General features: G+C 34.3%; 1 protein-coding gene and 2 pseudogenes across 1 annotated transcript; 2 read left to right on the forward strand and 1 right to left on the reverse strand.

The window, feature by feature from the left end:
* The first annotated feature begins 29414 nt into the window (after positions 1 to 29414).
* On the forward strand, positions 29415 to 32372 carry LOC134471125 (olfactory receptor 4A5-like; annotated as a pseudogene).
* Positions 32373 to 35805: 3433 nt separating this feature from the next.
* On the reverse strand, positions 35806 to 36753 carry LOC134471126 (mitochondrial import inner membrane translocase subunit Tim9-like; annotated as a pseudogene).
* An 8105-nt stretch (positions 36754 to 44858) lies between these two features.
* On the forward strand, positions 44859 to 45779 carry LOC100723445 (olfactory receptor 4A15-like). Its single transcript, XM_003467892.3, has one exon. It carries the CDS (start codon positions 44862 to 44864, stop codon positions 45777 to 45779), a length of 918 nt encoding a protein of 305 aa, XP_003467940.2. The 5' UTR covers positions 44859 to 44861.
* Positions 45780 to 72089: the final 26310 nt, after the last annotated feature.

Genomic DNA, 72089 nt, shown 5'->3' on the forward strand with positions numbered 1-72089 from the left:
TTACAAATTGTGCTGCTTTAAACATGGGTACATGTATATCACTGTGGTATGATGCTTTCAGTTCTTCTGGGAATATGCCTAGAAGTGGATAGCTGGATCAAATGGGACTTCTAATCTCAGCTTTTTGAGAAATCTCCACAATGACCTCCATAACAGTCTACACTCCCACCAACAGTGCAGGAGAGTTCCTTTTTCCGCAAAGACTCTCCAGCATTTGTTGTTAGTGCTTTTTCTTGATCCTGGCCATTTGTTCAGGAGTGAGATGAAATCTCAGTGGTTTTTTTTTGCCTTTTTCCTTTTTTTTATTGGTACCAGGAATCGAACTCATGACTGCCTGCTTGCAACTAGGCACTTATGTCTCTGAGCTAAATCCCCAGCCCCCTCAGTGTGGTTTTAATTTGCATTTCTCTAATGACTAATGATGATGAACATTTTTTCATGTATTTGATTGCCATTTGTATTTCATCTCAGAGTTGTGTATTCATGTCAGATTGGATCTTTAAATTTTGGGAGTCTGATTTTCTTAATTCTTTATATGTTCTAGACAGAAGTCCTTTGTCTGACAGTGATCCGGCCTGTAGATCAACAAGTTCGGAACTCCTGGAGGAGAAATGGGGATTAAACAAAAGACATGGGGGAGACAAAAAGAGACGAAGGCAAGTTGATGTAACCCAATCAAGCCTCTGGTTTATTGAGAAAATAATCACACCTTTTATAGGCTAAGGGTGGGAGCTGGGACAGGAAGAGGTTAAACAGATGAATACAACAGGGTTACCATCACATCCGGATAAGTGACGTAAGCAGAAGAGGATTATGGTTAATGTAGGCAGACGCAGTGCCCATAGGAGAGAGAGAGAGAGACATCTAGGCAGCAATGCCTGTCACTCGGCTCCCTACATCTCCTCCCTTTTTATATTATTTAATTAAGAGTATGGCAGGCCCTGTGAGGATAGCGTCTGTCTTAGGTCAAGGACCTCATTGCATGAACCCAACCAGGCCTTACCCGTCATGGGCTTGTAGAACAGCAGTTGGTCCTGTGCCTGTCTTAGGTGGCCATTGGAATTAACATGCATGTCCTAGTTGTCCATCTCTGACTGCCTGTCCATTGCCCCAGGGCAGTCAGGCCGCATCATCATATGGGCCACTCGTGGGAATTTCTTTTCTGTAGGTTTGTTGATCTGCCATCTCCAGCTGATGATAGTGTACCTGAATGGGCTTTGCCATAAATGTGTCTATCCGGTTATTAATGAACATCATAATCCTCTGAAAAATACAAGACTCACAGAAATGAGAAACAATAGGTCAGCTAGGGGACCCAAAAGGGGGACTAGGTAAGGGAAAAACTGCCCTCTCCCAAAATCAAGGAGAAGGGGTTGACAGCCATTTGTTGGTGTCTCTGTAAGAAGTCATTCTCCTGTGTTTTGGAGCATGCCTTGTATAACACTGGATGCAGTCTATTTGGCTGGTGTATGTTCCTCCAGACCGAGAAGAGCCTCTTCCACAGTCATGGGGTTCTGTGCATGGCTGTCAGCAGTTGTAGTCTGTTTGGCAGGGGTCAAAATCCACCATGGGTGTGGTGTGGCTCAAGAAGGCTGACTAAGCAGCATAAGGCTCCAGGGAGATGTGTCACCTGTAAGGGAACACAGGGGATTGTGCCTCAGGAAATAACATTATTCCTGGGCGTTACATGGGGTCTTTGAAGAACTGTCTACTTGCTTTATGAGGCGTTCAGGTAGCCATCTAGCTTCTCTATCTTGTTGAGAGTAAACACACACTGAACCTCATCCCCAGATAAGGACTGGATCAGGGCCATTCCATACATTGGTTAGTGGATCTCTCCATAAAACAGATGCAAACCGTGTTTGAATCTGAGTATGCCAAAACCGAGATGCTGCGGAGCAGCCTGTAGCATCCAGTGTCAGAAAATTTAAAATAAAAAGAGCATGTGAAAGGACATTTTTAGGGGACCCCTGGGTGGGGTACCATGTCTCCCTTTTTATTTTATCTATGGTGAACTTAAGAGAACGATGCGCACGTTCAACAATGTCTTGTCCCTGAGGATTATAAGGTATACCTGTAGTGTGGAGGATATTAAGGCTTTTACAAAATTGAACAAAGGAGGTACTGGTATAGCCAGGGCCATTATCGGTCTTGAGCTGTTGAGGACATCCCAGAACTGAGAAGGCTGACAGCATATGGGCTATAATGTGTTTAGCAGCTTTTCCAGTCTGGAGAGTGGCAAAAATGAAGCCACTATAAGTGTCAATAATGACATGTACATATTTTAGATTGCTAAACTCATTGAAATGGGTAACATCCATTTGCCATAAGGCGTTAGGAATTAAACCTCTAGGGTTGACTCCTAGGTGTTGAACAGGTGAGTGGATAGCACAAGATGGACAATTTTTTACAATTTGTCTGGCTTGTTCATGGGTAATTTTGTAGAGAAGGCGGAGGGTGTGAGCATTGAGGTGATGTAGCTGATGGGCTTGTTGGGCCTCAGACACCTTGGAGTCCTGAGCCATAAAAACCTGTGCTCGTACAGCAACATCAGCCAAATGATTTCCTTGGGCAAGAGGCCCTGGGAGGTTGGAATGAGCTCGCAGATGACCGATAAAGAACTTATGATGGCGAAGCCGTATGAAGCATTGTAATTGTTTGAACAGATTTGCAGCTGGGGAAGCATGACATATAGTAGCAACAGTCTCTAATAATGGAACAGACTGGGCAAGGTAAGCATTGTCAGTATACAAATTAAATGGTTTGTCAGAGTAAGCAGCAAAAGCTGCAAGAATAGCTTCCAACTCTGCTAATTGTGCAGAGGAAGTATCTGCCTGGAGGGTAGAAACATTGTCTTGAGATACATAAGCAGCCCTTCCGGAGGATGAGCCATCAGTGAATAAAACCAGGGCACCGGGAAGGGGTTGTGAAGCTGTGACTTTAGGGAATATAAATGAGTGACGATTAGCAAAGTCAACTAGCTTATTTGGAGGGTAATGATTATCAATAGTCTCTGAATAGGAAGCTAAGGCAATAGGCCATACCTCCGTACTCTGAAGTAGCCAATCTATTTGGTCTTTTGTAAAAGGTTGAATGATAATGTCTGGTTCTTTGCCAAAGTAACATTTTCCCTGCTTTCTACCCTGGATTATTAGGTCCGAGACAGCTTGGAAATAAGGCAAAACTGTTCTTTTTGGAGAGACTGGTAAATGGACCCACATGAGGGGAGCTTGTTGCCAGAACACTGCTGTAGGGCAAAGTTTTGTATTAAAAATGAGAAACTGTAAAGGCTCATTGTAGTCCATAAAGGAAACAGTTTGTTGAGCAATAGCCTCTTCTACTTTACTGAGCGCTCTCCTAGCATCAGGTGTAAGCTCTCGGGGGGAAGTTGGATCTATGTCTCCCCGAAGCAGCGCATAAAGGGGCTGTAAATCATGTTTAGTTAGTTTTTAAAATGGTATGAGCCAATTAATATCTCTCAATAGTTTTTGGAAGTCATGAAGTGTTCTGAGGCCATCAAGCCTCAGTTGGGGCCTTAAAGAGAGTATTTGAGTGTCACATAATTGAAAACCCAAGTATGTATATGGATCAGTAAGCTGTACTTTATCAGGGACTATTTGAAGTCCAGCCTCTTGTAAGGCAACCTGTAAGTCCTGGTAGCACCTTAGGGTTTGGTTTTGATCATCTCCTGCCAAGAGGATATCGTCCATGTAATGAATAATATAGATATGTGGCCAATGATCTCTGACTGACTGTATTGCAGTGGCTACAAAAGACTGGCATAGTGTGGGGGAGTTGGCCATACCTTGTGGCAAAACTCTCTATTGAAATCTCTGCATAGGGGCTTTAAAATTAATTGATGGGAGACTGAAGGCAAAACGCTTTTGGTCCTTTGGATGTAAAGGAATAGAGAAAAAGCAATCTTTAAGATCTATGACAATTTTAAAAAATCCTAAAGGAATGGCACTGGGTGAGGGGAGGCCTGGCTGTAGGGGCCCCATTAAGACCATTGTCTTATTTATAGCCCTAAGGTCTTGTAGCAGCCTCCACTTTCCTGACCTTTTCCGGATAACAAAGATAGGTGTGTTCCAAGGGGAATTACTAGGAACAATGTGGCCTGCATCTAACTGGTCCTGCATCAGCTGCCTTGTGGCTGCAAGCTTTTCAGAGTTAAGGTTGTTTTTAAAGGCTTATATGAATCCCCAATTTGTCATGGAGGCACAGGGAGTGGCGGGCTGCCATCTTGGGACCTGTTGATCATGTCAACAGGTGGAAGTGGTGGCAGATCACCACGTGTGAGGACCTCTAACAGGCCATCATTTTCTGCATCTGAGAAATTAGAGGCTTTAGATTTTTTTGAGGATGGTTTTGAGGTAGATTTAATGGAGTCGCGCAAGGCAGCCTCACCTAGGGTAACTGTCTTCTCAACCTGAGGGTCTGTATGTCTCTGGGCAAGCAGCTCAGAAATTAAATTTCAATATGTAAAGGTGGTCACAGGAACCTTTTTTGGACCGAAAACTCTATAATAATCTTTTAAAGCATCTCTTACTCTATTCCACCTCTTGGTATCTATAGAACCCTCTAGGAAGAACCAAGGGCAAACCTTATGAATAAATTGAAAATACTGTAATAATTTTTGTTCCAACCCTTATCTCTCTTGTCTTTCATGCCTTTATAAGGCTTCTGACGAACACTTCGTGTTCGCTCAATACTTGACCCATGTCTGGGAAGGGAAATGGGGTTGCCGTTCACTCACCGTGACTCGGGCAGGACGTCGGGTAGTCGTCTGTGCAGGTCTCGGCACTTGATTTAATGTCCTGTTGCTTTAAGCTTTAATCCTTGATTTAGTTTACTCATTCCTCGGCCGAGGTCTCTGGTTTAATTTGCTTTTACTTTCGGTTTAAGCCGGCTGTCTCTCGAATGGCTCCCTCGTTAACTTTTCCGTGCCAGGAGCCCCACGTTGGGCGCCACTTGATCCGTCCTGCAGATCAACAAGTTCGGAACTCCTGGAGGAGAAACGGGGATTAAACAAAAGACATGGGGGAGACAAAAAGAGACGAAGGCAAGTTGATGTAACCCAATCAAGCCTCCAGTTTATTGAGAAAATAATCACACCTTTTATAGGCTAAGGGCGGGAGCTGGGACAGGAAGAGGTTAAACAGATGAATACAACAGGGTTACCATCACATCCAGATAAGTGACGTAAGCAGAAGAGGATTATGGTTAATGTAGGCAGACGCAGTGCCCATAGGAGAGAGAGAGAGAGAGACATCTAGGCAGCAATGCCTGTCACTCGGCTCCCTACATGAGGGACAGTTCACTAAGACTTTTTTCCAGTTTGTGGATTTTCTTTTCACTATGCTGGAGAATTCTTTTGACATGCAGAAACTTTTTAATAAGAGGTGATCCACAGCTGTTTGCAGTCTCTCTGTTTGAATGTCCACTTTGTATTCTTTGATACTGTGATTTGAGCAACTATTTCCAAGATGATAATATGTAATCTATTAACAGGTGATTTCTTACTGTTATTTTTTTTTTGTAGTTCTGTATTATGTGTACCCTTACACCGCTTTGTTTTGTTTTGTGTTTTTCTCTTTTTCCTCTTAAATAAAATTAAAAAAAAAAGAGGTGATCCAAGTTATTGATTCTAGGAAGTATTTCCCATACAATTTGATTTCTATTCATCTATTCTTTTCCTACTCCTATGTCTTCAATGTTTTTACCCAATTTATCTTCCAATAGATTTAGTGTTTCTGTTTTAATATTCAGATCTTTGAGCCATTTAGATGTTGCTTTAGCACATGGTGACAGGCATGGGTCTAGCTATTGTTTTTGGCATACGGAGAGCCAGTTTTTCCAACACCATTTATTAAAGAGACTGTCATTCTTTCAGTGAACCTGTTTGGCCCCTTTATCATAGATAAGGTGTTTGAGTGTGTTTGTAGTTGAAGTTGTATCTTCTAATCTATTCCATCGATCTTCGGCTCTGTTTTGGTTCCAGTACCATGTTGATTTTATTATAGTTGCTTTGCATTACAACTTCAACTCAGGGATTGTGATGCCTCCTGCCTTGCCTTTGCTGCTTAGAACTGTCTGCTGTTCTGGGCTTCTCACTCCAGATGAATTTTAGGAATGATTTGTCAAGATCTAAGAGGTATTTTGATGGTATTTTTATTGGGATTACAATGAATCTGTATAACAGGTTTGGGAAAATAGCCATTTCACAGTATTTATTCTTCTTATCCATGAGCAAGGGATGTCTTTCCATTCTCTGTGATCATTTTCAATTTCTTTTTCAGTGTATTATAATTTTCTCTGTATTGGACTTTCACTTCTTTGGTGAGAGTAATTCCTAATTATTTCACTTTTTTGTTTGCTAGTATGAAGGGTGTGGTTTCTCTTATTTCTCTGTCTGTTATTTTGTTCTTAGTGTATAGGAATACTATTGATTTTTGAATATTGACTTTGTATGCAGCTACATTACTGAATTTATTTATTATATCCAAGTCTTTCAATGGAGTTTGGGTGTCTTCTTTGTAGAGTATCATGTCATCTACAAATAATAATAATGTAACTTCTTCTTTTACTATCTTTAACGTTTTATTTCTCTCTCTTGTCTAATTGCACTGGCTAGCATTTCCAATGCTATATTAAATAGGAGCCACAATGAGAAGGGGCATCCTTGTGTTCTACTTGCTTTTAAAGTAAAGTCCTTCAATTTTTGGCCATTTAGTATGATTCTGGCTGTTAGTTTGTCATAGATGGCCTTTATAGTATTGAAGTAAAGACAATCTCTTCCAATTTCCTGTAAATTTCTTATTATAAATGAATGTTGGACCTTATCAAAAGCTTTATCTGTATCTATAGAAGTGATCATGTGATTCTCATTTTTGACTTTATTGATATGGTGGAATACATTTATTAATTTACATATATTGAGCCATCTTTGCATGCCTGGGATGAATCCCATTTAGTCATGGTGTATAATCTTCTTGATGATTTGCTTCATCCTGTTTGTCTATATTTTATTGAGTACGTTTGCATGTGTGTTCATTCAGGAGATTGGTCTGTAATTCTCTTTGTTATCTCAGGTTTTGGTACTACAGTAATATTTGCTTCCAGGAATGACTTAGGAAGGATTTCTTTTTTTTTTCTTTTTATTTAAGAGGAAAAAGAGAAAAACACAAAACAAACCAAAGCAGTGTAAGGGTACACGTAATACAGAACTACAAAAAAAAAAAAAAAAAAAAAAAACAAAAAAACAAAAAAACAACAACAACAAAAAGAACATAACAGTAAGAAATCACCTGTTAGTAGATTACATATTATCATCCTGAAAATAGTTCCTCAAATCACAGTATCAAAGAATACAAGCTTCCCTTTCATTTTCACTGAAGAGTTTGAGGAGTGTCAGCATTAAGTCTTCTTGGTACTTCTTGTAGAATTCTGCAGTGAATCTGTCTGGGCCTGGGTTCTTCTTTGTAGGTAAGGGCTTAACTGCATTTTCAATTTCCTTATTAGAAATTGGATTACTCAGTAGTTTTACATCTTCTTGAGATAGTTTTGGTTCTTCATATGCTTCTGGGAATCTGTCAATTTTTTCTGTGTTATCAAACCTTTGAGAGTACAGGTTTTAAAAATAGGTGTTAATGATCTTCTGTATTTCTATAGAGTCTATAGTGATTTTGCCTTTTTCATTCCTTATTGCCTGAATTTGAGCTTTTTCTTCCATTTTCTAATAAGTTTGCCTAGGGGCTTATCAATTTTATAATTCTTTCAAAGAAACAACTCTTTAATGCATTGATTCTTTGGATTGTTTTCTTAGTCTCTATTGCATTCATTTCTGCTCTGATTTTTATAATGTCTTCTCTTCTTTTGGCTTTGGGCTTGTCTTGCTCTTTTATTTTTCTAAATGTTTCAGGTTTAACATCAGGTTATTATTTGTATTCATTCTGTTTTCCTGATGTGGGAACTCAGTGCAATAAATTTTCCTCTGAGAACGGCTTTCATTGCATCCTACAGATTCCGGTAAGTTGTATTTGTGTTTTCGTTTGCTTGCAGGTATTGTTTAATTTCCCCTGTGATCAACTGATTATTCAAGAGTGTGTTATTCAGTTTCCATGTGTTTCTGGGATTTTTGCAGTATCTTTTATCATTAACTTGTAATTGCAAAGCACTATGATTTGATAACATGCAAGGGATAATTTCAACTTTTTGCATTTATTTGAATATGTTCTGTGAGTTAACATATCAGGTCTATTTTAGAGAATGACCAATGTACTGCTGAGAAATCATGCATTCTGATGTTGGATGGAACACTATTTATATGTCTATCAAGTCTATTTGTTCACAGGTGTGATTCGGTTCTGTTATTTCTTTGCTGATTTTCTGTCTGGTTGATCTGTCCCTTGGTGTCAATGGTGTGTTAAGATTTCCTGTTAGAATTGTGTTGCTGCTAATTTGGTTTTACATTTTTGTTAGTACTTGTTTTATATAACTGGGTGCTCTGGAGTTTGGTGCATATATATTTAAAATATTTATCTCTTTCTCTTGAAGTTTTCCCCTAACCAGTATGTAGTCACATTCTTTATCTCTTCTGACCATTATTGGTTTGAAGTTCACATTGTCTGAAAACAGATTGCAACCGCTGTCCTTTTTCTGTTTGTTTCATGTTGCATGAAGTATTGTTTTCCATCCTTTGACTTTCAGTTTGTGAGTATCCTTTTGGGTTTAGATGGGTTTCTTGTAGACAGCATATATTTGGTTTTGTTTCTTGATCCATTCAGCCAGTCTGTTTCTTTTAATTGATTCATTGAGACAATTTACAGTAATAACTGTTATATATGTTGGTCTATTGTTGACATGTTATCTTTCTACTGTTGCATCTTTATCTTTCCAATCTGTTTAATTGTCTACTTTGTTTAGTGAATTTTTTTCTAAATGTATTTAAACTGTCTTTCAGTATTCTTTGCAGGGTTGACTTGGTGGTCATGAAGTTTTTCAGCTGTTTTTTTGTCACAGAAGTATCTTATTTCTCAATTGAATTTGCAGGACAGCTTTGCAGGGTACATCAGTCTAGATTGGAAATCAGTTTCCTTTAGGACCTGGAATACTTCACTCCATGCTCTTCTTGACTTAATTGTTTGTGCTAAGAAGTTTTCAGTGATTCTGATAGGTTTTCCTTTGTAGGTTATCTGTCTTTTCTCTCTGACAGCTTTTAATTTTCAATTATTTTGTTGAATTTCTGGGATAGTGATTATTATATGTCTGGGTGTAGTTTTATTTTTGTTTTGGCTATTTGGAATTCTATATGCTATATGTATCAGTTTCCAGTCTCATGTTTGTGAAATTTTCAGCTATTACTTCTCTAAATATTCTCTTGACGTCCTTTATGTTTTCCCCTTCTTTTTCATTTATGCTTGTCATCTTATGTTATTTTTCTTTGCATCATCTTGCAGTTGTTGAATTATTATTTCCTCATTTTTTTGTTATTTTAAAAAGATCTTTCCTTTCCTGTTCACTGGCTGCAATCTTTTCTTCGAGGTCTGAAATTCTATCTTCACTTTCATTGAGGTGGTTTTTTACAGCTTTCAATGGAATTTTTGATTTCCTGTATATCTCTTTGCATCTGCATTATGTATTCTGTTTGTTTCTTATATTGTTCATCCAGGGATTCTATCTTTTTGTTTGGTCTCTCCAAGTTTTTAACTGTGTCTTATTTAGATATGTTCAGCATCTCCTTCCTTTTCTTATTTCTTGTTTTACCTGGGATATTGTTTCTAATTTGAATTCCTTTACTGCTTCCCTGAGTTGCTTCTTTATTTTGGTTACTATTATTTCAAATATTTCAGGCATACAGCATGTATTTTCTTCTATGTACATGGCTCCTAGGCTTTCTTGGGATGGGCTGAATGTTTGAGATTGAATTTTGTTCTTTCGTTTTGTCATTTTCCTAAATTTCTGTGTTTCAAGTGTTGTTCCAAATCTACCTCTGGGCGTGTTGGAAATTTTTTCCTATGTCCTGTTGTCCTGGTAGTGTAGCTTCCTTTTGGGCAGCTAGGACCCTGGATTAAAAGAAGGTTGCCAGGCTCCTCTCAGGTAAGGAAAAAGGCTCCTCAAGCTGCAAACCTCCCCACCCTGACACCCAAGCTCCCTGGACCGAAAGAAGTCCACACAGCATGGTCCAGGCAGGCCCAAATCCCACTAAGCCAATGTAGTGTGGTTGCAACCCAGCAGGCCCCCAACCACCTATAGCAAGGATCTCATACTCTCCTGGGGATCGGATTTTGTGTAACTACCCACCTCTTTGGGTTGAAAAGCTCCCTAGGCTGATATAAGCTCACCCCTATGGCCTAGGTAGGCCTCAAACCTCCTCAGCAAGGCTGCTCTCTCCTCCAGGTGGTCACAGTAGTCCTCGTGCTCTCCAGGCTGAAAGAAAGTCTCAAGCAAGGCTGCAGTAAGTTCCCACTGCTTGGCTCAGCTCTCTCCTCCAGGCAGGGCAGCTGTGGCATGCCCTCTGGGCAGAGAGTAGGTGGTTAGCAAGGACGGAGCAGGTTCCTGTGGCTCAGCTCAGCTCCATCTTCCACGTGGAGCAGCTTTGGTGTGCCCTCCAGGAGCAGAGTAGATGGTCAGCAAAGCCCCATAAAACAAGTATTAATGGACAGGAAAAATAAAGTAAAACTAATACAATTATTATGGGGGAATTTTATAGTCCACTATCACAAATAGATAATTCAAAAAATCAAAACTGAAGTATATTAAAACTGATCCCACTTTGTGAACAAGTGGGCTTAGTAGATACCTAAGAGATGTTTCACCCCATGGCATCAAAATACACATTCTTTCAGTGACACAGGGGACATTCTCCAAAATAGAGCAACACTAACCTGTTGCACATGTTTAAGTAAATGCAAACAAATTGAAATAATACCATCCATATTATCGGACCAGAGTGCAGCAAAATTGGAAACCTATGACAAAAGAAACAGCAAAAATCTGTAAACCTTGGGAATTAAATCATTCTCTACTTAACTGCCAATCTGTCACGGATTACACTGTATTGATATTATCCTATATTAAAGCATAATGCCAATCAAATATACTGACATTTGGAATGCAGTGATAGCAGTCCTCATAAGAAATCTATAGAAAGGGCTCAGGATTTAGCTCAGTGGCATAAGTGCCTGCCTTGCAAGCAGGAAGTTATGAGTTCGATCCCTGGTAATGATTAAAAAAAAAAGAGAGAGAAATCGATAGCAGCAAGTTATTACATGAGGAAAACAAAATGAGCACAAATAAGCAACTATTGTTGAACCTCAGATTGTAGAAAAAGGAAAAATTCAAGCCAAAAAGTCATACAAGAGACTATTGTATACAGATTGGAGCAGAATGTAATGCAATGGAAACTAAGAAAACAATGCAATAATCAATAATTCAAAGCTTTTTGAAAGATTAAATAAAAGTGATAAACTTAGTCAACTTTATAAAAATAGGAAAGAAAAATCTCAAATTCATACAATTAAAAAAGCACGAAACTACAGTTGTTAATACAGTTATCCAAAAGCTCATTTAGAATGTTTGCTCTAAAAATATGAAAAGCACAGAGGAAATTGATGAATATCCAGAAGGATTTATTTCATGAATTCCTAAAATGAAATCAGGAAGATAAAGAAATTCTAAAAATGCAATATTAGTGAGTGAAGTGGAAAATGTAATCAGACATTTATTTTCAAAGAAAAACCCTGGTGCTGATGGATTCACTATGAATTTTAAAGAAAAAATTCGAGATTATCTATTGACATTCCTCATTGAACTCTTTGATTTAATTAAAAAGGAAGCAATACTCCCAAAGTCACTCTTAGAAGTATTATCCTTGACACCAAAAGCAGAGAAGGACTTCCCCAAAAAATGACAAACAAAAAATAACAAAAAAATAAAAAAGCAATCTCCCTAAGAGTGTGGATTGACAAAAAAAATTCCTCAGTAAGATCCTGGAAAAGAGAATGTAGGAAATCGTAAAGAAGCTTGTGTCATGACCAAGGGGGATTCATCTAAGGAATGCAAGGATGATTGTTGAACATATGCAAAAGTATTTCAAGAGAGCCCAAAACAAAAATCACATGATCTCTTAATAGACACAGAAAAAACAAATCCCCACATGGTCAAAAACCAAAACGTTCACTTTAAAATCAGGGCCAAAACAAAGATGTTGAATGTCACCACTTCTATTTAACTTAAGTTTGCAAAAAGCCAGAATAATTAGACAAGTGATGGAAATAAAATAAATAATGATGTGGAAGGAAGTAGTCAAACTTTTATTTGTAGAATACATAGCCACCTCATTGAGAAATTAGGAAAATGGAAGCGGAGTGTTGGCGAGTGATGCGGCGGAGGTGTAGTTTGACGCGGTGTGTTACGTGGGGGAGAGAATAAAACTCCAGCAAGATCCGGGCCGCGAAAGAAAGCAGTGACGGAGGTGCTTGTACCACCGCCTGCGGGAACTTTCTCCCTGACTTGGGGGACCAGACCGGCTCCACACCGAAGGGTAAGAGTAACAGCTGCGGCCGGGAGCTCCACCCAGCCTGTGGGAACTTTCACCCTGACCTGGGGACCCAGGCCGGTTTCTTACTGGACCCAGGGACCAGGACAGTTCAGAGACAGTGCAGCTGCAGCTGGGAGCTCCGCCCAGCCTGGGGGAACTTTCTTCTTGACTTGGGGGACCAGACCGGCTCCCCACCGGACCAGAGACCAGGCCGGAGGGGTGAGAGTAACAGATGCGGCTGGGAACTCCGCTCAGCCTGCAGGAACTCTCACCCTGACCTGGGGACCCAGGCCAGTTCTCCACCAGACCCGGGGACCAGGCCAGATCTGAGACTGTGGCAGCGCGGCTGGGAGCTCTGCCCAGCCTGAGGAGACACTCTTACTGGCCTGAGGAGCAGGCCATAGTTCCCTGCTGGGTCCAGTGAGTGAGGCCATCGCAGGGTACCCCATCCCAGGCTGGTGGATCTCTCCCTCACACCTGGAACAACACTTGAAGCTTCCAAATACAGGAAAATGACAAAAGGAAAGTCTAAAATGCAATCTCAAACATCCAGCCCATCCCAAGAAAGTCCAGGAGCCATGTGCATAGAAGAAAATACATGCCACATGACTGAAATACCTGAAATAATGGTAACCGAAATAAATAAGCAAGTATGGGAAGCTTTGAAGGAATTCAAACTAGAAATATTCTCTCAGATGAAAGAAGAATTGATAAAAGAAATGAAGTAGATACTAAACATAGCTAAAGAAGAGGCAGTTAAAAAATTAGAGGAACTAAACGAAAGGGTAGAATCCCTGGATGAACAGTATAGGAAGCAAACAGAATACATAAAACAGATGCAAAGAGATATACAGGAAATCAAAAACTCCATTGAAAGTTGTAAAAACGGCCTCAATGAATGTGAAGATAGAATTTCAGACCTTAAAGACAAGATTGCAACAAGTGAACAGGAAAGAAAAGATCTTTTAAAAATAACAAGAAATCAGGAAATAACAATTCAACACCTACAGGACGACACAAAGAGAAACAACATAAGATTGATAGGGATAAATGGAAAAGAAGGGGGCCACATAAAGGATGTCAAGAGGATATTTAGAGAAGTAATAGCTGAAAATTTCCCAAACATGAGGTTGGAAACTAATATCAAGATCAATGAAGCATATAGATCTTCAAATAGTCACAACCAAAATAAATCTACACCCAGACATGTAATAATGACCATCTCAGAAATTGAACAAAAGAATAGAATATTAAAGGCTGTCAGAGAGAAAAGACAGATCACCTATAAAGAAAAAACTATCAGAATTACAGCAGACTTCTCAGCACAAACAATAAAGTCAAGAAGAGCATGGAGTGATGTATTTCAGATCCTAAAAGAAAATGATTTTCAACCTAGGCTGATGTACCCTGCAAAACTGTCCTTCAAATTTGATGGAGAAATATGATACTTCTATGACAAAGATCAGCTGAAAAACTTTATGATCACCAAGCCAACCCTGCAAAGAATACTGAAAGACAGCCTAGATACATTTAGGAAAAAAACACTAAACAAAGCAGAGAGTTGAACAGAGCAGAAAGATAAACATGCAATACCAGAAAGATATTATGTCAACAATAAACCAATTTATAACAGTTCTTACTATCAATGTAAATGGTCTCAATACACCAGTTAAAAGAAACAGACTGGCAGAATGGATCAAGAAACAAAATCCAACCATATGCTGTTTACAAGAAACCCACTTAACTCAAAAGGATACTCACAGACTCAAAGTCAAAGGATCGAAAACAACATTCCAAGCAACAGGAACCCCCCCCCCCAAAAAAAAAAAAGCTGGGGTAGTTATTCTGTTTGGAGACAAAGTTAACTTCAAGCCAATAATGATTAGAAAGGATAAAGAAGGTCACCACATTCTGGTTAGGGAAAAACTCCAAGAGAAAGATATAACTATTTTAAATATATATGCACCAAACTCCACAGCACTCAGTTATATAAAACAAGTACTAACAGAAATGAAAAACCAAATCAGTAGTAATACAATTCTGACAGGAGATCTTAACACACCATTGACACCAATGGACAAATCAACCAAAAATAAAATCAACAACCAAATAAAAGAACTGAATTGCACCTGTGAAAAAATGGACTTAATAGATATATACAGAGTATTCCACCCAACAACAATAGAATACACATTCTTCTCAGCAGTACATGGGTCATTCTCTAAAATAGACCATATATTAATTCACAGAACATATTTAAATAAATGCAAAAGGGTTGAAATTATCCCTTGCATGCTATTGGACCATAGCGCCATGAAATTAGTAATAAATGATAAAAGATGTTGCAAAAATCCCAGAAACACATGGAAACTGAATAACACACTCTTGAGTAATCAGTGGGTCACAGAGAAAATTAAAAAAAAAAACAAATTAAGCAATACCTACAAACGAAAATACAGATACAACTTACCAGAATCTATGGGATGCAATGAAAACCGTCCTCAGAGGAAAATTTATTGCACTGAGCTCATACATCAGGAAAACAGAACGAATACAAATAAATAACATGATGCCACACCACAAACAGCTAGAAAAAGAAGAGCAAGTCAAGCCCAAAGCCAAAAGAAGAGAGGAAATTATAAAAATCAGAACAGAAATCAATGCAATAAAGACTAAGAAAACAATCCAAAGAATCAACGCATCAAAAAGTTGGTTCTTTGAAAGAATAAATAAAATCGATAAGCCACTAGCCAACCTTATTAAAAGAAGGGAAGAAAGAGCTCAAATCCACGCAATAAGAAATGAAAAAGGTGAAGTCACTACAGACTCTACAGAAATACAGAAGATCATCAAAACCTATTTCGAAAACCTCTACTCTCAAAGGTTTGATAACACAGAAGAAACCGACAGATTCTTAGAAACATATGAAGTACCAAAGCTAGATCAAGAGGATGTAAAACTGCTGAATAACCCAATCTCTATCAATGAACTTGAACATGAAATTAATTCCTTACCTACAAAGAAGAGCCCAGGCCCAGACGGATTTACTGCAGAATTTTACAAGAAATACAAACAAGACCTAATACCGACACTCCTCAAACTCTTCAATGAAATTGAAAGGGAAGCAATTCTTCCCAAGTCATTCTTGGAAGCAAATATTACTCTAGTACCAAAACCTAGGAAAGACCCAACCAAAAAAGAGAACTACAGACCAATCTCCCTAATGAACACAGATGCAAAAATCCTCAATAAAATATTGGCAAATAGGATGCAGCAAATCATCAAGAAGATTATACTTCATTACCAAGTGGGATTCATCCCAGGCACGCAGGGATGGTTCAACATACATAAATCAGTAAATGTAATCCACCATATCAATAAAGCCAAAAGTGAAAACCACATGATCATTTCCATAGATTCAGAAAAAGCCTTCGATAAGGTCCAACATTCATTCATGATAAGAACTCTACAGAAAATTGGAATAGATGGTCTTTACCTCAATATAATAAAGGCTGTCTATGACAAACCAACAGCCAGTATCATACTAAATGGCCAAAAATTGAAAGCCTTTACTTTAAAATCAGGCACAAGACAAGGATGTCCTTTATCGCCTCTCCTATTTAATATAGTACTGGAAGTACTAGCCAGAGAAATTAGACAAGAGAGGAGAAATAAAGGGGGTAAAGATAGGAAAAGAAGAAGTTAAATTGTCATTATTTGCAGATGACATGATACTCTACATAGAAGACCCCTAAACTCCATTGAAAGACTCTTAGATATAATAAATAAATTCAGTAATGTAGCTGGGTACAAAATCAACACTCAGAAATCAATAGCATTCTTATACACTAACAACAAAATCACAGAGAGAGAAATAAGAGAAGCCACACTCTTCACACTAGCAGGCAAAAAAAAAAAAAAAAAAAAAGAAATATTTAGGAATTACTCTTATGAAAGAAGTGAAAGACCTATACAGGGAAAATTATAATACACTGAAGGAAGAAATTGAAGATGATCTCAGAAAATGGAAAGACATCCCATGTTCATGGATAGGAAGAATAAACACTGTGAAAATGGCCATTCTCCCAAAACTGTTATACAGATTCAGTGCAACCCCCCCCAAAAATACCATCAACATACCTTATAGATCTAGAGAAATCACTCCTAAGGTTCATCTGGAGCCAGAAGAGACCTAGAATATCAAAGGCAATTTTAAGCAACAAAGGCAAGGCAGGAGGCATCACAATCCCTGACTTGAAGTTATACTACAAAGCAACAGTAGTAAAATCAACATGGAACTGGAATCAAAACAGAGCAGAGGATCAATGAAATAGATTGGAAGATACAACCACAGCTACAAACACACTCAACCACCTTATTTTTGATAAAGGAGCCAAGCAGGTTCACTGGAAGAACGACAGTCTTTTTAATAAATTGTGTTGGAAAAACTGGCTCTACATTTGCCGAAAACTAAAACTCGACCCAAGCCTATCACCATGTACTAAATTAAAATCTAAATGGATTAAAGATCTGAATATTAAAACAGAAACACTAAACCTATTGGAAGACAAATTAGGTAGAAACCTTGAAGACATAGGGGTAGGTAGAGAATTCATGAACAGGACTGAAACTGCACGGGAAATACTTCCCAGAATCAATAAATGGGACTACCTCTTATTAAAAAGTTTCTGTAAGTCAAAAAAAAAAATCTCCAGCATAGTGAAAAGAAAACCCACAAATTGGGAAAAGATCTTAGTGAACTCCCCCTCAGGACTTTTGTCTAAAATATATAAAGAATTAAAAAAAATCAGCCCCCCAAAATTCAAAGACCCAATCCAAAAATGGGCATCTGAGATGAATACACACTTCTCAGAGGAAGAAATACAAATGGCAAATAAATACATGAAAAAATGTTCATCATAATTGGTTATTAGGGAAATGAAAATTAAAACCACACTGAGATTCCATCTCACTCCTGAAAGGATGGCCAGGATCAAGAAAACCAACAACAACAAGTGTGGGAGAGGCTATGGGGAAAAAAGAACTCTCCTACACTGTTGGTGGGAGTGTCGACTGGTACAACTTTTGTAGAGGTCACTCTGGAGATTTCTCAAAAATCTGGGATTGGAAGTCCCATTTGTTCCAGCTAATTCACTACTAGGCATCTTTCCAGAAGAACTGAAAGCATCATACCAAAGTGATATATGCACACCTATGTTTATAGCAGCACAATTTGTAATTGCCAGATCATGGAAACAACCCAAATGTCCATCAACTGAGGAATGGATAAAAAAGCTGTGGTACTTCTATACAATGGAGTACTACTCAGCGATAAAGAAGGATCACATTGAGGTATTTATCAATAAATATGCACAGCTTGAAACCATACTCATAAGTGAACTAAATCAAACTAGCATCTGTGAACTCCGAATAGTTTCCCTAGTGTAGGAAATGAATCAAATATATAAAAGTACATGATAACCATGATTCCCCATTATATGGCCTTGAAGCCTTATACAATTTTCACTCATTAATTGGAATGGCTTTTTCTGGGCTGTTTGATATTATGGCCAGTGATGCAATGAAGAAAATAAGACATAATAATAGCTAGTGCCGATTTAATAATATCTTGTCTTTTTTTTTATTTAAGAGGAAAAAGAGAAAAACACAAAAGAAAACAAAGCAGTGTAAGGTTACACATAATACAGAACTACAAAAAAAAAACATAACAGTAAGAAATCACCTGTTAATAGATTACATATTATCATCTTGGAAATAGTTGCTCAAATCACAGTATCAAAGAATACAAAGTAGACATTCAAACAGAGAGACTGCAAACAGCTGTGTTCAATGATCCAAAAACATTAATATAGTCAGCTATTTAACATTCCTAAACACACTGCCACACCAAACTATGGTTCTTTTGTCTCCATTGATTTTATCATGTTGTAACTTGCTGGATTTTATCATATGTGGTAGTATAAACAAAAATTGTTATAGGCAAAGAGATAATATTGAAACCATTGATCATTTTTTCTGTTAGCTCGTTCTAAATACTCTACAATGTTTTCATCCACTTGAATGGTGTTACACAGTCTTGATATGTTTGATGCTATAGCATATGAAGTTATTTTCAAATATTTCAAAGAAAAAGACACTATGGTAACTACTATTAAGTCGAGTTATTTGGTGGTGAGGCACTAGATTGCTGAAAGTGTCATGCTTTAACCTGTATTGTTATGTTGTTATGCCACCTTTTATCTCATCCTCTCCCTTATTCATTAAAAAATTATTTAATTTTTTTAAAAAAAGTATCAACCAATAAAAAATGCTGCTGGATCTGTAGGGAAAAAGAAACCCTTTACAACTGTTGGTTAGAGAGTAGACTAGTACAAACACTGTGGAAATCAGTGTGGAGATTCCTTAAAAAATTAGGATTCGAGGCCCCATTCAACCCAGGTATTCCCCTTCTGTGTATCTTCCCAGAAGGATTGAAAATCATCACACTACAGTGACATATGTGAAACCATAAGGTTCAAAATATACAATAGTCACTGTGAAATGGGAGGAAACTGTTCAATAAAAAGAAGAAACCAAGATAGGGGAAAAGAGAAAGGATAGAAGGGAAAAGAAAAAATGCAAGTTAGTTATACCATTAGTGTCACTTAGTTCACTGAATAGGAAATGTTGTGCTAATATTGATTGAAGAAATTTTTATGCCCATATTTTGTACTTGAGTGACTAAAGATAATGATGTGTAATTTATCAATAATTGTTACTTTTCATTATTTTGTCGTGAAAATTTGTTTTACCTTTTCTTCTTAATATTAACAAATAAAGTAATTTAAATAAAAAAAGAGAAATTAAGAAAATGATGCATTTCATAATAGCACTAAAATAGGTACTTATTAAACAATTTAACAAAGAAAGTAAAATATTTCTACATTGAAAACTGTACTAGTCTAGAAAAAGAGATTCAAAGGGTTATCAGAAAATTGAAAGATATCTCTTGCTGTTGGGTAGTGAGAACCATTATAATTAAAAATGGACACAGTTCCCAAATCGTTATGCATATGTAATGCAATCTCCACTAAGTACCATTACTAGAACTGGAGAAAACATTTCTAAAATTTATTTGGATATAGAAAAGTCCTCAAATATAACAGGAATTTCTGGGCAATAAAGAATGGGGAGGTCACGTCACAATTTCTGACATGAAGTTGCACTACAAAGCTATCATGCTGAAAACAGCATGGTACTTTTCAAAAACCAGGCTCCTGGATCAGTGGGACAGATTAAAGATGTAAAAACAACTTCAAACACACATAGTCACCCTATATTTGACAAAGGCGCCAAACATGTTCACTGGAATAAAGATTGCCTCTTTAATAAGTTTGCCATGAAAATATTGCTTTCCACATTAATAAGACTAAAGTGAGATCCATGTCTCTCATGATTGTCATAGTGCTCTAAACTAAGATCAAGTAGATCAGAGACCTAAGTGTTAAAATACAAATGCTAATTCTCCTGAATGAGACAATAGGTAGAACTCTTGAAGACAAAGATGTAGGCAAAGACCTCATACATAAAACCCTGATTGTACAGGAAATACTACAAACAATCAACATCTTGGAATATCATCTTATTAATTCTCTCTTTTGATAGCAAAATTAATCACCAACAGAGTGAATAAGACAATCCACAGAGTAGGCAAAATAATGTTAGTAAATTGTTTCTCAGAAAAGTGATTAATATCTAGAACATATAAAGAATCACCAAAATCAGACCCCATAAATTTAAAGACCCAATAGAACAATGGATATCTAAGTTAAATCCACAATTTTCAGATGAAGAAGCAGAAGCAGGAAATAAATAAATGGAAAAGTATTCAATATCACTGATCATTTGAAAAATGAAAGATAGAGCAATGCTAAGATTCCATCTTACTTAGATAAAATGGACATTATCAAGAACCAATAAGAAATGTGGGATTGGCAGTGTGGAAAAAGGAATTTTTCTCCACTCATAGTAGAAGTGCTGCATGTTGTTACCATTGCATATATCAGTGTAGAAAGTCTGCAAAACGCTAAGACTAGAAGTCCCATTTGACCCAGGTAATCCTCTTCTTGGTATCTCCCTGTAAGGTATAAAAGTATCATCCGATGCTGAATCATGCAAATTCATGTTTATAGAAGCACAGTTTCTAATAGCTAAATCTGGAAACAACTCAAATGCCCATTGATTGACTAATGGATACAAAAAGACATTTTTATAATGGCATATTATTTAGCCATAAAGAAGGATAAAGTTGATCCATTGCTAGGAAATGAATGAGATCATACTCTTATATGAGAAATATCACACATACATTTGTAAATAACACTTTGTCTCTCTAATGTTATAAGCTGAAAGTGTAAACAAGGACCAGAATGTATAGCAGATATTGTAAAGAAGAACGAAATTGTTCTAAAGGAAAGGGAAGTAGGTGGGACTTTTGAAGGAGCAAGGGAAAATAAAAGGAAATGAGAAAAAAGGATAAAATTGAAACAAATGTTTTTGAATAGTGGAGAAAGAAGGGTTGAAAGGAAGGTGAGGAATGGGAAAAAGAGCAATTAACATGTATCATGTATATCTATAAGTTTTCGATGATGAATGTGATCATTGTATATATCTAAAATATACCAATAAACATAAATATATTTAAAAATGTAAGTAACGACATTCAAGACTGTTGAAGAGAAAAGAGATCCAAATAGAGGGCAAAATAAGAATGGCTGGGGCATCACTGTATCTTGTATTCATTTATGAATATGCCACAAAAAACCCCAGCATAGGAACATGCATTAATGAGAAAGATATTCAGAATTCTAAGAGAAAACGAAGAACTTATTTACAGAATCCTTTGATTAAGAAAAAGGAGGGTTAGATAAAAACTGCTGATTATAGAGGGCTTTGATGCCTTTAAAACTGAATGTATTGTCATTGTGAGACACAAAGGACCTTTGTTATCTGGTGTCCCCAAAACACACACACACACTCTCTCTCTCTCTCTCTCTCTCTCTCTCTCTCTCTCTCTCTCTCTCTCTTTCTCTGCCTCTCTCTGTTTCTCTCTCTTTTCTCCCTTCTGTCATATATATATATATATATATATATATATATATATATATATATATAATGTTTTCAAGGCCTGTGAGCTGTGAGACCCTCCAAGGTGCTTTTGAGGTACTACTGTTGTTTTAAAGAGGATGCGTATGTTGCAGGTTGATGGCAGGGCATAGTAAGTGCTACCCAGAAGGACACAGAGAGTTTGGTCTCATTAATAAAGGTCCTGACTGAAGTTCCATAACATTTTAATTTTGCTTTCTTAGTGAGGATAAAAATAACACTTCAGTTTACTGCATGGAGGGTGAATCTAGAATCTTGATACTTTTATAAATACCATTTGTATGTTGGGATCCTGAATGAGGTCCAGGAGGACAAATTCTGTATTCAATTCAGTCTGGAAGGCTTGTTTCAGGGACGAGAACTCAAGAGAACAGGACCTGGCAGAAAATTGTGACTAGCATCATGATCCAATCTATCACAGAGCAGGTCTTCATCAATATTTCCTCCATATTGCTTATCACAGTGATAAACTGCTAAGAATCTATTGAGTTCATTCTCAAAATGTCCCAAATGCTCTCCTTTTAGTGATGTCATTTCCCTATGATGATTTTGTTGGGCCTGTATATAAGAGTTTCTACCTCATAACATCAGTGCATCTCTGAGGAGGACAATGAAGCCTCCACAATCACTCATCCATTTACTACTTTTTTCTATTTTATCTTATTTCTTGGCACAACATTCAGCAATGAAAGATATGAATTTTTACTTTCAAGACACCTACTTTTCTGGAAATGTAAATAAGCCTTAAATATATAAGGTAACAGAATGTGCATCCAAATTGGTAGTATTTTGGGCAAAAATTTACCATATAATGTGTTCGACCCCAAAACTAATATCTCTCCTGGAGCATTCAACTCAGTACTCTATGCTCTCACAGTGTAACAGAGCTCCCTGCACATCTCAAAGGATTTTCAGTCTGCATATTTCCCTCATTCAATTTTAAAAATTTTTCTTTGAATTGATCAGATAACTATGAATTATTAAGATATTGATGCCTGTAGCAATTTCTTTATCTGGTAATAATAAGCACATATCTGGTAATATTATCTGGGAATATGTGTCAGTGTTTTAGGAGGTATAGTTCTGTCCATTTCATTCTTACCTATACCAATTCCTAGTATATTTACATAGACTTGCCAAATTTTCAACGTATCTTTTCTAGAAGAAGTTTAAACTAACTCACAAGTTTCACCAACTAGCATCATTAGTTATTATGTATGTTTTTCAGAACACTTGCCATGAGTTAGGTGATGAAAGAAGATGAAAACAGAAACTGAAAAATAAAGAACTATTATGGGAATATACAGAATGTTTCTTAGAACTAATAGTTTTCATAAATATAAGTTCACTGTGCAGATTTCTGAAAACAATATTCCCAAGGGAAAAATCCATACTCCAGTTTGAGAAGGCATGAGTTCTTGTTATTTTACTAACCAAAATTACATATATATCTCAATTTTCACATTAAAAAGGTAATAATTTATATAATCTCAGAATCTTTTACATTTCAACTATATATAACATTAGTGACACTGTTTCTTTGTGTTCTGTTAGCATTTTACCCTATATTCATATTTATATAATGTGATATCAGTTCATAGCCTCATCTTTGCATTTTGAAAATTAAATCCAGTAGGAAATGGCATTGGGTAACTATGGTGACCAGATAATATCTCTAAGTTCCACATCAAGTGTGCACCTGGACAGGATAAGACCTCCTTGGAGACACAGCACAGCATAATGATGAGCAAGGTTGACAGTGAGCTGTATAACTTGTGTTGCAATCTCAGGATAATTCTTTTGCTCTGTAGATGATGTTGGACAAGGAGTAAAAACTAAATTTACCTCCACTTTTATCATTTTAACCGCAGGGAAAATCAGATCATTGTTTGTTTGAAAAACTATTGTTATTTCATGTAAAGTGTTTAGACAACTAAAATCTTAATAAATGACAGCTATTATTGAGACCCAATGCTTTTCTGTGAGCATTGGACCAAAAAAGGTGTTCTTTGTTAACCTAGTAAGCATTGTTGACATATTCTATGACTTAAAGAATAAGTAAACCTACAACATACATATGCTTTAGGGAATAAAATCAATGTCTTTGAAAACATCTATTTCACTGTATGTAATTTCCAGCAACAATTACCTGTTAATAAATGAATTCTGACTAGAAGAAAGCAAGAAGATTAATAAAGACATCACATACATTCATGCATTTACTATTTATTTCTTTTAAAAGTTATTTAAAAATGGATTCAATTATGGTAGAAGACGCTAAGAAAGAGTCTAAACTTTATTTAGAAACCATGTTTGGAGAAACTTCAATGTGTTCATATTAGAGTTCTCTTCCAGTCTGCTTTAGAAGACCTCTACATGTTGAAGCTGTAGACAAAAAGGCACTCCTGTTGAAGAATAGAAGGGAATAAAATTATCAATATCTTGTTCTCATCTTTCGCCTTACTTCCTGCAATGTTTAGTGACTTTATATTATTAATTATCAATGCTAGATTTTACAAGATCAAATCTATTGGGCAGCTGCATTATTTGCATGATTGGATAAAACAGAGTACTTAAGCTATACTGTATGTCACAGAGCATAACTTGTTAAATATTTAATTCTATGGAAGACACTACAGCAATGCTAATTTAAATCATTAATCTTCTTTTACAAAAGAATTAATACAGTTTTTGAGAGTGGATGTTCTAAAAGATAATAAATAGTTTTATATATTTAAGTCACATAGACATGGTACTTCTCAGATGATAGGTTTCACTGTGTGCATTGATTATCCTATCCATTGGGATACTATTAGATTACAAGCAGAAGCTCTTCTAAAACTTGCAGCACAAAATAGACATTCATTCATTACACTATTAATACTGCTGGTATGATATTCACATTCAATTTTTTAATTCAAATACATATAGAAATAATCATGTTCTGTGTTAATTTCTGGAAAATGTCTGATAAACCAACATAATACCCTTATTGTTTTGTAACATGTCCAACTTGTTGTTTGGGAACACTGGAACATACACACCTGTCAAGCTTTCATGTTAAAGACAAAAATTATTTGCATATTTTGACTAATTTTCTGTGTTTTGAAACATTAATTTTCCAAAGCAGATACTTCCTATGAGAATATAAGACCCTGAAGACTTGGGGTAGATTTCTATCAGAATATTTATCTGAAATAGTCAACAAGCTTATTTTCTCTTTTATTTTATGAACTCAAAGTTTGGGTCTTGTCTTTAGTCCAGAAAATCTATGTTGGTTTTTGGATGGTTACTACAGGTATCTTGTATGCCTACATATGCTCACAGAACATATGTTTAACCAAGCAGGGGATTCATAAATTGTAGTAAGTGGATACAACAAGTAGTTTCCTGAAATCTCAGCCTTTTAGGGTGTAAAAGTGTTCATGTTAACACAATGAGTGTTGTACAAATGTTATTGAATATTATCATCTGCTCAAACAAATCTTTATAAAAATTGTAACACTGTTCAACTACATAAAATTTGACCAAATTAGCATAAGTGAGTTGATTAAAATTATATATTTAGAGGCACAAATGAACAACAATTTAACCAGACAGATATCTGTTTAGTGAAATTTTCTCTCTTTACTCAGGAATTGTCAAATAACCAAAAAAGACTTTATTTTCACCTTTTAAAGTAATACTGCTGTACCTGGAAAATAAAGCATGTCCTTCACAAGGCAAAGACTGCAATCTAGTTTCTTGGAAATTCTGATGACAGATGTTTCTCACAAGTAGAAGCAGAACTCTTCCATCTTGTAGCCATTGAAATGACATTTTACAGAGATCTGACCTTTAAGATTTGAAAAATTGTTCCTGGATCTGCAAAACCTCAACCCAAGAAATTGAGTACTTCCATGAATTTTCGTGAGTGAAGATAATATAACAAGAAAGTACACTTTGAAAATTAGATGCCAGCTGAATGTATACACAAGCTTGGGCAGAATCTGAGTTTTCAGCAAATACTTGGCTCATTTAGCAGGAAAGTAATTCCTCTGTTGATATGTGCAGATACAGACTATGAAATTTTGTGTCACCATGACTTCATTAGATCCAATTATTTGAATATTTGGAAGAGATTAAGTGAAATAATCTCTCCTGAATAGGTTTCTTTCCATGACAATTGCTAGAGGATTAAGACTTGGGTTTTGCCAGAAAAAAGTAGTTGACATCGAAGTAATATGAAAACCTCTAATATGAAAAGAAATTGCTCAATGTAATGGTTTATCAGCTATGAGTTGCACACCATGAAATACTTAGTTCAGACAAGAAATTTAACTAGCATTCAGTAAAAGGCAGTTTCAGTTTCTCATTCAACCACACTCTGGCTAATGAGTGTGTTACGCTAACATTAAAAAAGTGTCTGAGCCTGAGGCTAGGAACAGGGAGCTGGGCACTGGGGAATGTGCTGTAATGGATCTGACTCTTGCAAGAATTAGATTAGAGGGCTGGGGATTTAGCTCAGTGGCATAAATGCCTGACTTTTAAATGTGCAGTCACGAGTTCAATCCCCAGTACCAAAACAAAGAATTAGATTAGCTCATCATTGTTCTGCATTGTTAGTTTGAGTTGAGGCTTTTGTTCCAAGTCTGAGTCTGTGTCAAACAAAACCATAATGACCTCACATCTGTGAATTCAGTCAATTAACTTCAATCCAATATTGATAGAATAACTGATTCTATATGACAGTTATTTTCCAAAACAGAAACTCTCTCTTGCTCCCTAATATTTGTGTTGCTTCACCTTTACTGATCATGTTTGAACACATTTGGATCCTCTGTGTCATGTAGCCTTGCATGCAAGGGTCCCACATATAGCTATCTGAAGGAGCAAATAATTTAAGAGATGGTTTCTATCATGAGTTCCTTATCTGTGCATATGAAGCATATACAAATTTTGTACCAAGATCTGTGTCATTTAATTTTTCCCAATTATTTTTTCTGTAAGAGATACAGAGGGTACTTTAGCATATATAAAGTCTCCATGATTGAATAATAGTTTAAGTAATGGATGTTTGATCTTATTTAGTGGTTCTTTCCGATTAAACATATGTTTATATATCTTCTACTACTATCAATGAGAGAGGCACAATTAGTAGCCAACTATTTTGTTTTGGGAATAATACATTACATTTGAGTTAATGGGTTTAATACACTTGTATCATAGCTCAAAGTCTCCCATTTCTATCGGAGTCCATCAAATGGTACAGATCGTTCTCAGGTTCAGCCACGAGTGTTTGTGACTCTATACCTTAGGATTTTTGGACATACAAGATTCAATATGTAATTACCCAGGATGATAGAAGCTGAATGGACCCAATGGCAAAGCAAATTAAGGAAGTAACCTTAGAAAACCATAAACTTTGTTTATTTTTAAACTTTCATTCTTTTAGCAGCAGTTATGGAATTAATATGAAATTGAATTAAAGGATTCAATTATAGAAGAAAGGCCATTATGGCCCATCAGAAAAAAAAAAAAAAAAAAAAAAAACTCAGGCCTTGATCAAATGCCTCCACTTCAAATAGAAGTTCATAACTGTAGCTATTTATTTATCAAGAAACAGAACAGCTAAAATAGAGTTTCCACTTGCAAACTCCTTCCCTTACCTAATTCCTTGGGTAAAGACCCTTAAAAAGCCAGAGGAAGATCACAGTTTCTAGTGTGTAGTTGGTTAAGGAAGCTGGACTGCCTCCTCTTTAAGGCTGGATGAAATATGAATTATTTTACTTCATACTTCATAATTTTCCAATCCTAATTTATTGAACATTGCACATTGAAATGTTTATTTTTCATGATGTATTTTCATATCACTTAGCAGTCATCTCCTTTCTTGGAAAGACTCAAGTGTTTTTCCTCCAGGGGTTGCTCATGGGAATAAACCTGCTCAGGAGAGATTACTTCACTTGAATTTATTCCAAATATTCTAATGAATTATTTTTCCAAAAATAATCATGATTACAAGAAAGTCATTGAGTGTATCTGCACATGTGAATGGAAGAATTATTTTCCTGTTGGAATAAGTCTAGAGGTTTTAACAACTCGAATTCAGTCCAAATGGCAGTACATTTTTAGCCTTTTATGGACCTAGAAGTTGTTGAAAGTCTCTGTTTCCTGCAATGAACTTAGAAGGATAGGCATATATTTTTAAGAAAGAAGAGGCCTTAAATATATGTCTTGAATAACTGATAGAATGGTGTTCTGTTTTTACATGTAATAAAATGTATTATTCACTTTTTTAAGAAAGTGAACAGAGGCATTTGCCCACAAAGTTCATGGCTTATTTGACAGTCACAATAGTGTTTTTGAAATTCCTGAAAGCACAATATTTTAGTGATTACTTCACCATGATCAGTGGAAAAGAGAGAAAAATCACAGAACAAATTTTTATTTGTGCAATCATATATTAAATTTGACCAAGAAATTTTCAACTTACTAGTTGAAATTTTACACAATTGTGCAAATATAACAGCATTATTTTTCTATGACGATGCTTTTCCACTAGGAAAAATGCTCAATTATGTATCACACATATAATTATTATCTAAGCTATCTTTATATTTTAGGTGTAGCTTGGCTTATTTTACACTTCTAAGTGAGATGTTGAGACGGTATGTTGCAAAGATATGCTTTCTGACCATTGTAAACTATTTCTGGACCCCTAAGTCAGCTATAAAGTATCACATGTTTTGTGAATTCACACAGGCACCTGAGGTACTTGCAGTCACCGTCAATAATAGAATTACTGGTTTTCAAGACAATAGACAATATCCAAGATGAAAGTTTATAAAAACAACAGACAAAGGAAAATAATGAATTATGCTTGGGACAGAGTGAAATTCAGCTAATGTATTAAAACTGGCAGAGGATGTAAGTGAACTAGGAAAATTAAGTTGCCAAAATACAGCAATTAATCAGAACATATAATGTATTATATATGTGTGTGTGTGTGTGTGTGTGTATTTACTGTTGAATCCGGATTGGTGTTTATTTTCCATTTTGCCATGCTTTATGTTATATGTATAGCATATTGAATATATTACTCTACTTCATGGAATATTATATTTTTATGATAACTTAACTTAGAAGTATTATTTTCGATATATTTGAATTATAAATGTTAAAATTTCATAACATAATGAGTATTAAAACAGTACACTGTTTATTTTGCTATATAAATTGAGATCAGCTTCCATATATTAATCTCAGTATTATCCTAGAAAGCATGCTAGTGCATATATTGAGAGAAATCTGTGATCAGGGAATTGTTTAATCTATGGCCACTTACTATTGTACAGTACAAGATAGAGTATGTTTCAAATTTTAGGATTTTTAAAAAATGTTCTTAAATTTGTGTCATTTGAAAGATTTCATGATTTATATTGACAACATATTTATTTTGTCTATTTTGTGTTATCAAATGTTTGATAAACTCCATGGCATGCAGTGGAGTTTCATTGTTCTATTTTTTTATGTTTTATAAACAATTATTCTGAACAGCTAAAAATTTGTCTCAGTGAAACTCAGAATTAGTAATGAAAGTAAAGACACTAATGCTGCAGAAATATGTGAAAAAAGAAAAGTGGACATAAACTGCTTTGTGTCCTTACATTTTTCAACAGATGTGAGATTTTCTCTTTAAAGCTTCAACAAAGATTTCTAGAGTGGGATGCACAGTACTGAGAGTGAGATTGCAGAAGGGCCAGTGCAGGTGACCTCAGTAACAACTCAGACTCTGCACGTCTTCTTCTACTCTCACATCTATGTGCGCAGAGTACTCCTGTTTTCTCTTACTGGGAAAGTATTTGCTCATAGGTAAATATTGCTGGTACTTACATGCAATAAAATAAGCAATTCCTAAGAAATACAATTTCACTTTAGTCTTCCTTATAGGGTTCATGATTTATACCTATTCTATTCCTCTTAGCCTAGTCAATGTCAATAATTCTTATGAAATTGAAATACTCTGATGATCTATTCTGATACAGTGCTCACAGCGAACCATTTGGAAGCAATAAACTAGGTATCAGCTATTTAACATTGTACCTGGTGCCCCAAGCAGTCTAGAAATTGCACATATAATAGTACTCCAGTAGACACTCTATCTCATGATAAAATTGATGAAATAGAAATACAGGTATATTTAATAACTGGCTGAAGTTATGTAGATAGAAAATGAATTAACCTAGGTTTGCAGCACAAGGTCTGCATCTCCAGGTACACATTATTCACAACCGTGCTATGCTGGAGCCCTGAGGTTTGTTGGGTACTGTCTACATTTGCACTAAGTGGAACGCTAGTCATTATTTGGTCACTGCAGTTGTAATATCTAATTTACCACTGGATAACATATTTCAGGATCCAGTGATTAAACTGGAAAATTTTACTTGATCATATAAATATATAAAAAAGAGCAAAGTATTACCAGATTAAAAAATATTGGGGATATATTATTATTATGGTGGTTTCTCTGGACAGATTCTGAGATTGTGTATTTCAATCTCTTTGCTTTTTTCAATATTTCTCAATGTTTTTTTCAATATTTCAATATTTCATTTTAAAAGGATGACTCATATCTAAGCTATTTCACACTGAGTATGAGCTTATCCCTTCAGGAGACTGTTTTTGTAGTCTATGTAGTGATGCCCTAATACAGTAGACAGTAACATTACAGGATCAGTTTTTATTAATGATAAAAATTATTGAAAGTAGGTTAGTGTTTATAAACATATCAGGAATTTGACACATGCAAGAATAAAATGGAAAGTCACAGATTTTGAAAAACCTGATAATTACATTCTTACAAATGTTTTCTACAAGGATTAGTGTGCCAAATGATTTAACATTTTTTCATGAGTTACAATTCAACATTTTAGTACTGAATTAGAGATTACTAAAACTCAAAGTTCTTTTACAATTTCATGACCAAATCCTTATAGTGCACTCTCATGGTATGACTTAACTTTTACAGACAGATGTCCCTTTAGGTGCACAGATTGTGTTGCGATATTATTCCCTACAAATAACATCTGTTTGAAAGACTGTATCTATGTTAGTTAATGTAACAAGTGTTCATTTCTATGATCAGAGAATAGATTTCTCCAAAGCAAATGCCTCTCTCCTATTTATTCTATCTGACTTTTGTTTCATGAAATTACATATTTGAAAGAAACTGTGAAATGTGTGAGTGATAAGAATGGTTTCATCTTTCTTCTCTGCAGATACCCACTGGAAAACAACCTCTAAATTGTGGCCCCAACAAAATCATAATGACCAGGGCTATTGGGCTGTTTGGAACAGAATGTCAACAGCATCTTACTAAATGTTTACTGTGTGTTCCCTGCTCTGGCTGATCTGACAGTAGAAATATGTTCTGTAATAGACTCGATCATTGTCCTCTTCATGATTTTCTGTCAGGTCCTGCTTTCCTCACTGCTCTTTTGTTGAATAAGGCTTCTAGAATCGTATGCAGCAACAGTGTCACAGAGTTTGTCCTCCTGAACCTAACACAGAATCCAATGTACAAAGCATATAATTAGTTATATTTTTACTCATCTACACTGTAATAATGGTGGGCAATGTGCTATCATGGTCACTGTCATCACCAGCCCTTCCTTGGGCTCCCCAATGTACTTTTTCCTTGCCTATCATCACTCACGGATCCTGTTTATTCCACTATCTTCTCATCAAAATTTCTTATAGGCCTGCTCAGTGACAGAAAGACCATCTGCTTTCCAGCCTGCATGGGTCAGCTTTTTGTAGAGCACCTATTTGGTTATGCTGAGTTCTTCCTACTGGTGGTGATGGCCCTTGACCACTATGTGGCCATTTGTAAGCCTATGAAGTATTTGACCATCAAAAATTGGCAGGTTTGCATCCTCCTGCTGGTGGTAACCTGTATTGGAGGTTTTGTGCACTCTATGTTTCAATTTGTCTTTGTTTCTAGTCTCCCCTTCTGTGGACCCAATGCCATCGATCATTTTCCCTGTGACATGTACACTTTACTTGAACTTTCATGCACTGACACCTACTTTACTGGACTCAATGTGGTCCCCAATGGTGGGGCATCTTCCTTGTGGTATTTATCCTGCTACTCATCTCCTATGGCTTCATCCTGAGCTCTCTTAAAACTCATAGTCAACAATAACAACATCCTTCTGCTGGTGGTAGCATGGGCTGAAGGCTTTGCACACTCTGTGTTTCAACTTGTCTTTGTGTCTATTCTCCCTTCTGTGGACTCAATTTCATTGATCATTTCATCTGTGACATGTACCCATTGTTGGAGCTTGCGTGCACTGACACCTATTTTATTGGCCTCACAGTGGTCGCTCATGGTGGAACCATTTGCTTGTAGGTCTTTATCCTCTGCTCATATCCTGTGGCTTCACCCTAAACTCTCTTAAACCTCACAGTCAAGAACGGAGAAAAAAGTCCTTTCTACCTGAAGCTCACATATCACTGTAGTCATGCTCTTTTTGCCCCTGTATTTTTATATGTTAGACATGTTTCCAACTTTCCTACTGATAAATTAATGACTGTATTCTATACAGCTATTATCCCTATGCTGATTCCTTTAATATATACTTTGAGAAACTCAGAGATCAAAAACTCTATGGAAAAAATTTGATGTTGAAAGTTAACTATGGAGTGAATATCTTTGTGCTGAAATTGTTATTAATTCTAGTGTAAGAAACATGCAGTAATTACTAAGCATGTCGATCTCACCTCACTGGATTCCTTAAGCATGCATCTCTATACTTATACAAAACTATTAAATAAGGAGAATTAATTGTCCTTTATGTTGTAAAAAAGGCAATAGAGAGTTTGTGGAAGACGTGGTCAAAATATAAGTTTCTGTTCTCTTAGAAGTAAAGAAAAGGATAAAACCAAGCACATCGTATCTTCTAAATTGCTTTATTTGAGCCTAGGGCTTATATTTTTTTCAAAGAGAAAAATAAGCTCCTTGTGTAATTTTCTGTGCCCTATATTCATGAGAAAGAAATATATCATGCTCAGATATTTTCTGTGAATAAAAGTGAAATTTTGAATTTGTGATGCTCATTATTTGATTAGTATAACAGATTTACTAGCTGAATTACGAGCTTTTATTTAAAATAACTTTTATTCCTCAGGTAAAAATCTATGTTTTTTTTTTTTTTAGTTTAGAGTTGTTGAATATAAGCTAACATTATGTATAGGTACAGAGATCTTTGGTGAACAGTTTTCTTTAAAAAATGGGGTTCAGTTGAAGAGGAAATCAGATTGAAGTTCTTTGTTGCTGTTAGATGTTCTGTTTTGGAAAACCATAAGAAGCCAAATTGGGATTGTGGTGGGTTTTTCCAGGTACCCAATGTAGTAGACCTATCACAGTCAATATATTCAGTGCTTATCACCCTACAATGCTTTCCTGTACTTTTGTAGTCTACTTGTCTTTTTCCATTACATCCTGGAAATCCCTGATATATTTCTATCCTAATTTTGCCTTTACCCAAATATTGCTTCAAGAAACAAAAGGTGACGGAATATATTGTCCTTTGAAACAGGATTGTTTCCTATCGTGAGTATGAAGTCTTTGAGTATTTCTGTATAAATCAGCCAGAGCATTCATTTGCAGACCTAACATAATTTGTTCAACATTGTTAAACATTTTTCCAATGAGAGATAGTCAAATTATTTTCTGATATTTCAAATTATGAGTGAAACTGTTCTAATATGATAACACAGAATGTGTATGAGTGGATATGTTTTCATTTAGTTTTAAGTTTTCATTTCATGGGTAGATATCTAGGAATAGAATAGCTGAGTATTACGGTAAGAATATATATGGTAATAGGAAATGGCCAAACTGGTTTCAGAGGGTTGTCTTTTGTTTCCCAGCTAGTAAAAATTACGTTTTAAGGTTCTCCCTCATTGTCAGAAGTTGGTGTTGAAGATATTTTTAAATTTTAGACATCTTAATTGGAATGTAGTGATACCATTTCATTTGGGTATGGTTAGTACTATTGAGCATCTTTAGTTCTCCCCAGCTGACAGGGCCTCCATCAGCACACAGGGTGCCAACTTGACATCCTTGCCTCTTTTCCCCAGCCAGTAAGGCCTCTGCAGGTACACAGGGAGGCAACATGGCTTCCTTGCTGCTTGTCCCAGTAGTGAGGCCTCTATAGGTACACGGGTTTCGTGGTTACACTCTTTCCTAGCTGCTTCTCTCAGGCAGCTGGTAGGACATCTGCCAGCCCACAGGGTATGGGTGTTCACTGCTTCCTGGCTGATTTTTTTCTGGTGGCTTATAGGGCCTTCTGCATTGCACAGGTGTTGGGGAGTTTCTGGTAAATGTTTTCACGGTTTACATTTATAGCTTTGTTGATAATTTGTACAATGCATATTTGAAGAGTATTAATGTTATTCTATTTTAGCATGGTGGCAAACAGCCATAATCCCAGAACTCTGGAGTCTGAGGCAAGATGGTTGAACGTTTTAGCCCAGCTTCAGCTACATGATCTCAAGGGCAACCTGAAATTCATGGCAAGATTCTGTCTCAAAAAACAAAAACACAACCCAAAATGCAGAACATTAAAAGAATGCTTGAAACCTACCAATCTTTTGAAAATGAGGACAGAATGAGGTATGAACATCTGAGCAATGTCCGTTTAGTGCATGGAGAACTGCAAATTCATCAATGTCTGACATACACACCCACTGTATTTGAGATTCTATTGTGCAAAATTTCCCTTTTCGCATGTTTGATTATTTTTGGGAAATGTATAATAATGATGTAGGGCTTGATTACATACAAAAAATAACACAAAACAAAAAAATAGCAAAGTATATTCATGAATTTCCCAAAGTTTTAAATGAAAAAAATGTCTGAAGTTTTGTTTTCCACATTTAGCAAATTAATTTTGGTTGCCTCCTTATTTGAAATGAAGCCAGCCTATGTTTCATGTATGCATTATAACAGATTATATATTTTATTATAATCCATATTTCAACATTTTAATAGAACTCCCACTTCCCCAAAAGATAATAAAATCATGTTGGTAAGTTAAAAATAGTGGCTGTTTCCTTAAACACAAGTTTAGACTAGTAGCAAAGTCCACTCACAAGCCAAGTCTATATTAATCTATATTAGTTATCTCACTTTTACTAAATTTCTTGGTGTTCTTAGCCATAAACTAGAATTTTCTGAAAATGCTTGACTTTGCTTAAAGATTCACTGGCTCTGACATCCTATTTGAACTCTGGTCATGTTTTACCCAGATATCACAGCTGATGATAAATTGAAACGTGTTGGTGAGGCTCATTAGCATTCATGTTTGACATTTTAAACAAAATGTAAAACAATACAGACTCCACTAGACCATAAAAGTCAACCCTTAAAGAAACATTCTCAAGACAGCCCCGGTTGGGAAGTTTCCTAAACATACATGAAAATGCAGAATAGGAATATGTAATGCCACACCTCACAAGGGAGGCAAAAATGTGTTATGCTTTTCAATTACTGGTAAGCAACTCTTTTCTCTATTAAACAGCAATTTGAAGCAGACATGAAAAAGAAAGCTTGGAGAGTGATACTGATTGAGAAACATTCCGAAGGGGCTGGGGATTTAGTGGTCGTGAGTTCGATTCCCGGTACCAATTAAAAAAAAAAAAAAAAAAAGAAAACAAGAACCATTTTGACTTATCCACAGCCTAGTCAAATATACATCACTCTATATATTACAAATAACTGCTCAATGATATTTCTATTTATTTCACTTTCAATAATAAATCTTTTCTTACATAAATGAACACATATTTGCTTTAAAATTAATAGTCACAATTGAAAAAACAGTGGCTTGTCTTTCTAATAAAATGACCAAGCTGCTGAAACTTAAGGCCTCAGCAAGCATTGCATCTTACTATTCTCACTGAACAATAAGACTGGTGAGCAGAAATTTTGGTTTTCCAGTGATTTCCATTTGCCAAATCATCATGACAGATGGTTTCATGTGGTGCCCACGTCTACCAGGGATTCCCTAGATGGGTTCTCTTTCCCAGCTAATGGAGATGGCACCCTCCAATCAGAGTCCATTGGCAGGTCTTCCCCATTGCAGATGCCCAACAAGTCCTGCTTTAGCTGCCAGGGCTTGGTTCTGCTGAATATGATATTTCTGAAACCTCATAGATATTCTTTGTGTCATTTTAAAATATTTCTGTAAGCAATGTTCCGAACAATTGACTTCTTTAGGTTTTACTTCTGTTGTTGTAAAGTGTTTAACACAATCCAAAAAGTAGAGTTCTAGACATTTATTGGAGGTTCCCAGGAATTCCCTAAATGGTTAAATCTGATGAGATTCTGGTATCTGTACAGGATATTCTTTGGGATATTTATAGCTATCTTTCCTAAAGCATGAGATTCCCGAGTTCTTGAGAAGCAGGTCTCTAGTCTGTGCCAAATGTTCATGGAGGCCTGATTTCTCACACAGTTAGCTCTTTGGCTTCCCCGTGGCTTGGGGCTGCAACATTATGGGGGACCCTGGAGGACAGGTCAGGCTTATGGTGGGAACCTCAGCCCGGGGATGGCAGAGGACACATGGAACAAGCAATGTCAACTGGGTTTTGTATTTTCATGCGAATTCTTGATACAGTTTTGTTAATTTCTACAAAGATATTCACAGGTTGCTATTTAGAATTTCTTTGAACCTGAAGAATTATAGGAGGCTAGATATGTTAATGATGAGTTTTTCTATTCACAGCTGTGGGTAACTGACTTGTGTTTTGATTTCCCTTGACTTATTCCATCAGCATTTTGTAGCTTCTAGAAATTATGATAATTGTCTTACAGGTTCTTAACTTTCAGAATAAGTCATGGAAACCTTGATTAAATGCTAATACAGCTTGATTTGCTCCTAAAAGAAGTTCTGTATGCCACATAGTTTTCAAGAAACCAGTGCTGGAATGTGTGTTGGAACAGAAACAGGAAGTTGAAGGCATATGTGAAATTTCTTTACATACCCCCACTTATTCATGGAACATTCACCATGATAGGAAACAAACGGGATCATAACACACATTGACATATAGTACCTCAAAGGACTTAAATCATGTGTAAGATCTATCTGGCAATAAGGGACTGGACTCTAAACTGAAAGCAAAAATAGACTTAAAATTTGCCCTAACCATTTACTAATTAGACAGTCCAAATGAATTTGAAGCACAGTAATCTCTCAATCTCTAATAGAATATATTCTATAGGGAAAAATCCTACAAAAATGTTATGAAAAGCTGACTTATTTTAAGAGTGTCATTAGTATTATTTTGTACTTTTCCTAGTTCCGTTAGTGTGAATTTCTCAGTAGGAAGTACAAATATTTAGATCATACTCTGGATGTTTTGATACGTGTACATATCAAATGTGTACATATGTGAAATTTCCATCACAATCTAATGAGCACATTGATCATCTCAGTGAAGCAATATTGTTTTCATTTATTATTCTGGCTAAAATATTTAAGGTCTGCCATTTTAGCCAATTCATGAATACAGTACAGTCTTTTTAAGCAAATTTCAGGTATATAATACCGCCTTCATAGCTGTAGTTAATATGCTGTACATAATATGTAAGAACAATTTTTTCTTGCTTATCCAATCTTGAAAGCTTTGATAAGCACAGTTATACTCCTCTTTATTGTGAGAGTATTTATATCTCACATATAAATGCGATAAGTTACTATCTTATGTCATACCACTATATCCTTCAGGTTCACTCATATTGTCATAAATAACAGAATACGACTCTTATGTAAGGCTAAGTAATATTGCATTATATGTGCTTCATAAATAAAAATAAAGTAAGGTATTTTATCTTATGAAAATTATATGATAATTATAATTATGTCAGTATCTGTCAGTGGAAATTTGGTTCACACTGTAACCTGGTTCCACAATTCTGGGGAAGATGGTGTTTAACACTTAATGTGGAATGTGTGGTTGGAAGCAAAATTTTGCTGAATGCTTCTGTTTGTGAAATAAACTGTTCACAAACACGGCATTGGATGACTGTATTATGTATTATTTCCAACTTATTTTAATGACAATTATATATATATATATTTCCTATACAGCACTTTTTGAATGTCTGCTCATTGAGCAATGGGCACTGCTATTTTCATGTGTTGGTCTGTGATTAAAACTGCTATAAAGTGAAGATCATATAAGATACATTTTTTCTCTTAATTATCCAGAAAGTTTTACGATTGTCTGATTGTTTAAAAAAGTTGCACCTTTTAACACACATGAAACGTAGGAGGAGTAAAAAGAGAAAAGTTTATTGCAAGAAAACAGAACATTCAACAAAAGAGTAAAAATCTCATATAATAGTCAAATTTTACACAAATGGAATTAGTAAAAGAACAAATCGGCCCAACGTTATCAGAAAGAAGGAAAGAATACACATTAGTGCCGTGACATAGCAAGAACTTAATAGGAAACAACAGAAAAAACCAAGAAAAAAAGTTGGTCTTTTAAGAAGGCAAAACAAAATTGGTAGGCTTTTAGGTAATTTTAATGAAGAAGAGAAAATTCAAATAAATAAAATGAAAGGATCAAGAACACACAACATAGTGTAAACTTCAGAAATGATAAAGACAAATGTGAATTGTTTTGAACAGTTTTATGCCTCCATATAGATATATTTCCACTATATAAAAGAACATCCTAGTACTAAAAACATAATACTGAACAAACTTGAATCCAGAAGAAATACAGTGCCTGATGGATCAATAACACATAAGTAGATAATAAAATACATCACAAGTAGGAAAACTAAAGAATTATGTTTTTTTCTTTTTCTAGCTTGAGTTCAGAGGGCAACTGAAAAGGTATATTCTAGACTACATATTCACCAAATTTACCTACAACCCAAGTCATTTAAACATTGCATTTTTAGTTTTTCCCCTTAATTGTTTGCTCTATCTGGTGGTTTCTTTCTGTTGTTGGTCTGGGAATTATAGTCATTTCTACCTTTCTAGAATGTCTTTCAGTATTCTTTCTAGAGTTGGTTTGGTGGACATGAATTTCTTCAGTTGTTCGTTGTCACGGAAGTATCTTATTTCTCCTCTAAATTTCAAAGAAAGTTTTTCAGGGTACATGAATCAGTATAGAGATTTCTCAAAAAAAATAGGAGTGGAAGTTCCATTCAATCCAGCTTCTCCCCTCCTACATATTTTCCCAGAAAAACTGAAAATGTCATATCACAATGGTATAATTGCACCCATGTTTACAGCAGTACAATTTATATTAGCCAAATGTTGAAACAACCAAAATGCCCATCACCACAGAATGTATGAAAAAGATGTAGTATTTTTACACAATAGAAAATTACTCAGCTATTAAAAAAGATGATCTTGAGGCTTTCGTAAATGGAGGTGACTTGAGGCTACACTCACAAGTGGAATATAACAGGCATTTGTAAATATTGTATTATCTATCTAGTGTAAAAATAAATAATAATAATAAATAAAAATTGAAAAATTAATAAGATCCAAAATGTACAATAGATATTATAATAATGAAAGGAAAATAAAGTGTTCAAAAGGAAAGAACAACTTGTAGGTAAAAACATATAACTATTTGTATATTTAAGGGTACAAGATAGATAACCATATGACTAATTCGATTAATTCATCCTAAAGAATAATTTATGTTGTCATTTTTTGATTGTCTGTTCATTTTTAATGATTTTTTATGCTTTGAGCAACTACTTCTAAGATAACAATGTGTAATATATTAACTAGTTTTAACTTTTTACTACTATTTTAAAATTTTGTATTATTTCTACCCTTTTTTCTGTTTTACTTTTGAAAAATAAAAAATATAAATTGTATTTTAATAGTACATATTAATTTTCCAAAACTTTGAGCTCAGTGGCATTTTCACAGATGCATAGAATATATTTTGATCATATTCATCTCTTTCAGATAAAAGTTATGATTTTAATGTGCATTTTACATATTTCTTCTGTCTCCAGATTTGATTTTTTTTGGTGATTTGGTCTTAAGTTGCTGATTTATTTCCCCAGAGGATAGGTTTCTGTAAATCTTTTTCTATATAGTTATTATCCTCACAGCATCCCTGGAGGTTCATAGTCTGCCATCAGGATGATGTTATGGTCCCAGTGAATTTAATTAAGAGAAAAGTCACCCTCCAAGAGGCACTAACCAAATGATTGAGCAATATACTCAATGGCGTAAGTACAGATGAAGTGGCCACAGACTTGCTGTTACCTCAGAGAATGCTTGTCTATATCAGTATTAACTATTATAGAAATTAAAATGGTAGACTCAAAGCAGGGTAAAATAGGGATTAAATTTTCCCTGTCATTTAGTTACTCCTAAATTCTAGTATTCAGGATGAAGCCAGGTCAGTATTTCTGACTGAGAATCAAAGTATTTTAAAGTGTATCTCATTCTTTCACTTTTACAGCTATAAAACACAAATTGCAAATATGTGTCAATAATGAGTGATGCCTTCTACCACACATTTTATTTTTTAAAACTTGAAATGCTCATTTAGTATTTGGCTTTAGGAGACAATTTGTGAATGACAAAATTTGGAATATTTGTGTTTAGAATTAAGATTCATATTTGTGAGGTTCCAGGCACTGTGGTATTCATTTTAAAAAATTGCAGCAATTAAAAAGGTTATATTTTTTTTCCCAAAAAGTTAGCTGAATCGTACTTCTTGCATTTGCAAGCATGGAAAGAACCTGTCACATGGAATCATATCAAGGTGTGGTAGTTTTACATGTGTTTCATCTGCTTGTATTTCCAGGGATGGCATTGGTGCATGAAGCTCTTATCATCTAAGATCAGCAGAGTGGACCAAAGCATACAACTGGGACCCAATAACTGTGTTCTCATGCAGGTGACTGAGAAGAGATATAGATTGTATGATTCTGTACTATGCTTTATATTGTGCATCTGTAGTACATAGGTGACCTAGAAACTAATAGTCTTTTTAAAATTTTACATAAACAGGGAGTGATAGCACATGGCTATACTCCCAGTACTCTAGAGGCTGGGGCAGGAAGATCACTATGAGTTTGAGGCCAGTGTGGGCTACAAATTGAGCTCATGTTCAGCCTGAACTGCATAACAATACTCTATCTCTAAAAAACAAAAATCAAAAACAAAAAAATTTACTTAATGTTGATAATCAGTTATATTAGGGGGTCTTATGTAATTGCTAAAATATTTATGCACTTATTCCAAAACTTAATAATCTTTTCAGATGTTTAATATTATAAAAAAGGCAGAATGTTATGAACATCTCAAAGCCCAGTGTTTTTACAGACTAGTTTCTATATGATGACTTGGGAAATATTTTTTCATGCAGGCATTTTAATCTATTAATGGGATTTCCTGAGCTGTTTTCCAAATGTTCGTTAGAACATAAAAAATAAAGATGGTATAGTATCTGTAGAAGTTAAAGAGTGACTTCCCAGAGTGCACATCAATAAGCCTATTTTTGTTTAATTTCTCAGAATATTAGGCAAAGTAAGGAGGAGGACTAAAATTGATCTTCATCTTAATGAAGTGAAGAATATTCATGAAAATGCAGAGAAATGAGTTGGAGTGTGTGCTTGGAAGAACAATGAGGCAAAGGACATAATTTATTTTATTCTTATCTTATTTTTGGAGACAGGGTCTTTCTATGTAGCTGAGGCTGGCCTTGAAGGATAGAATTTTTAAAACAGATACACATGCACTGTATAACTATTCACAGAAAGTTCTGGAGACAAGGGGAATGGAGGATGCAGGAATTAGAATAGCGGTATTTTTTTTTTTTTTTTTTTTTTTTATTTAAGAGGAAAAAGAGAAAAACACAAAACAAACCAAAGCGGCGTAAGGGTACACGCAATACAGAACTACAAAACAAAACAAAACAAAACAAAACAAAAAACCATAACAGTAAGAAATTACCTGCTAGTAGATTACACACTATTTTCTTGAAAATAGTTCCTCAAATCACAGTATCAAAGAACACAAGGTGGACATTCAAACAGGGAGACTGCAAATAGCTGTGTTCAATGTTCCAAAAACATTGATAAAGTCAGCTATTTAACACCCCCAAACACACTTGCTGTTATATCCGTTAGAGCTCTTTTTCTTTTTTTTTTCCCTCTCTTTTTTACAACAAAATTTACACATCTTGGATTTTATTACTCCTTAGTGCTTATTACTTTCTTTGGGGGGGGGGAAGAATACAGTCAAATATGGCAAAACAAAGCTGTCAGTCAATACCAAGGATAGACATAGCACATGGTGTAGAACAGAGTACAAGTTTATCAACAATGGTTATCAACGTTGTCCCTTGTTTCCTTAAAAAGAATTGTCTATCTCATTAGATATTATAAAGTTGGACAAAACAGTAGAGAACAAGACCAATAAAACTTAGGCATTGTAAACATTACAGGACTTCCAAAGGAGACAATAGTCAAACCAGAATGGGTATCTTAGTGAATCTTATTGTCTTCAAAGTAGTTGCCTATGTCTTCAAACTTGATACTATCATATAGAATGGAACAGAGTCTAATCAGTCAAAACAAGATCGTGGGAGTACTACAGGACTTCAAAACAAGTTAATAGGAAATCGAAAAGAGTTACTATTTATATATCCTAATTTTTTTGAATTTTTTCTTTAATTAAGACAAACATAAGAAATGACTAAATAATTTTTTTTGAAACAATAAGGGGGAGATTGAGATAAAACAGGACATAACAATATAACAACAGAGGTCACAGCATGACTGTTTCAATAACCTAGTACTTCACCACCTTATAACCTGACTTAATAGTAGTTACCATAGTGTCTTTTTCCTTGAAATATTTGGGTAAAACTTCATATACTCTAGCTTCAAATATTTTCATATCAAGAAGCCCAGAATAAAGCCTTTCTAATTAATGAGTGAAAACTTTATAAGGCTTCAAGGCCATCTAATGGGGAATCATGATTACCACATATTTTTATATATTTGAATAGCGGTATTGTTAAGGGTGATAAATGTGATGGACGCTGCAGGAGCCGATGGGGCCACAGCTGGGAAAAACAGAAAATCTGTGTCTGTGAGGAGCAAATAGCAGAATTTCTGAAGTCAGATCAAGTACCCAGAAAAGTTAAAGTACTTAGATTAATGTATACTACTAATTGTATTAGTTTTTGGAAAAGAACAGTTATATACTCATATGCTTAGATCAATTTTACATGTTTATGTCTGGTAAGCAGCTCTTCTAAAAGTAAATAATATGCACTACTACAACAATTGTTATATTCCAAAAATCTTGTTTTGAAAACATATTCTGTTTTTGTTTTGGGTTTGTTGTTGTTTTTCTCTTTTTTCATTTTCTTTCCTGTGTCTTTTTTTTTTTTTTTCCTTTAAATAAAATCTAACATGTCTGCATTAGTGGTTTTTGGTCTAACTTATAGTACAGTTGTTTGGTGTGAAGATTTTTTGTTATCTCAGTCTTTATTTCAGTCTTTATTCTCTGTCTCTTTTCTTTATCCCTCTCTGTCTCTCTTGCATTCTCCCTTGAGCTGTCTCTGTCTTCCTATCTCTCCTTCCTTCCCTGCTTCTTTCTGTCTTTCTCTAAAGTAAGCTTTATCTGCGCAAGTCATGTCAATCTTTCACATTCACCACTTGTTCTCCATACTGACAGGACAGATGTAAATATGTTTACAGCAAAATCTATCTTTCCATATGGATATATATTTTTTTCTTATTCCACAGACAGTTGTTAATTTCTGGAACACTATTGATACAAAGTCATTAATTCTTTTGCAATGTTTTTTCTATGTAACAACTTTTGTATTCTACTCAACAATTTCTTTATTATTATTAATTTAAATTTGTTATATATTTTTGGTTTAATTCTGTTAGAAGTGCCACAAAACATACTTTGCATATATATATTTACTGAAACTTTAATTTCTGTGGGATAGATTCAAAAGAATGCAGTAATGAATAAAGATGGATATTTTTACTTAGATAAGAGATTTAAAAATTATCTTCCAAAGAAGTTTAAGATTTACATTTTAATAGATGTGTAAAAAGTATCTTTTTCCATTTGTAACAAACAGTATTAAAAATTTATCACCTAGGGCCTGGGGATTTAGCTCAGCAGGCATAAGCGCCTGCCTTGCAAGCAGGCAGTCGTGAGTTCGATCCCTGGTACCGATAAAAAGGAAAAAGACAAAAAAAAATTATCACCTCAAAATTTGTGTATCTCTAGTGATACCTGTTTATTTTTGCTATATTTTGTTTGCTAGTGAATTTCTGCATCCTATCATATTTTGTCATTTGAATATATTTTCCTTTACTGGTTTTTATGTGATTGATTCACTATACAATAAGTTTGTCTTTTGTTTATATATTTCTTGGTAGTATTAGGTAATTTTAGGTATTAATTTTTTATGCCCTTTATAACACAAATCTCTGTTTCAAGTTTCTTCTATATATTTACTCATAGTATCCTTTCCAATGTGCTTAAAATGTTTTGAATGTGACGTGTGTATATTTAAGATTTATGTATTAATTGAGAAGATTCCTCTGGTCCAAAAAAATGGAAAGTCATCTCTATTTTATTACCCTCAAGTTAATACAAAGCAACTCTTATTACTTTAAATTAATTTTAGCCCATCTTTATTGTTGTTTATGATGTTATTTTTTTGTCTTTTTCATTTTTATCGGTACCAGGGATCGAACTCATGACCACCTGCTTGCAAGGCAGGTGCTTATGCTGCTGAGCTAAATCTTCAGCCCCCATTTATGATGTTATTTACACAACCAATTTCATTTCAAATGGAAGGCTAGTTATGGCAAACATATTTTGTCTCGTAATTCACCCTTTACTCCACATTATTTATTTCTAAACCTATTAATCTGCAAGAATGCTAAAGTGAGGCAGAATGCTTTATCAGATTTGCATTCTTCTCTCAGAGAGTTCTGAATCATAACAAACAATAGTGCTTACTTGTGGAATAAACATAATATTGTAAAATTTTATGGCCTCACTAGTAATAATTCTATTTGTAGATAATTTTCTTCTGAGCAGTGACACAAGGACACACAGAATGACATATGGAACAAAAGAACAATGTGACTGAGTTTGTGCTCTTGGGGCTCACTCAGAGCCCCCAGGGTCAGAAAATATTATTTGCTGTGTTCTTACTGATCTACCTGGTGACACTGGCAGGTAATCTACTCATTGTCATAACTGTGATGCTTAGCCCAGCCTTAAATGCCCCTATGTTCTTCTTTCTTGGCTACTTATCATTTATGGATGCTGTTTATTCCACCACAGTTACACCAAATATGATTATAGATTTAATCTATGAGAAGAAAACCATTTCTTTCAAAGCCTGTATGACACAGCTTTTTATATTTCACTTATTTGGTGGTGCTGAGATTTTGCTCCTGATGGTCATGGCCTATGACCGCTATGTGGCCATCTGCAAACCACTGCATTATCTGACCATCATGAACCAACGGCACTGTGTACAGCTGTTGGTGTTGGCCTGGGTTGGGGGTTTTGTTCACGCTGTCCTTCAGCTTCTGTTTGTTTATAATCTTCCTTTCTGTGGTCCTAATGTTATTGACCACTTCTTTTGTGACATGTACCCCTTATTAAAGCTTGCATGCACAGACACTTATGCTATTGGTCTCACCGTGCTAGCCAATGATGGAGCCATCTGTGTGGTCATCTTCACACTCTTGTTAATCTCCTATGGGGTGATTCTGCACTCCCTGAAGAACCTGAGTCAGGAAGGGAGACGCAAGGCATTATCCACCTGTGGTTCCCACATCACAGTGGTCATCCTCTTCTTTGTGCCTTGCATTTTTATGTATGTTAGACCTCCTTCTACTTCACCCATTGATAAATCCTTGACTGTGTTTTACACAATTATCACCCCCATGCTGAACCCTCTCATTTATACTCTAAGAAATGCAGAGATGAAAATTGCCCTGAAGAAGCTCTGGAATAGGAAACAAAAATAAATAATAGCAAAGTGTGTCAAGTCAATGTTCCATAAAAAGTTGCATCTTCCACAAAATCATGAATATTTATTTCATTATGTTAATATCTGCCTCAATATTAATAACTGTACAGAATGGAAAACATTTATTTATGAATTTTCCAATGATCAGTGTATAATCTTAAGACTATTGGAACTTGTTAGGAATATATATTTGTAATTTACTGAATAAAATGTTTCTGTAGAGGTTACAGATGTATACATATCATCATTAATATTGGAATTTATTTTACTTAATGAAACCTTTTTATTTTCCTTTCATGAATAAAGTTAATACTGTTTCAGAATCAACAGTCAAAATATATGAAATAATATGTATGTGTTTTATTCTTTCCAAGTGCAGAAAATATTAGATCATTTATTTGAAATATATATTTTATTTTTACACTTATATGTACAATAAAACAATTTTGCTTGTATTTTTAACATATTCATGCCAAAGATAATGCCATTTTATTTTAAATATCAATCACAGAGAGTTCAAGTAAACAGAAAAAATCTATATCCCATTTTAAGCTGGATCATTTTGTCCATTCCCAATTATTTAGATTATTTTCTTTCACAGATATGCTGCGTTTGTTTTTCAAGAATATCTATTTGTTTATTAGCAAAACTCAAAAATCCTATCCATTTTGGTTCATTGGTTCACACACATACACTCTTTGCTTTCTCTTAGCTCACTACACCCTCCCTGTTCCCAGGTACCCTCCTATCTTAAAAGCTCTACCCACCAGATTCCTATCATCTTCCTTTTATTTTTGTCTAAAGATTATTCCTATCCGGGATTTTCATAAAATAACATCCAGACAATGCTGAAGCTTGTGTGTTTCATTTATTTCACTTAGATTTATGTTCTTTACTCCATTCGTTTTTTTTTTTTTTCCTAAATAAGGCTGAAATTTCTCTTTGTATGGCTGAGTAGTACACTCTTGGGTAGGTATATCACATTCTATTGATCTATTCATCTGTTGCTAGACATATCAGGCTTTCCTATAATTGAGCTATTCTGAATTGAGTGGTTATAGATGTGAGTGTGCATATGTCTCTGTAATATGATGCATTAAATTTTTAGAAGACATCCAGGAGAGATATAGGTGGGTTAAATAAAATTTCTAGTTTCCTTTTTGACAGAGGCTGCATAGAGATTTTGATATCATTTGTAATAGTGTACACTGCAACCAAAAACGTAGAAAGTTTCCTTTTTTCCCATGACCTTACCCCTTTTGTTGTTTTTGGAGTTTTTGATGTTGGTTTTTCTTACCAAAGTGAGACAGAGTCTTTCAGGTTTTTTTTTTTTTTGTTTTTAATTTGCACTTTCTATTGGCTAATGGTGTTAACATGCTTTGCATGCTTAGTGTGCATTTTTTCATTTTAAGAAGCTTCTATTTGTTTCAATTGCTAATTTTAATTTGGTCATCTATTTTCTTTGGGGGGTCATTTATGTTTTAGAGGTGCTTACAAGAGGTGCTTATTAGTTCTATATTTGTGGAGTATATGGAGAAACAATTTCTCATTCTGTATGTTGTGTCTTCACTCTATTGGTTGTTTCCTGTGCAGTACAGAAGCTTTTAAATTTGAAATGATTCCATTTGATGAACCCTGATGTTAATTTGTTTCACTTTAAAAAGGAAGAAAAAAGGGCTGAGAACTTAGCTCAGTGCATCTTGCACTTCCTGGCAAGTGCAGGGTCATGAGCTGGATTCCTGGTATCAAAAAGAGAAAAGAATTTTATAACAAAAAAACAGAAACATCAAGAAACAAACAAATACAAACAACAACAAAAGCAAAATGATAAACAACCACAACAAAACAGTAATGATATAGTATTTCAAACCCAGATGATAGGAATTTAACAATAGTTGCTATATTGTATGTTGTTATCTTCAAAATAGCCATTCAGTTTACCAGAAACAGGTATGCAAAATTGATCAAACAATAAATTCCCTTTGAATAGTATCTCTCTCTTTTGCTGTACATATTGTACCTTTTGGATTCATTTACTCTTTCAGTTTCTTATACTAGGAAGGCGATACAGTATTTACTTATACAATTCCAGTTTATGTCATTTACGAGTATGTTTTCTAGAATTACTACTTATGCAACAGCTGTTGTGTTCAGAAAGTCTTTACTTGTGGTTTTATATTTTAGCATTTTATTTATTTTATCTTTCAACGAATTTATCATTCCTCTTTCATATGTAGCTCTTTAACTCATTTTGATTTCATTTTAGTACTGGGAAGAGATATGGTTCTAGATTCATTCTTCTGGAAATAGATAATCAGTTTTTCTAGCAACTCAGCTACAAAGTGTATAACTTTTCCCCAGCTTACCTTTCTCCCTCTGTCCAAAATGAGATGGCAGGTATCGTATGACATTTTTTTTTTTGCAATTCCAATTGAATTCTACCCAATGGTTATATTATTTGGATTCAATATGCTATTTTTATGGTTTAAAATCCCCAATTGCAATTCCTACCACTTTTCTCTTTCTAGTTAGTACTACTTTGGCTATTTTGAGTCACTTCTTATTCCTTAGAAATTAAAAGTTGTTTCTTTTATTTCTATGAGAATCATTGCTGATATTTTTATTGAAATTGCATTATATCTACACATCAATTCTGGTAGCATATCCATGTTGATAAGACTGGTTTGGCCTATGCAGCAAAAGAGGTTTCTTTCCATTTTCTAGTGCCCTGTTCTGCATAGTTTTCCAGAATAGAATAATTTTGTTACAGATATCTTTAGCTTTCTTGGTTAGTTGATTCAATTTTTTGAAGGTATCATGAATAAAATCACTATTTTGATTTCTTTTTTTGGTAGGTCTACTGTTAATGTACAGAAAGACTATTGATTCCTATCTACTGATTAGGATCCATTAGGATGAACATGGTTTTATTTCTAAGGCTTTTCCCAGTATATTTTGTGACTTTGATATATAATATCATGTCTTCTGGAAATAAAGACTGCTTGATCTCTTCCTTTTATTTATTTCTCTTGCCTGATTGCTCTGGGTAAATTTTTGAGAAATATAATGAACAGTGTACTGAGAGTGGGAACATTTATTTTTTGATAATCTTAGAAGATTATCAAATTTTCTTCATTTACTAGGATGTTACAATAATTTCTCATGCAGATGTTTTTAATAAAAGAATTAAAATGATACAGAATTCCAAAGCAAAATAATGAGATTAGCGATAATTAATATATCACATATTTTTATCTTAAAAGTAGTTGCTCAGATTACAAGATATAGGCGTTAAACATGAAAGCATGAATCATTGTTTTAATAAACTAACAGTGATTAGTAATATCTATCATATGTATATACATGTATTATTAGTATTATCTATCATATATATATACATATATATATATACATATACATATATATCATCCTTTCTCTTCTTTCTTTTCTCCTTTCTCTATTCCCAGTTGTTTCTTTTAAAGCACTTTTCCCAGTCACTTTTTCAGTATCTAGCAAAAATTTTGGATCTTTGCTACCCTTTCAGTTTTTTACACTAAGGAGACAATACAATATATACACAGGTGTGTCTTATTTTTTCACTTGTCAGTGTATTCTCAAGTTAAATCCATTTACATATAAAAGCTTCAACTTTATCCATCTTTATAGCTAAGTAGTACTCCATTGTACAAGAATACTGCAACTTTTTTTATCCATTCCATGGTTGATGAGCATTTGGGTTGTTTTTAATTACAAATTGTGCTTCTATAAACATGGGATCACATATATTGCTATGGCATGATGTTTTCAATTCTTCTGGGAATACGGCCAGAAGAAAAATAGCTGGATCAAATGGAACCTCAAATCTTAGTCACTGAAGAATCTCCACACTGATTAACCAGTGTACTATTTTAAAAAAAATTAAAGTGTGTAAAATTAAATGTAACAAAACAGAACAAAACAGATCATAAGATAACAATGTAAGAGATACAGATTTCAAAACAACACAATCAGAGATCTTCACTGTCTAGCATATTGGAACTTGTTTTCTTCTAAATAGTTGTTCATATCTTCACATACAATGAATTCATACAAAGCAAAATAGTATTAAATCAATCAGAGCAAAATGCATTGTAGGCCTTCAAAACTAGACAATACAGGGGCTAGGGATTTAGCTCAGTGGCATAAGAACCTGCCTTGCAAGCAGGCGGTCAGGAGTTCATTCCCCGGTACTGATAAAAAAAAAAAAAAAAAAAAAAAAAAAAAAAAAACTGATCAGAATAGAATGATGCAGGGATTTTAGGTCTTCAAGGTCAGACAATAAGGAAGTCAACAATGGCTGCCACAACATCTCTCATTCTCTTCAAAATAGTTGTCCATATATTCATGTATGTTCAAGTTGAACAAAACAAAACATTAAAATCACTCTGAATTAAAAAATAATAGTACTGCTGGATTTCACATCACAAAACTATGGAATCAGCATTGGATATCTTAGTATCTCTTTTTCTTCAAAGTAGCTGTTCATTTCATTGAGCATTATATTATCAAATGTCACACACTTTTTAGAAGTTTTATGCATGCATGAATATCTACATGTATAACTTTCTTTATTATTGGGAAAACTAAAACAACACAAGAGAAAAAAAAAATTCCATGAAAAACACAAAATGAAAAAGACTTATAAACAAGAATAGCAAAGAGCCCATAACACTGATGATATAGTCCCTCAAAACAACTTTTTTTTTTGGTACCACGGATGAAATTCATGACCTTGTACTTACCAGGCAGGCACTTATGCTGCTGAGCTTAATCCCAAGCCAAACCAGTGTACTCTTCCATAAACAATGGAGGAGGATTCCTTTTTACCCACAGCCCAACCACTGTTTGATATTGCTTGATTTCTTGATGGAAGCTATTGTTTCTTGAGTGATGTCACAGTTCTGTATTAATTTGCATTTCTCTAATGACCAATGATGTTGAACAATTTTTCATTTGTTCAATTGACATTTGTATTTCTTCTTTTGAGAAGTGTGTACTTAACTCAATTGCCCATTTTTGGATTGGGTCTTTGAATTTGGGGAACCTGATTTTTGTCAATTTTCTGTATGTTCTAGATATAAATCTTTTATATGAGGGATAGTTAGCTGTTTTTTCCCATTCTGTTGGCTGTATTTTTACTCCATTGGTAATTTCTTTTGATATGAAAAAATTTTTAATAAGGAGAAGTAAAAATTGTTGATTATTTGAAGTACATTCCGTGAAGTTTGAGTTTTGTTTATGAACACTCTGCCCATTACTACATTTTCAAGAATTTTACCTATCTTTTTAAAAGTAGATTTATTGTATCTGTTCCAGTATTTAGATCTTTGATCCATTGTGACTTTTGATTAACACATGGAAAGGCACACATTTAATTTTAGGCTTTGGTATGTGGAACGGTATTTTTTCCTGCACCATTTATTAAATGTCTGTCTTGCTTCAAGACAATAGGTTTGACACCTTTGTCAAAGATAAGATAGTTGAGTACATTTGCAGTCGTGTCTCCACCTACCAGTCTGTTCTACTGATTCTCATTTACATTTTTTTGGAGGGGTTGTTTATTTGATTGGTTAGATTTTTTGGCAGGACCATGCTGACTTTATTGTAGTAACTTTGTAATATAATTTTAAGTCATAGATTGTGATGTCTTGTACTTCGTCTTTTGTTTCTGAGGATTGCCTTTATTATTCTAGGTTCCATCTGTTTTGAAATGAATTATTAGGAAAGTTTTCTCTCAATCTGTGAAGTATGCTACTTGTGTTTTGATACTTACATTGAATTTGTACAAAAGTTTTGATAATATGGACAGTCTCATAATGTTTCTTCCTATAAATGAGCAAAGAACATCTTTCCATTTTCTGATGTCCTCTTCAATCTCCCTTTCAGATTATGATAATTTTCAATATATAGATATTTTAAATCCTTTGTTAGACTTAATTCTAATTATTCTCTTTTTTGGATGTCACTGTGAAAGGTGCTGTGTCACTAATATCTCACTCAGTGTTTGTTGTTTGTGTACAGGAATGTTATTGATTTTTGGTATGTTGACTTTTTATGCACTGTTAAAAATGTAAATTAACTCTAAGATTCTTTTGATGGAACTTTTTGGGTCTTCAACCTTGAGTATCATGTCATCTGGAAATAATGATAAATAAATGTGTTCCTTTTCTATCCTTATTTTATTTTTCTCTCATGTGTACTGCTTGGGCTAGCTTTTCCAGAGCTATATTGAATATGACATCCTTTCCTTGTTCCTGATTTTATAGAGAAAGATATAAGATATAAGTTGTTGACCATTTAGTATGAATCTGGCTTTTGATATGTCATAGATGACATTTTTCAGACTGAGGAAGAGATTATCTACTCTAATTTTCTCCAGGGCTTTTATCATGAATGAATGTTGGACTTAATTAGAATTTTTTTTTTGCATCTATTGAAATGAACATGTGAATTTTATATTTATTTGCATTTTTGAACCATTCCAGCATTTCTGCAGTGAATCCTACTTGGTCATGGTATATAATTGTCTTAATGATTTGTGCATTCTTTTTGCTAATGTTTTATTGAGGCTTTTTGTATATGTATGCATTAGTGAGATTGGCCTATAGCACTTATTTTTTGTTGAGTTTCTCTTTGGTTTTGATATCAGAGTAAAGTTGGTGCCCAGGAGTTAATTAGGAAAAATTGCTTCCATTTTAATTTAAAAAGTTTAATTTTAAAAGTTTGAGGAATATTAACATTAAATCTCTAAATTTATTTTAGAATACAGTCATGCATCCACAGAATCTCAGCCTTTCTTGGCTGGTAAGGTATACATGGCATTATATTTTCAATTATATTGGTGTTATTCAAAAGATTTATATCTTTTTTGGTTCAGCTTTGATAATTCATAATTTTCTAGGAATCTGTCCATTTTTTCTTCGTTTTTCAGACTATGAAAGTAAAGCAATTTAAAGTAGGTTCTGAGGATCTTTTGAATTTCTACAGAATATGAGTTTATTTAACTCTTTCCTTTTCTCATTGCATGAATCTGAGTTTTTCTTTTTTTTTCTTGATAAGGATAAATAGGGGATTATATATTTTATTTATTTTTTCAAAGAACCAACCTTTTAATTCTCTAAATCTCTGAATTGTGTTCTTTGTCTCAATTGCATCTATTTGTGCTCTAAAATGTATAATTTGTTCTCTTCTATGAGGTTTGAGTTTGGCTTGCTCTTCTTTTTCTAGAAGAATGATGTGCAGCATACTTGTGTGCATACAGTTTTCCTGATATGAAAATTCACAGCTATAAATTTTCCCTCTCAGCATGACTTGTATTGCATCTCACAGATTCTGATATGTTGTATTTGAAATTTTATTGAAGTTTTATTGAAGATATTGTTTAATTTCTTCTTTAATTTCATGTGTGATGTTTTGGTTATTCTGGAGGGTGATATTTAATGTCTATAAGTTTTTGAAATTTTGCCATTTCATTTGTAATTAATTTGCAATTTCATTGCACTATAGTTGGATAATACATAGAGTACTTTCATTTTTTTGGCATTTAAATTATGTTCCATGGGCTAGTGCATGCCTGATTTTAAAGAATATCTCATATGCAACTGAGAAAAATGTGTATTCTGATGTCCCTGGTTATAACATTCTGGAAATATTTATTAAGTACGTATGTGACTCAGTTCTGTTATTTCTTTGCCGGTCTTTTGTCTAATTGATCTATCTCTTTGTAGCAATGGTTTATAAAGTCCCCTATTACAATTCTGTTATTCGTTATTTGATTTTCAGTGTCTAATAATATTGTCTTATGTTGTTTGGTTTTCCCATACGTGTTACATATATAATTATGATTCTTATCTCTTCTGCTTCAATTTTTCCCAGAAAAGTATACAGCAACATTCTTTTTACTTTTTTTTATTTTTAGTTTGTAGTTTATATTGTCTGCAAAAAGGATAGCTACCCCTGCCTTTTTCTGGATGCTTGGTGTGTGTTGCATTGTATTCCATCCTTTGACTTTCAGTCTATGAATTTAATTTTGAATTATATGTGTTTCTTGTATGCAGCATACTATTGGTTATTGTTTCTTAAATATTTGCTGAATCTATTTCTTTTGATTGGTAAATTGATGCCATTTACATTGATGGTAAAAACTGATTTGAATTGGCTTATCTTTGTCATGTTAAATTCTTATTGGTTTCTCTTCTGTATTGTTGCTTGCCCTGCTTGATGATTTCTTTTCTGTTGTTGCTCTTGGAATTTTAATCATTTTTATCTTTATCTTTCAGTACAATTGCTTTTTTGTTTCTTTGTTCTTTGTTTTTGTTTTGTAGTGGGTATCAAAGTTGTGACCGTGTGCTTGCCATGTAGGCATTTGTGGCACTGAAGTAATCCCCCAGCAGCTCAGTACACTTTCTATATTTGGTTTGGTGGACATACATTTCTACAGTTGTCCTTTTTCATGGAAGTATCCTATTTATCCATTAATTTTGAAAGATAGTTTTTCAGGCTACTTCAATCGAATATGGACACTGTTTTCTTTCAGGACTTGAGATGTTTAACTCCAAGTGCCTTTTGACATGAGGGTTTGTTTTGAGAAGTCATCCATCTTTTATTTAACATATTTGTGTTTTGTATTTGTGCTGAATTTCTAAGATCTTTATTTTGTGTCATTCAGTATATTTGTTTTGACCATGACTCTTAGAAGTTCTACATGCTTATCTTATGTGTATTTTAGATTCTCTTACAATGCTTGGGAAATTTTGACAATTAGTTTTGCAAACTATTTTTTCATGTCATTTGTGTAGACCTGGTTTACACTGACAGCAATTGATCTTATATTTATTGTTCTTTTATTTGTGTAATGTTGGCATTTTGAGTTGTTGTTTCATGATACCATCTTATTTTTAAGAAATCTTTCATTTAGTGATCACCAGTCACAATTATGTCTTTGAGGTCTGGAAGTCTATCTTGAATGTCATTTGTGCAATTCTGTCAGTTTTCAATGGAATTTATAATTTCCTGGATATCCATTTGAATGTTTTTCTTGCATTCTTTTTCTTATATGGTCAATTTGAGCTTTTCATCATTTCACTATGCTCCTCTATTTTTTGTTTCTATGCCTTCACTTGATATTCTAAATAACTGCATCATTAAGTTTTTCATTCCTTTTTTTTGCATCAGAGATTTTGTTTTTCATCTGATATTCTGTAACCTCATAGATTTGTTTGCTTAATTACTATCTTTTCAGAAGTTTCAGGTTTCTGTCTCCCATTGTCGTCTATGTTATTGTCTCCTGTACTTCTAGATGACTAGAGATCTGAGATTTAATTTAGTTTTTCACCTTGTCATTTCACCTCTTTATTTATATCTTGATCTTTATAATCCTACTAGACTCAACCATCCCTTGCATGTGTATTAACCAAGATTCTACTGTGCGGCTGTCTTTCACCCAGTTGCTGACCCCACGGTTGATAGGAGGGACCAATCATCTGAATTTCTCCTGTGAGATCATTTGGGAGAGTCCTGGATTCTTCTTGGGCTAACCTCCCTGAGAGTTTTAATGTGTACTAATCCTTAGTTCATATTGTTACTACTGTTTCAGTCATTTGCAGACTTCCTGATCCACCTATCTATTAGATAGACCCCACCCATGCCCTCACTGTCCTTGGGGATCTTGCAAGACATTCAAGTTCCTCTGTGTGGTTTCAGGCCCCACTGGTACTCTCTCAGGTTCACATGGTGTTTTCTGGTTGGAGGGAGGGCTGCTCTCTTGCTGGCCCACTAAGAACTTCCTGGTGTGGAGAGGACTAACCCTTACTTTTGCCTGCCCACCAAGGTCCTCTGGTTGGAGGATAGGGGTTCCTAAGTCTCCGGTCCACCTGCTAAGAACTCTTGGTTGTGGGAGGGCTTGATCACTCTCATGGGCCCTCTGAAATCTTCTAGGTTAAGTGAGAGCCCACTTGGAACACTTAGACCCTCCTAGGTCCTCCAGGCAGGCAAAGGGCTCACTGAGATTCAATCCAGCTACTGAATTCCTGTAGGTAGGGCAAGAGTTTACTGAGTCTACTGCTGGGTCACTGAAGTCCTCAGGGTGGAAGAAGAGCTTGCCTCAACTCTCACCAGCTACTGAGCTCCTCTGGGTGGAAGAGAGGCGTCTAACTCATTTTATTTGTATATTAATCTGTTGATGAATTGCATGTATGACTGACCTCCAAATTTTTCCTAGTATGAGCTGTGTTGCTATGAGTATGGGTATGCAAATATCACTGTACTATGCTGTCTTTAATTCTTTGAAGAAGATATCTAGAAAAAAAGAGGGATCAAACTGAATTTCTAGTTTAGTTTCTTGAGAGAATTCCGTGATGATTTCTTTAGTAGTTGTAAGAGGTTATATTCACACCAGTATTGTAGATGGTGGCTGTTCCCCCAACGACTTTTTCAGTAGTTTGTACTATCTACATTCTTGATGATAGGTACTCTTTCTGGATTGTCAGTATTTTAATTTGAATTTCTTTGATGGCCATAGATGTAGACATTTTTCATGTATTTATTGTCTTTTGTACCTTTTGTTCTGAGAAATGTTTATTTATTTCAGTAATCTATTTTGAGATTGAATCCTATTTTGGGGGAGATGAATAATGTTTTTCTGAGTTTTCTATATTATGGTTATACTTATATATACCAGTAATTCTGTAGCTTATGTCTTCATTATATTGGTTGTTGAATTTTCTGTGTAGAGTCTGTGTAATTTCATATGACCTCATTTGCCATTAAAAAGAAATATAAACTTCTATGATGCGTCATTCAAGATCTGTGGCCAGGAGGAACACTTATTTTACAAGTATTTTTTAATGGAAATGTTGGTATCTGCCTAGGAAGAGTTGTTACACTGATATTTTTTGATGGAGAAAATATTTTCTTCTATTTACATCAGTAGTTTCTTGTCTTTCTATCATTCCAAATTCCCTCCTCAGAATATTCATATCTCTATACTTCAACCAAAATGCACAAACAAGCTGCTATTGCACTTCTACTTTCTTTTGTTATGAGTTCCATGTAGTCAAGAAATTATGGCCTCTTGGTTCAATTTATTTTATTGTATTCATTATTTGGAATTATCATTCATAGATTGATTCTTTTTCATTATATTTATGTTTTTTTTACAGTACTAGTTTTTGAATCTAGGGCCTTCACTGAGCTAGGGCCCCAGCCTTTTTAATTCTTATTTTGAGTCAAGATCTAAATTGCCCAAGTTACATTCCAACTTGCATTCTTTTTTCTACAGCACCGGAAAACCAGCATTATCAGCAGTACTGGTATAATTTCAGACACTCAACAAAAGAACTTCATGTTTTTAAACAGTATTGTAGCTTTACAATGGATAATCAATTGTAAGTAATATTTTTAAATTATTTTTAAAAAATTGCAATGTCAGTACTAATAATCTTAATGCATTCATGAGTTTTAAAATATGGAATCATTTAAACATCATAACAGTTCCAACAAGGACATTACTTTCTATTTCAAAATGAAAAAAAGTAAAACAATGATACAAAACTTCAAAGCAAAATAATGGCAGATTATTAATGGTTAATATATGGTACACTGCTATCTTTAAATTAGTTGTTTAGATCATAAGACATAGATGATCAAATAATGAAAGCATAAACAATTTGTTCTGATGAACTATGAGATGTTAGTATTATCTATCTATCTATCTATCTATCTATCTATCTATCTATCTAATCTATCTATGCCTTCTTTTCTTTCTTCTTTCTCCTGTCCCAATTGTTCTTTCATTTTGAGTAGTTTCATTTTGTTTAGTTTCACACCATCTATTGTACACTTTTCATCTTATTTACTCTTAAAACATGTGTTTTTTACACCAGGGAGATAATATGCTATTTGAATATATGAGTCTAATTTAGTTCACTTATGTGTATGATATCAACTTGCATCCATTTGCCTTTAAAAGCTTCAAGATCATTTTTCTTTATACCTGAGTAATGCTCCATTACATGAAAATATCACATCAGATTTTTTTTTTCAACTCACATTTGAAGGGCATTTAATTTGTTTTAAGTATTTAGATGTTGCAAATTGTGCTGCTATAAACGTGGGTCACATTATTTCACTGTGTCATGCTTTTCTCAGTTAGTATCAGAAAATATCCAGAAGGGGAACAACTGGGATAAATGGAACCTTCAATCCTACTCTATTGAGAAATCTCCACACTAATTTCCACAGTGGGTGTACAAGTCTATATTCCCATCAACATTAGAGAAGAATTCCTTTATCTGCACAGCCCCTCCGTCGTTTTTTATTGGTTGATTTCTTACTGTTTTTATCACTGTAGCTTTGTAGTGTAATTTCATGTCAGGGATTGAGAGGCCTCCTGCCTTGCTGTTGTCACCCAGAATTACCTTTGCTGTTTCTTCTCTTTCCAAATGAATTTTAGTAAATTTTTCCTAGTTCTATAAGTTATGGTAGTGTTATTTTGATGGGGATTGCATTAAATATGAGTAAAACTTTGGGAGTGTGGCCATTTTCAAAATATTGATTCTTCCTATCTGTGAGGAAATTATATTTTTTCACATTCTTATATCCTCTTACAGAATAGTATAAATTTTAGATACACATCTTTTTCAACTTTTGTATGATTGATTCCTAAGTATTTCATTTTTTGGATGCTACTGTGAGATGCATTATTTTCATTCTCTCTCTCTCTCTCTCTCTCTCTCTCTCTCTCTCTCTCTCAGTGAGTTATTGTGTGTGTCCATGAATACAATTGATTTTTGAGTGTTGATATTTTATCCAGCTATGCTGCTGAATATACTTATTAACTCTTGTCATATTTTAAAGGAGAATTTGGTGACTTTTATGCAGAATGTCATCTGCTAGTAGTTACAATTTTAATTCTTCTTTGCCTATCTTTTTTCCTTAATTTATGTCTTGACCAATTTCCTGGGTAATGTTTTCAGCATTATATTGGATAGAAAGGTGCTAGTTAACAGCTATGTCTTGTTCCTGATTTTAAAGTGAATGTCTTCATTTTTGATCCATTGAGTATGATGTTGGTGATTGGTAAGTCATAAGATGGTTTTTTCTCAGATTGAAAGTATCTATACTGATTTTCTATGTGATTTTTATCATGAATGAATGTTGGATTATATCAAAATATTTTTCTGCATCTATTGAGATAACTGTGTGATTTTTTTGGCTCTTTTGTGGTGCATTACATTTACTGATTTGTGTATGTTGAAACATCCATGCATAAATGGGATGAATCCCACTTGGTTATGAAGTACAATCATCATGATGAAGTGCTGAATTCTGTTTCCTAATATTTTACTGAGGATATTTACACCTATTTTCATTAGGAAGATTGATTTACAGTTTTCCTTTTTTATTATTTAACTAGAGAAAAACAAAACAAAACAGTGAAAAGGTACAAGTGATACAGCATTTCAAGAAAAAAATATACAGTAAGAAATCACTAGTAATAGATGACATAGTATCATCTTAGAAATAGTTGTTCAAATTAAAAAAATTAAAGCATTAAACAGTGAGATTGCAAACAGTTCTGTTCAATGATCCAACAAAAGATTACTAATATGGTTTTCTATCTTATCTTACACACATAAATATACATGCAGTTATATCCTTTAAATCACTTTCTTTTCCTCTGTTTTTTACAATAACAATTAGACATTTTGGGTTTTATTACCCTCACAGTTCTTATTACTTTTTTTTTGAAGAGAAAAAAAATCAAATGTGACAAAGCAAAATAGTCAGTTAGAACAGAAGGATGATCATAGTACATGATGTAAAAACAGAATACCAGGTGATTAATAATGGTTACCATTAAGCCTCTTGCTATCTTACAAAGAGTAGCCTATATCATAATGTATGACAGAATTGAACAAAACAGTACAGAACAAGAACAATAAAACCAGAATACTGGAAACCTTACAGGAATTGGAAAGAAGATAATAGTTTAACCATATGGGAATCATAGTAAATATTATTGCCTTCAAAGTAGTTGCCTATACCCTCAAACTTGATACTATCAAAACAAAACAGAATAGAGTAAAATTAGTCAAAACAAGATGGGGAGAGCAATACATGGGTTCAAATCAAGTTAATAGGAAATCAAAAAAAGTTACTATAACTTATCCTGCTATTTTTTAATTTAATTTTCCATTAATTAAAAATACAATAAGAAAAAAATAATTTGAAAAAAAAGGGGAGATTCAGATAAAAGAAGACATAACAACAGAACAACACAGGTCAGAACAGAACAATTTAAGCATCATAGTGTTTCACCACTAGATAACCTGACATAATAGTAGTTACCATAGTATCTCTTTCCTTGAAATATTTGAGTATAACTTCATAAACCATAGCATCAAACATATCAAAACAGTGTGAAACCATTCAAGAGAATGAAAGTATTACAAGGTATTTATAACCAGCTAACAGAAAATGAACAACAGTTTCTATATTATCTCTTTGCCTATAAAAATTTTGTTTATACTCCCACCTCTTATTAAAAAGTTTCTGCATGTCAAAAGAAATCTGCAGCATAGTGAAATGAAAACCCACAAACTGCGAAAAGATTTTAGTGAACTCTCTCTCAGACAAGGGACTTTTGTCTAAAACATAGAAAGAATTTTAAAAATTCAGACCCCAAAATTCAAAGATCCAATCCAACAATGGGCATCTGAGTGAATATAAACTTCTCAGATGAAGAAATACAAATGGCAAATAAATACATGAAAAAATGTTCATCATCATTGGTCTTTAGAGAAATGCAAATTAAAACCACAATGAGATACCATCTCACTCCTGAAAGAATGTCCAGGATCAAGAAAACCACCAAGAACAAATGCTGGAGAGGCTGTGGGGAAAAAGGAACTCTCATACACTGTTGGTAGGAGTGTGGACTGTACAACCATTGTGGTGGTCAGTCTGGAGATTTCTCAAAAAGCTGGAATTGGAAGTCCCATTTGCTCCAGCTATTCCACTTCTAGGCATATTCCCAGAAGAACTGAAAGCATCATGCCATAGTGATATATGTGCACCTATGTTTATAGCAGCACAAATTGTAATCGCCAGATCTTGGAAACAACCCAAGTGTCCATCAAATGAGGAATGGATAAAAAAGTTGTGCTATTTCTATACAATGGAGTATTATTCAGCTATAAAGAAGGATCACATTGAGATATTTATCAATAAATGGGCGCAGTTTGAGACCATACTCATAAGTGAAATAAATCAATCTTGCATGTGTGAATACCGAATAGTTTCCCTAATGTAAGTAATGATTCAAATATATAAAAGTATGTGGTAATCATGAGAGATCCCTGTTATGTGTCCTTGAAGCCTTATAAAGTTTTCACTTATTAATTTGAATGACTTTATTCTGGACTGCTTGATATTATTGCCTGTGATGAAATGAACAGCTATTTTGAAGAAAATAAGTCATCATAATAGCTAGTGCTGATTTACTATCATCTTGTTTTGAAGCCCCAGCAAACTATGGCTCTTCTGTCTCCATTGGTTTTATCATGATGTATCTTGCTGGATTTTATTATATGTGATAGTATAAACAAAAATTGTTATAGGCAAAGAGATAATTTAGAAACCATTGTTCATTTTTTGTTAGCTGGTTATAAATACCTACAATGCTTTTACCCACTTGAATGGTTTTACACTGACTTGATATATTTGAACCTATATTATATTAAGTTATTTTCAAATATTTCAAGGAAAAAGACACTACGGTAACTACTATTAAGTTGGGTTATTTGGTGGTGAAATACTAGGTTGCTGAAACTGTTATGCTTTGACCTGTATTGTTATGTTGTTATGTCCTTTTTTATCTCTATCTCTCCCTTATTCATTAAAATTTATTTAGTTATTTTTTATGATTTTTTTTAATTAAGGGGAAAATATAGCAGGATATATTATAGTAACATTTTCCCATTCCTATTAACTTGATTGGAAGTCATGTAATACTCCCACTATCTTGTTTCGACTGATTATACTCTGTTCCATTCAAGTTTAAGGGTATAGACAACTACTTTGAAGGCCATAAGATTCACTATGATATCCATTCTGCTTTGACTATTATCTTCTTTGGAAGTCCTGTAATGTTTACAAGGTTTAGGTTTTATTGGTCTTGTTCTCTACTGTTTTTTTCAACTTTATAATACCTAATAAGATAGACAATTCTTTCTAAGGAAGCAAGAGGCATTATGGTAACCATTGTTGATAACCTTGTACTCTGATTTTACATCATGTGCTATGTCAATCCTTGGTTTTGACTGACGACTTTGTTTTGCCATAATTTACTTTATTTTCTTCCAAAAAAAGTAATAAGAACCAAGGAGTAATAAAACCCAAAATGCGTAAATTGTGTTGTAAAAAAGAGAGGGAAAAAGTGCTCTAAAGGATACAACTGCAAGTGTGTTTAGGGGTGTTAAATAGATGACAATATTAATGTTTTTGGTTGGATCATTGGCACAACTGTTTACAGTCTCACTATTTGAATATCCACTTTGTATGCTTTGATATTGTGACTTGAGCAACTATCCCTAAGATGATAATGTGTAATCTATTAACTGGCGATTTCTTACTTTTTTTGTAGTTCTGTCTTACTTGTACCCTTACACTGCTTTGTTTTGCTTTGCTTTTTCTCTTTTTCCTTTTAAATAAAATTTAAAAAAAAAACGAACAGAAAGAACTGAGTAAAATATAGATCAATGGAAAATCTTCAGTTATATTGATGGAAACACAAATTAGAACAGATATGATGAAGTACATGCAATTTCCTCAAAACATAAAAAGTAAAATATAAGAATACTGCTAAAGGAGGAAGAAATCCAAATCCCACATAAATATTTAAAGCAAATGAAAATAATGTGTGTGAGGCATCTGAAATTCTGTTTTATTTGAGTACTATTCACTACAGCTAAGAAACAGAAAAACTCTATGTGTGCTCAGACTAGTGAATAAAGAAAATGTGGAGTTTATACATATAGAATATTACTCAAATTTTAAATATAAAATCCTTTCATTTTTAACAATATGGATCAAAAGGATTTTGAAAATTTCATCATAGACAAATAACAAATATTGGAAGAGGTGAATGCTTTAGCTGACTTAAACATGCAGTGTGTGCATATATTAAGATATAACATGGTATACGATTAATACAGGTTTTAAAATGTACAAAGCAAAATGAATGCACACTTTTTAAAATATATAACCCATTGCATACAAGTCCATGGAAAGATTTTAGCATCACATCATAAATGGGCCAGTGCATCTCACCTAATTGAAGAAGCTTTTGCCCCTAAAGTCCGAGAGAACTCCCAAAGTGCCTTCCTTTCTTGGTTATCCAATCAGTCAGATGCAACATCTTATCATCCACCTTAATAAAAATAGTGCTGTATGGGTACATGGGATTTAGCTCAATGGCATAAGCACATGTCTGATAAGTGCAAGGTCATGTGTTTGATCCCCAATACCACCAAAAAATTTAAAAACTACTCAATTTTCCAAGTCCATGGATGCCAGGGAATTTCATTGGTTTAGAAGGCTCTTAAATTAATTTTAACTGAACATAATATCCATTGTCTGCTATGTAAATATTTTATCACCCATGTCCAAGTTGTATCTAACTTTTACCTACTCGATCCAGTCAATATAATGCCATACATATAATGGGCATATGATACCTTGTGAAAGAGGAAAAAAACTGATAAAGATCCATGAGAATTGAATTGAGACTCCAGGCAGATATATATGCAAGTTAGGACATTAATGATGCTCTCCTGCCCTTGTCAACTGAAAAAAATAGCTTTCTGTGAGTCTAATAGGTAGGTATGGAGAAAAAGATATTTGCCAAATCCATAGCAGCATACCGGGGACCAGTGTGTTAATCTACTCAAGCAGGAAAGCTGTATGTGGTAGACAAGCAGTAGTTGCTGTCACTATTTCATTAACTTTATGGTATTCCACTATTCCAAGATACATAGATCTTCAAGACAGACCAAATAAGAGTATTAAGTGAGAATGTAATGGGAACTTCAGTCTTTGCATTTTCAAAACTATGACGGCACCTATCGTTTCTGCAGTCATACCAGGGATGCAGGATTGTTTTGGTTTATTATTTTCCCATTCATAAGTAACTCTAATGGCTTCTACTTAGCCTTTCCCACAAAAAGAGTGTTGTGTTACTTACATTTGCTCATTGTTGAGAAAAATACGTGGTGCCAAAAGTCAGGGAAGGAAAAGTTTTTTCTTACAGGTTGGAGATTTCAGTCTATACTCAGCTAGCTCCAAGCAGCAGGTTGGCATAGTGGGCCAGCCATTCATGGCTGCTGCAAACAGCAAAAGTGAACTCAAAAGAGTGATACATATTTTCCTACTATACATCTGTAACTGCTTCACCCTTAGGCAGGTAGAACCCTTATATTGCCAATCCCAGCATTAGATAACTAGAGTGAGCCATACCGATGTTACATGAATCCTGGTGGGGGAGGAGGAAAGCATTATATAATCTATAACAAGTGCTCATACCATGGGTTAGAAATCCATTATTGTAGAACTAAGACTACACATTCTAGCTATAGATACAGAAAACAGTAACTTGCTGGATCTACTAGGAGTCATATCTTGGGTAAATTTCATTCATCACCTAATCTCTTTAGGACTTGTATTTTACCTGCACGGACACAATGATACTTCACATCTTCTAGAATCATTGCGGGTTCAGAATCAATGTTTATTTCTCTCTAAAAGGTGTAATTATGTCCTTTGACACAGTGTATGTTTACCATAAGTCTCTTTATAAAAAGATGGGCAAAATAATTAACAGTGTAAATCAGTGTCTCATGGTCCTTTCTGAAGGAGTTCCAGCCTCCCTGTCACTCAGTTGGCTCTGGAGAAGCCATGAGTCTCTGATGTTTTGATGTTGCTCTCCATCACAGTAGATATATTTACCTTTCTTTTAGTGACTGAAAACTTCACTGTTCCTCTGACACTCTAAGATCCAGGTATACTAACTGCATTTAAATTTCCCATTTTGTGACATTTTCCAACATAATCCTCAGCAACCAAAAAGACCACTGATAGTGACCTTTAAGAATGCTAGTGCTCTTTTCATAGTCTGTTTCTTAATATACTGGTGAAAGGCACATTTTCTGTGACATTTTAGTGTGGATGATTATGTTTTACCTGGCAAATTCTCTCAAATGTTCCCACTTCTCTGAGACTTTTATAAATTTATAAATAGCCAAAAAATTGATACTAACCATTTCTAGTGCATTCACATGTGGACTTTTTTGATCAATATTTTAAGCATCCAACCAAAGAAAGCATTAAAACTCTTTTAACTGTGAGATGTGACAATAAATCTTGTTTGGGCCCTACTTAATGGGCCCATATCAAGGAACTCAGCTTATCTATGTTTATGTTTCTTCCTCTTTGTTTGACACTCTTAATATCCACTCACATAGTAGTTCCTCAAACTTCAGTATGGAAGAATTAGGCAACTTAAAAAATTCTTTTCAAGAGTAGTAGCTCCTCAAGGGTCAAGCTGTGTATCTCCACATTTGGAACCTCATAGACTTGAGCCTGATTATAGGACTATACACAAAGTTTGGGGTAATATGTTGGATCTGAGTAGGGTCTTACTTGAGAACTTCATCAGGATAGTTCTTTACTGTTTCTATAGTCAACAAAGGAATAATCATTAGAGATGTAGCTGCAGAAGTCAACATCACAAGGCAGGAGGATGGGAATGCAGGAGGATGGGAATGTTTCTACCACTGAGCATGGAAGCGTCCCTCCATGAGGGAAACTGCCTCATCAGAATTTAGAGATTTAGGGGGCTGGGGATTTAGCTCAGCGGCACAAGCGCCTGCCTTGCAAGCAGGCAGTCGTGAGTTTGATCCCTGGTACCGGTAAAAAGGAAAAAGACAAAAAGACAAAAAAAAAAAAAAAAAAGAATTTAGAGATTTAATGTGCATAGCTTCAAGCTCAGCCCATATATCTCCATTCCAATGGTTTCTGATTGGAATCCTCACTTCAAGTGCAGAAATGCTTGGAAGTTCAGTGTTAATCGTGAACTGTTATTTAGCCACGTGCATAATGAGGACTTGTTTTTGGTTTTTGGTAATGTTATCTGTATATCTAAAGAAAAGATGATTGTCTTACAGAAGACACTTAGAAATCATTGGATTGTTGATGAATGTCTGGAGCTGAGAATCTGGATCTTTGATTATTTGTCCTTTATTATTTTTGTCCTTTATTATTTTTTATGCTCTTGGAAATCTTTACATGTCTATGTGCATCACTGTTTACTATTATTATATTGTCCAAAAGTGCTAAGCTAAATAAGACAACGATATCATTTTCGACTCTTCCAAAAATATTAAAAAGTAACTTTAGTGACTGAATAAATTCCTTTCATCTCACAAGTGGTGAGTTAAGTTAATTAAATTAGTGTATTTTCCTATTACTTAATTAGATCACAACATGATGTTTTAGTCACCCCTACATTGTCAGGAAGAGAAATGATAAAAAATTTAGGTCTTAAAGACCTAAAATTTTTATTAGCTAGTGTGATCTAGAGGGATAGAATGAAAAAGAAACATGCAGAATCATTCATGGACATGAGAGTAGCTTTAAGGGATCAGAGCAGAATACTATCATGATCATTTGTGGAACCAGAGATGAAATATTCTAGAATTCCTCTGTGTGCATTAGGCTCACAGGATTTAATAGCAATTCATTAAAAGAAGATGGAGACCATGAACTAACAGAATTAGTAGTACAAATGCCTTAACTATCATTTATATATTTCCTTCCTTCTTTTGTCTTTTATCCATCCCAATTATTCTTTCTATCTGAGCAACTATTTTGAAGATAACAATATGCAGTACAGTGACTATTGTTAATTTCTTATCATCTTGTTTTGAAATCCTATATCATTTTTGTTTTCCTCTAATCTCTTTAAAATAAAGAAAATAAAAACAAAACTTTACAGCTTACATACACAACCCCAAAATGGAAATCAAAAAGAAAGAGGCATAAAAACTCAGCATTGGTCCAAGACTGAAGACCTGAAAACTCTTTATAGAATTATAGGTGCTATTCTGTACTAGAATACTGAATTTTGAGACTAATGTGGAAAGTTGGTGGCCTTCTTCATTAAAAGGCAAATTTTGACATTCTCTCTATGGTTTTATTCCATCCAAGTTGCATGCCTATTGGATGGTGTCACACTCATCTGGAATGAATATTCCTTCCTCACTTTGATGGCCTATATGGGAGTCATCAGCATACATACCCAACACCAGAAATTCTAGGTGTATCTTAATCCATTGAAGTAGACACATGACTAATTGTTGCACCAATTAAACAGAACAGAAATTCCAGGTATAAACATTTCCCAGCCTACTGGCTTTTTAAAGTGTTATGAACACTCATTCAAGTGAGTCATCTTCAAGAATGGTCATGGTATACTGAATATTGGATACTGAATATTCTCTCATATGTTACAAAAATTAGTTGTAAATGTATTGGAGATATAGATGTTAGACCTAAAACTGTAATATTACTGAAAAAAAGAGAGGAAGTGTTTCAGAGCACAGGGATAGAAAAGAAATTTTAGATAAAACTTGCAAAAATAGGGAACTAAGACAATATTACACAAATGAAATTACAGAAAATAGCTTTTTCTTAAGAAAATAACAGACAGTGTACAGAATGGGAGAAAATACTTGCAAACTAACCAGAGAAATGTATTTATGTCTAAAAAGCAGTTAAAGTAAAGAATATATAAGGAACTAAAAATTCCATAAGATAACAAATGTATAAATAGACAATAGGGATTATTTTAAGTGGACAAAAGATTCAATTAAACATTTCTCAGTAAAGGATAAACAAATGAACAAGAAGTTTATAAAAATACTTCACATCACTAATTATCAAGACAATAAAAATCAAAATCTCATTGAAAAACTAGCTTCCCTCAGAAAGAATGGCAATTTTGAAAAATACAAAAGATGACAAGTGATGATGACAAGGTGAAGAAAAGACCACAATGGGATCCTGTTTGCAGGAATGTGACTTGGTACCATTGTTACAAAAATCTGTGTGGTTGTTCTTCAAATGTTACAAAGCATACTATCATGTGTTTCAGCAAGCCCTTTCTGGGGTATATGCTAAAAGAGAAAAGAAGCCATCACACTGAAAAAAAAATTATGCACTATTATGCTTGCTTCAACATCATTCATAAAAAGTCATCTTTGAAGGACTTTTTGTATTTATTTGTAGTAGCATTTGAAAACAACCTACCAGCTCTACCTGATTTCAGCCTTTTAATCTTAAATTAACACATCTTACTTATACAAGACCATGACATCTATTGTGCTTTTTTTGCTCTTACACATGCTGGGCTTTGATCATATCATCCTCAGTACCAACTTTCCTCCATCTCCTTCCTTCCATTTGCCTCTTATTCCTAACCTTAATAGTCTCCTTTCTATGACAGTATCATCACTACATTTTAGATGCAATGTATGAAAGAAAACATGTGACTCTTCATGAATCTGGCTTATTTTCAACAACAGGATTATCTCTAGTTTCATCTATAGTCCCACAAATTCAGTGATCTTATTTTCTTCAAGACTGAATAATATTCATTATATATATATATATATATATATATATATATATTACATTATTATCTTTCATTTATCCATTGATGATCAGTTAGACCTATGACTTGGCTTCTGTAAATGGTTTGTGATAAAAATGAGTTCACAGGTACACTAATACTCAGGTCACAAACTGTTTTGTATCCAAGCCATTCAATTGATGAACAAAAACATTCAACAATATTTTGCTCCTGTTAAAAAACAATTAGGTTACAAGGATGATGACATCATCTTCCCCGTACAAATGCACATGAAGCCATCATCAAAATCATAATGCAAATTAAATTTGTCAACTAACATACCACTGTATTTCTAAATTATGATTTGTTGATTCATTTGAGCATATGCTGATGAGTTGTATAGCTGAATGAAATGGTGTCTTTTTGTTCAGTTTTTAAAGAAGCATCTATATCAGTGATGGGGAAACCTTTACAGCTTTCTTGAAATGATAACAAATGGTGTGGCAGGAAGTCACAGGCTTGCCACCACAGATCTACAGCTTCACAAACTGGTTGTAATAATTTATATTTCCACTCATAGTGTGTAATGGGTGACTTTTCCTCAGCATTTATTTTTATTTTTATTAATTAATTAAGTAATTAATCTATTTGTTAAAGGGGGTCAAATTTATGACCTCACTCTTGCAAGGCAGGTGCTTATGGGGATGAGCTAAATGATCAGCCCAATATTCATTATTTCTTTGTGTACTTGATGATGGCCATTTGACTCAGATTAAACTATGTTTCAAAGCAGTCTTGCTTTGCAATTTCATGATGTCTAAGTATATATAGTGGCCATGATATTACCTTCTCTTTAGAAGGGGAAATAAAGAAGACTCTGTCGGTGTCACTTCTCAGTTTATTGACAGGATTACTTGTTGTTTTTGTGTTAAGTTTCTTATGTCCTTTAGCAAAAAAAATAAAGACTTATAGTCTGTTATACATTTTGCATAGTGGGCAAGATGTCAAAGAAATTTAAATGTCTACTGACAGATGATGGATAAAAATAAGTTATATAAACATATAGATTATTTAGCCTTAAAAATTGAAGAAAATCTATTCATAAGCAACATGGAATTGCCATGGAGAACATTACACTAAAAAAAAAAAAAAACAGACCACATAGAAGTGTAAATTAGGCATGATACCTTTTGTAGAATACATCTACATAACAGTAAAACATAGACTCAGAGAGTCTATGGTGATGTTCTTGACCTGGAAAAGGGGGGTGATGAAAAGTGAGTCAGAGAGGGGGAAGTTTTGTATCCACATGGCAAGTAAGCTGGAGAGATTTATATACCATACCATCACATCAAGTCTATATGAATACTGCAGTGGATAGGTAAATTTTGTTGAGAATAATAGGTATTCTTCATATAAGAACAAAAATAGTAATAATAGTTATAATAGTAATGAAAATAAGAGCTCATTTTTAGCTGACTGAATAGGTAAATACAGGGATTTATTACATAGGTAGTGGTAACAATATCATGCATGTATACACATCTACAAACTGAAATATTAGATATTACATATAGAAACTTTTTGAAAACTTTTTGAAAGTTGATGGTACTTCTAAGAAGTAATTTAAAAATGAAATTGCAATACACATAGTTTTAGAAAATTACATATGTACATATTTATAAATTAAAAGCAAAGCAGAAGCTATGTATGAAATATGCCAACACCTAGATCTTCATAAGGAACTGTTACTAATCAAAGGCATATATAGAGACCTCACAAAAGCAATATATTAAAGGCTAATAATATATGTAAATGTAGACAACAACACCAGATAGTTTCAAATCAAAACCACAGTATTTTATCAGTATGGGAGAATAACTCGTGAACAACTTTGGAAGTATAAGAACCTTCGTTTTTGCTTAAATAGTTCTCCAACAGTGTTCTCCACTGACCACATAGGACCACAAGAGTTACTGCACAATGGTGCCTTCCTACTCCCACAACACTGTGAGAAATAGGGAAAGCAGCTTTCAAACTCAAGGATGTTTCATTCACTGTCATTCATTTTATTCCCTTACAGGTTGAGCTCTCCATGCAACCAACTGTGGATTTCCATAAGTGCTTTATTGTTGATAACTGTAGTTCACACATTCAGAGAAACATTCATCCTGAGTCCTCAAACAACTTGAAATTTTTTGCTTCAAACCTTGTGTCCTCTTCACTGCAGGACCAGAGTTACAAAATTAAGATCATTCTTCTAGAATATGTCAGAAGATTCTATTCTAAATTTGAACAACATTGTTTCAGCAAACCCTTTTAGGGTTCAGATAAATGAAGCTTTAGACTTACAATGGTACTTCCTAGTGTATTTGATACAGATTTTACAAATAATCTCTTGGCAATCACATGGACTTTCTTTCTATTTTCTATGAATTATTTCATAGTGGAAGGGTATTTTTATCCCAAGATGTTATTTTGAAGATGAAATTGTTTTCAAAATTGCCCAAACAGTATGGAAGTCATCTACGAGTATGGATATAAGTTTTTACTTTGCTATTTCTTATTTCACATCGTTATTTTTCAAATAGGGCAATCATTACATTTGTCAAATAAGTCATATGTATTGCATCCTCATTCCTAGTTCTTAAAAAAACTAGTAAATATAAGTAATCTAATTTCGTATGGAAAAATCTGAGACTTGAAGACTGTAAATAATTTGTGAGACTCATTTCTCTAATATCAGAAACAATTTTGTCAAGAACCGTTTAATTCACACACCAAGATTAATACTGCACATGAAAAAATTAAATGCATCTCACGTACACAAAAATACATATTAATATTAATGTAATGGTATTATACAACAATTTATAGATCCAATTAACTTTCAAAAAATTTTCATATATAATATCTAACATTTCATTATTTTAGAGATTTGTGTACATACATGACATTATCACCACTGACTAAATTCCTCTAGGTACCTATTTAAAGATCTAAAAAATAAACTACTGCTATCATTGCCTTTATAGCTATTATTATTCTTTTATTCTGTGAAGAATAACTCATTTAATATTAATATAATATGTTAATGGTAAATTCAAGCCCCAATATAGAGAGTTGTTTTGGGGGTCAACTGCTAAGAAATGTCCTGTGCTTCTGTATGTATAAGATGGTGAGGACTTCTTATGAGCTTTTGGCATAGTAAAATGGTTTTCTGTTTTATTGCTCAAACTGTCCATTCTACTTCTTTCTTGAATTCATGCATGGTATAGAGGTAAATATGTGCCGCAAACTAGGTTTTACGTCTTCACATAACTATCAACTCACTTAACAGTTGTGAATCAATATTGTCAATCAGACTTTTGATGTAATGATGTAGGTGTACAAAGTGACAGGAAATATACACAGGTAAAGGCTATTTCAAATGGAAGAATAAGGATCTAATCTTAACCTCCTGATTCTCCTCAGTCTTAAACCAGTATGATTAACCACTTTGACAAGTGTTTTTCAAACAATCTCAGCAGAAATTGGATATAAAAAATGAGCTAAGAAACAGGGGAAGATTTATTTTCTTTA

The sequence above is a fragment of the Cavia porcellus genome, unplaced genomic scaffold (genome assembly GCF_034190915.1).
Source record: "Cavia porcellus strain 051 isolate PalLab524CR breed Dunkin Hartley unplaced genomic scaffold, mCavPor4.1 scaffold_17, whole genome shotgun sequence".
Taxonomy (NCBI): domain Eukaryota; kingdom Metazoa; phylum Chordata; class Mammalia; order Rodentia; family Caviidae; genus Cavia; species Cavia porcellus.

Excerpts from the sequence above, each read along its gene's own strand:
- LOC100723445 (XM_003467892.3), top strand. The coding sequence starts at position 44,862 with ATGGAACAAAAGAACAATGTGACTGAGTTTGTGCTCTTGGGGCTCACT.